This window comes from Papio anubis, chromosome 8 (genome assembly GCF_008728515.1).
Source record: "Papio anubis isolate 15944 chromosome 8, Panubis1.0, whole genome shotgun sequence".
NCBI classification, from domain to species: Eukaryota; Metazoa; Chordata; class Mammalia; order Primates; family Cercopithecidae; genus Papio; species Papio anubis.
This window is the reverse complement of record NC_044983.1, coordinates 21,207,361-21,259,661: the sequence shown is the minus strand read 5'-3', so window position 1 is coordinate 21,259,661 and position 52,301 is coordinate 21,207,361. Positions and strand designations below refer to the sequence as shown.

The window sequence follows — 52,301 nt, the reverse complement described above, 5'->3', positions numbered from 1 at the left end:
GGTGAAATCCCACCTCTACCAAAAATACAAAAAAATTAGCTGACCGTGGTGGTGGGTGCCTGTAATCCCAGCTTCTCAGGAAGCTGAGGCAGAAGAATCGCTTGAACCCAGGAGGCAAAGGTTCCAGTGAGCCAAGATTACACCACTGCACTCCCGCCTGCGTGACAGAGCGAGACTCCAACCCAAAAAATAACATAAATAAATAAACAAACAAACAATGAATTCCAATTCATAGACAGCTTTAGGAATATTTAAATTATCTTTACTTCTTATGGCTATTTTGCTAAGTAGTGTTTTTTAAGAAATTTGTCTATTTAATCTAAGTTGTCAAATTGATCGGCATAGTTATTCGTAAGATCCCACTATTATCCTTTTAATGGCTGTAGAGCTTGTAATAATATCCCATCATTAATTCTTGATATTGGTATTTTGTGTTGTTGTTCTTTTTTTCTTTTAAAGTTTGGTTTATTACTTTTTTTTTTTTCTGAGATGGAGTTTCACTCTTGTTGCCCAGGCTGGAGTGCAGTGGTGCAATCTTGGCTCACTGCAACCTCTGCCTCCTAGGTTCAAGCGATTCTCCTGCCTCAGCCTCTCAAGTAGCTCGGATTACAGGTATGCACCAGCACGCCTGGCTAATTTTTTATTTTTAGTAGAGACAGGGTTTCTCCATGTTGGTCAGGCTGGTCTCAAACTCCAGACCTCAGGTGATCTGCCCGCCTCGGCCTCCCAAAGTGCTGGGATCACAGAGATGAGCCACCTCCCTCAACCAGTTTATTACTTTTATTAATTTTGTTGATCATTTAGGAGAACCAACTCTTGGCTTGTTGATTCCTTTTATTGTCTGAATTCTATTTCATTGATTTCAGTCTTATTATTTCCTTGTCATCTTGGTACTACCTTTGAGTTTAATTTATACTTACTTTACAGGTGAGTAATGCAGACCTGAGTCATTGATTTTGATGCCATTCTTCTTTTAATCCTTAAGAACTTTACTGAGATATACTTTATATATCATATAATTCTTTAAATATATTTACAGAAGTGTATAACCATCAATAAAATCAATTTTTGAACATTTTCATCATCACCCCAAAAAGAAACTCCAGGCCAGGCACAGCGACTTACGCCTGTAATCCTAGCACTTTGGGAGGCTGAGGTAGGTGGATCATGAGGTCAGGAGTTCAAGACCAGCCTGGTCAATATGGTAAAACCTCATCTCTACTAAAAATACAAAAACGAGCCAGGTGTAGTGGTAGGCGCCTGTAGTCCCAGTTACTCGGGAGGCTGAGGCAGGAGAATCGCTTGAACCCAGCAGGCAGAGGCTGCAGTGAGCCAGGATCATGCCACTACACTCCAGCCTGGGCGACAGAATGAGACATCATCTCAAAAAAAAAAAAGAAAAAGAAAAAGAAAAGAAATGCTTTGAATCCTCTTTTGATTTCATCCATGAACTATGAGTTATTTATAAATATGTTGCTTAATATTCACATTTTGGGAGTCTTTCTAGATTTTGTTATTGCTTAACATTTTAACTTCATTAAGATTAGAGAACACATTTTATATAATTTCCTTCGTTTTAAATGTTTTTAGATTTGTTTGATAGTTCATAACATGGTCTATCTTGGTGAAGTACCATGTTCATAGAAAAGAAGGTATCTCCCATAGATGTTGCATGTGTGCTCTATAAATGTCAATTAAGTCAAGGTGGTTGAAAATGTTCAGATCTGTTATTTTACTGTTTTCATCTGATCATTCTATCAATTGCTAAGAAGGGGGTGACATGATCTCCCTTTAATCCTTTTGAGCGTTGCTTCATGTATTTTAAAGCTTTATACACACATTTATGATCATTATGCCTTCTGATGAATTCTTTTCGTTTGTTTGTTTGTTTTCCTTTTTTGAGACGGAGTCTGGCTCTGTCGCCAGGCTGGAGTGCAGTGGCACAATCTCGACTCACTGCAACCTCCGAATCCCTGGTTCAAGGGATTCTCCTGCCTCAGCCTCCCTAGTAGCTAGGATTACAGGCGCACGCCACCACACCCAGCTAATTTTTGTATTTTTAGTAGAGATGGGGTTTCACCAAGTTGGCCAGGATGGTCTCTATGTCCAGACCTTGTGATCTGCCCGCCTCAGCCTCCCAAAGTGCTGGAATTACAGGTGTGAGCCACTGCGCCCGGCCTGAACTCACTTTTAACACTAAAAATAGTGCCTTAAAAAAAAAAAAAAAAAAAAAAAAAACCCTCTGCTAATAGCAAGTGAAAACCTGCCAACAAGCTCTTGGTGACTCTGGATCTGGGCAGTCCCCAGCCTTCTGTTCAGCTGTTCTTCCCACTTCTCATAGGAAACATAGTCTATGAAAGGCTGAGGACGTCACATCCACGTTAGTGCAGGCTTCCTAGAACCCACATTACTTATTCATCCAAGGAGGGCACATCAGCACCTGGTGACCACACTGTGCAAGGAATCGTGGAGCATCAGGAACAACGCACGACCCTCCCTTTCCTTAGGACAGTTCACGTTCACAGGGAGATGAGGCACAGCCATCAATACCCCGAGTCATGAGGGGCTACCCTGGCAGAGGTGACAAATGCCATTGGTGGCAGGACACCGGTAGACATAGAGGGAAAAGTCCACACAGACAGGTTCCCAGGCAGAAAGGAAGTCAAGGCAGTAGAGGAGGGAGTCAAAACAAGCGATGCTGGGACGCAGCTCTGAGGTTTGTGGGTGTCTCTGATTGAGAGAGATGGAAGGTGAGGTCAGAGAAGTGAGGTTCTCAGTTCACAGATTTGGGCTCATGGGGGTGTGAGGGTGTGTGTGTGTGTGTGTGTGTGTGTAAGAGAGCAGGAGAGAGAGGTCTTGTTCCAGGTCTTCTCCATAGATTCTCCTGACCCTGCCTCTTCCTGAGATGAGTCATTCACCAGGGGATTTCCTTGCTTTGTTCCTCCTGGACCGGTGTTGTGTTAGGCTGTTTTAGAGGCAAGTTTGTTGTGCTGTGGTGGGAAATCTGCTTCTTTTGAGTCTTTGGTGGCTTTTTTCTTTCTTTGTTCTTTTGGTATAAAAAGAACCCTGGATTAAGAAGCAAGCCATCCGTCTTGTAGTCTTGGGCCAGCCTCATGGTCCAGGGTAAGCCATTTCTTACCTAAATATGTCTCATTCCTGAAATAAGAGGTGACCTTAAATGACTTCTCAGGGATCCCCATTTGACCCAGCTAAGTGAATGCAGACCCTCATGAACAAGCACACACAAAATACTCCCACTAGGAAGAGTCAGCAGAACAGTGACCCAATCCTGCTGCTGGCCCCGAGAGTCAGCTCATCTCTATCCAGTCCCACTCCACTGAATGAATGTTCTGCGTCTCATGCTGCTCGTCTAAAACAAGGACAATGAGGGTTCCAGTACAGTCTGGTTGTATGAGGATTAAGTATGTTCATATGTATATAAAGTGCTGAGAACAGAGCTTCGCACAGCACATGCTGTTGTTAGTACAATCATTACTCTCAATGTTGATTTTAATGAAACCACATCCTCCACGCCAACAATACCATGAGCTGAGGCCTTGCAACCGCACAGCCTCCCTCTGCCAGAGCCAAGTAGGGAGGGATGGCGTCCCTGGAGCCGGCACAGCCTCTCTGGAGGTGGGGGGTGGGGGAGGTGGCCCCCATGCTTCCTGATCGCCATTTAGGTCCCTGGTGACACCTCCTGCACCAGACTCTGGGCTTCAGGGAGCAGGATTGACACAGGCAGGGCTCGTTTGTCCTCCCACCGGCACCAGGCGCAGACATTCTCAGAGTAAAGGGCTCATCATCTACTTCCTGGGTGAATGACTTTTCCTCCAAGCCCATGAGGTGAGCCCAGTGGTGGCCTCAGTTCACCACCTCAGGTCACAGGCTCCAGGCTCCAGCACAGGGATGGGACCCCAAAGAGCCCTGTGGACTCTGCTAAGGAACACCAGGAGCTCCCAGAGGCCAAGCGCAGGGCAGAGATGTGGAGAAGCAGCTGCTCGGAGGACCTTAGCCCTGCAGAGGCCGAAACATGGCTGCTATTATACAGAAGGGGAGGGCAAAAATGCTAGAGCCATGGCTTCTGCAGCTCCTTTTTACCACAATCGAATTGCCGAAACCACTGTTAAGGAGAAAGTCTGAAAAGCAGCCAGAGAACAAAGATCTTCTCCCCACAGACAAGCCAGGTGTGAGGGGCCGCCTAAGCCCTGAGAAACCACAGCAGGAGGAGGTAGCGGCAGAGGACCTACCCCAGCCGGTGCTGCTCCCCTCTCCTCTTCACCAGGACTATTCCCCGCTCCCTCCACCCAGTGCTGAGGCCAACAGCAGACATGGGGGCGAGCGTGTGATGCACTTAACATGACCTAAGCCATACAAATATATTACCAACAAACTCCAATGACTTAACTTTGAAATTCTTCTCATCTAACTTCTTAAAGTGGTCATTCCTAGTGTCCCTCATTCCTACTAGTGCTCTGGACAGACTTGCCTGTGGCCTGGTGCACACGCTTCCCCCACTCTGAGCTGCAGTCTCCTCCTCTGTAAAATGTCATGATTCCTTCAATTTCCTGCTCAGAGACTTGGATGGGCTGCGAGTCCCTGTTACTCAGGGTCTCCTTGTGGGCATTGTTCTCACCCCAGGCCTTGGTGGGGGACGTGAGTGCCGGAAAAAGGCCTCAGGAAGGCAAAGAACTGACTCAGGAGTCCACATCCAGGGCTTGCTGCAGGGTCCCCAGTATGCAGCTGGACCTGCCATCCCCACCTCCTCCCAATGAGGTCACCCCAGGCAGCCCAGTCTCAGCACATCCAGGACCTGCTGCTGGGGCCAGGCCCCCGATGCTGTGCTCAGGCGGACATCCCATCCTCAGGGTGCAGGCGGTGGAGTGAGGTTGTCACCAGGACTGCAGGAAGGACAGGGTTGCAGCAGGGCCCGCCAGTCTGTGTGATGCTCAAGATGGCCATGTGTCCCCCACAGTCAGCCCAGAGTCCCAAGCCACTTCAGAGAGTCAGGGCAACCATGAGGAGAAAGGATTATGTCCACCGGGTTCTGCTGTGGGTGGGAGGCAGTTCCTCAGCCCATGAGGCTTCCAGTTTCTGGAGAAACCAAGTCATTCTGTCCACACGTTCAGGGCCTCTTCAACCACCTGGAAAAGGAGGAGTCTCCTTAGCAGGCGGGGAGGGGCCCATGCAGCACCTCTCTCCCAGAGGACAGTGGGGCGCAGGGGTGGGCTGGGGGCAGGGACACTGGACAAGGAGCCCTGGGGCTGGGGACAAGAGGGGGGCCTTCCAATTCAGGGACACACTGAGGAAGGGGGATGAGAAGGGGAACTAGAGTAAAACCAACACGTGGAAAATCTCTGTGTTGTGCTCTGACCAAGGCTGAATAAATCCCGTGACCACTTCTCATCCTCACCCTTGTCACCCAGTTGAGGAGCTGACTGCCCCACGCCTGGCTGGGCCTGAAGATGGGAAGAACTGGCCCTGCCATCTCCCAGACTTGGCTGGGAGATGTGGGGACCCCCAGCTCCAGGATAGGAACTGATGAGACCAGGGTCCAGGGGGGTGCACCGGATGTGGGGATGGGGCGATCACAAGGAGGGAAATAGAGCCAGGCTGGAGACACCAGGACTTGGGGCAGGGGTGAGCATTTCTGTCTGTGGGAACAGAGCAGAAGGAGGCAGGGCAGAGAATGTCCAGCGCCCCTGCCCTCAGTCACCACCTTCCTTCAGGTAAGGAAGGAATTTCTTCCAAAGTGCAAACTTACACAATCAGAAACACAATTAGAACTACAATCCCTACGATGGTGCATAAGAGGTAACTAGCAGAGGCAGGAGTCCCGGCGGTCGTTGTCTCTTCAGCAGCTGAGGTTTCCACAGTGGCAATGGTGCCAAATTCTTCAACACACTGGCTATCACTCCAGGACGTACAATCACTGACCTGGACTTCCGCACTAGGGCACCTGGGTACACACAGAGAGGGAGGTGAGGACTCTTGAGGGAAAGCTGGCCAGGTGGGATGAAAGGGGAGCCACCCTCCCTCTCCAATGTCCCTGAGAAGGCGTCATGGGAAGGATAGCCTCCTTGTGTCTGAAGGGGGTCCCCCAAGCTCCCTTGTTGAGGCTGGGGAAGAGTCTGAGCATGCGCATTTCAGCCCCTCAGCCTCCCTGCTCTGGGGTCACAGGAGCCTTCTGTGTTGGACACACGCTGAGCTTCCCTGGGCTGCAGAGGAGGCCTGCATTAGGAGGAGCCACATGCCAGGAGAAGGTCACAAGTCCTTGTGGCCACAAGCTGAGCCCTGTCCTCCAGTCAACCCACAGTACAAGTGAGCTCTCACCCCCACTTGTCTGCTGGTTCCTCCCAATCACAGCAAGTGGCCCATTAGAGGGCCAGAGAAGGACAAATTACTCTTGCCCCTTAAAGCCCAAATAGGGAAAAGACAGGACTTATTAAGGGATTGGGGCCAGGGGTGAGGCCAGCTGGATTGGCTCAGGCCTTCATGGGAACTTGAAGGAGCTCCACCCACAGCCTTCTTATGACTTTTGTCGGTCGTGGCCACTTTTGTCTTTATGGGTCCTGCCTGCATAAAAAGTATTAAAAATAACATTTTTAAAAACAGTTTGGTATAGCAACAAATACAACCCAGACTGGATTCAAGTGTTTTCTTCTCATTTCTTTTTTTGTTTGTTTGTTTTGAGACGGAGTCTCGCTCTGTCACCCAGGCTGGAGTGCAGTGGCGCGATCTCGGCTCACTGTAAGCTCCACTTCCTGGGTTAAAGCAATTCTCTTGCCTCAGCCTCCCGAGTAGCTGGGACTACAGGTGACCACCACCAGCCCGGCTAATTTTTGTATTTTTAGTAGAGACGGGGATTCACCATGTTGGCCAGGCTGGTCTCGATCTCCTGACCTCAAGTGATCCGCTCTCCTCTGCCTCCCAAAGTGCTGGGATTACAGATGTGAGCCACCGCGCCCAGCTTTCTTCTCATTTCAAAAGGAAATTGCATTTCCTAGGTTTGATGAAAAGGGTCAAGGGATCTAGAAAGTTGCCTCTTGTGCCCAGTGAACAAGTCGGTCTGGCCAAGGGGACTCATGCTGGGGAGGGGTGGGAAGGGGCTGCTGCAGGGGGCAGGGGTGGGGACAGGCAGATGGACCAGGAGGGGCCACTGCAGACCCAAGAGACCCCACAGGCTCAGGGACACCCCATGGGTCTGGAGGCTCCATGGGGTCAGCAGAGAAATAGGGGTACCCGGTGACTCAGGTCTTCTTGGGTTCCTGAAAGCTGCCGGGAGCCCGTGGCTGCTGTCTCACCCTATGCTGTACTTCCGGCACATCTCAGGGGAGTTCCTATCCCAGAAGGTGCCTTCCTCACACTGACACACTGGGTCTTCGGTCATGGTGCAGGAACTTGTATTTGTTTGACCTGACAACAGAGCATAAGGTTTTGGGAATGTGTTTCCCTGATGTATCCCTCAACCTTCCTTATCACCCACCCCCTTCCACTCAGCTCAGCCAAGTTCACCGAGGAGTTCTGAGGGCCAGTTTCTGCACCTGCACACCCAGGGCTCATACAGGACACCCACCCTTCAGCTGTCACCAATACTCAGAGGAGTCATAAAAGGCAGCATGATTCATGATTTATTACATCAGATTAGGGGAAAAGCATTGTTTAGATGGCATGGTCAATAGCAAAGGAGGTGCAAGGGCATCACCTGAGAGACTCTGCAAGGAGAGGAGCCCTTAGGGGACTTCCCTAAAGCCTGGGCCTGCTGGGGAGGAGGAAGGGGCCTGAGAACCTGAAGGCTGAGAGAGGTCCAGCACCTGCCAGAAGCACAGAGCCTGGGGGAGAGAGCCTGACCCTGGAGCAGACCCGTCCCACTGCTGAAACCCAACCCTGTCCACTGCACCAGGCCTTCTCTGTGCTTTAATGATCCCCCTACCCTCTTGCAGCTGACAGTTTAGAAGATTTCCCAGCCAGGTGGCATGCATTACAGAAAAGATTTCTTTCTATTTTTTTTAATCTGTCAAATATATAATCATGAAACAGGGTGATGAAGACCAAGCTGGGCTGGAACTTGGTTCCCTGACTCACATCGGCTACAACTCCCACCTCATTGTCCCACACTCCACCTCTGGACAAGAGGTGCACACAGTCTGTACCTGATTTACAAACTGTACATGGGAGGCAAGAAAACAAATTGTTGAAGTGTTGGTGTAATCCATACCCTCTGTGCACGGGTTACAGTCTCCAGTATGTTCTCATCTATGAGATCCTGGGAAGGGAGAGAAAAGCCAATGAATGAGTTGCCACAGAATTCCCAGAGGCTGACAGTGGCTGAAAAACTTCTCTTTTCACTCTTAGTGGAATCCAGACAGAGAAATCCACTCTTCCAGGCTTGGTCTTGTCATGAATTCAGCATCTATTACATACCTTTGATGGGCACTGCTGACAGAAATATAATACAAACCACACGCAACATTCAAATTCTATGACAGCCGTATTAAAATCATAAAAAGGATGAGGCCAAATTAATTTTAACAATATAATTTTAACTTAAAATATCTAAAATACTACATTTCAACATGTAATCAATACACATCACTGATATATTTTATTTTTACGCCCTCACTGACAAAATAACATCCAACCTCCTGTACATGTGATCTGCCCATGCTGGTCCACCTGATCTGTTTGCTGTCCACTCACCACAGTGGCTCCCTGTCTTCTCCCTGTTAGTCTCCCCAAGCCCCTGAAACCTGGGGCTCTCATTCCTGCAGGGCCTTCTCAAGAGCACTCTTCCTGGCTCTCTGCAAGACTGGCCCTGTCCAACTTGAAATATCAGCCCAAATCACCATCCCTGAGAGGCCCCACCAACCTTGTCTGTTTCACCTATCACTTAACTATTCTTCCTGGTTCCCATCAGGACATCCTGACTGTTATGTGTATTTGTGTGTATTTTCTTTTCTTTTTTTTTTTTTAGACAGAGTCTTGCTCTGTCACCCAGCTGGAGTGCAGTGGCACCATCTCGGTTCACTGCAACCTCCAACTCCCTAGTTCAAGTGATTTTCCTGCCTCAGCCTCCCAAGTAGCTGGGATTACAGGCACGCACCACCATGCACAGCTAATTTTTATATTTTTAGTAGAGACAGGGTTTCACCACATTGGCCAGGATAGTCTTGATCTCCTGACCTCGTGATCTGCCTGCTTTGGCCTCCCAAAGTGCTAGGATTACCAGTGTGAGCCACTGCACCCAGCCTATTTGTATGTCTTGATACCATCCTGGAAAGAAAGCTCCATGAGGGCAGGGCCTCTTAACCCCCGTTAGCATGGTGCCTGACTGACAGAAATCATCCAATGCATCCCTGTGGAAAAAGAGCCAGAAAGTGCAGGAAACAGAAATCTAGAAGCACATAGAGACAAGAATATGATAAGGATGAGAGGTCAGTCTTCAATGGGGTCCTCAAGACTAGACTACAGACCCAGAATCCTGGCCTACCCCCACAGACTCAGCTTCCAGGTCTGCCCCAGTGCCAGGTAAGTCCCCATGAACTCAGGATCCAGGCCCTTCCCTGTGGACCTAGGGATGAGGCCCATGCCATCACCTGGCTGACATCTGCAGACCCAAACTCGAGACCCATGCCAGTGCCAGTTTAGGACCCATGGACTGAGGCTTCAGGGCACCTTTCTGGATATAGGCTCTCGGCCTACCCACACATGCCTGGATACCAAACCGGCTTGCCTGAGGACACCAGCAACAAGACCACCTTTGAACCACACCACATGGCCTGACCAAAATCTGTGTACAGGCTGACTGGTGAAGGGTGTTCCCTGACAAAGCCAGTCTGTAAATATTGGAATAAGTCCCTGCTTCTTTAAAGCGCACATTCCAGCACATTGCCACAGGCTCATGAGCAATCAGGGAAACATGATAGCACCAAAGCAACAAAATAAAACACAAGTAGTCCACTCTAAACAAATGGAGATTTACAACAGCCTGACAAAGAACTGAAAATACTAATTTTAAAGAAGCTTAGTCAGCTACAAAAAAAATACAGATAGACAAGTAAGTGAAGTCAGAAAGACAATACATTAACAAAATGAGAAGTTTAATAAACATACAGACACCATAATAAAGGACCAAACAGAAATTCTGGAATTGAACAACACAATATATGAAATAAAAAATCCAATAGAGAGCTTCAACAGCAGAGTTGATTAAGCAGAAGAAAGAATCAGTGAGCTTGAAGACAGATCATTTGAAATCTCCAAATCACAGGAACAAAAAGAAAAAAAGAATGAAAAAGAGAGAAGAAAACCAACAGTACTGATGGGTTACCATGAAGCAAAACAATATAGGTATGATCATGGTCCAAGGAGCATCAGAGAAAGAGAAAGGTGCAGAAAGTATAATTACAGGCTGGGCATGGTGGCTCACGCCTATAATCCCAGCACTTTGGGAGGCCGAGGCGGGTGGATCACGAGGTCAGGAGATCAAGACCACCCTGGCTAACATGGTGAAATCCCGTCTCTACTAAGAAATAAAAAAAAAATCAGCCAGGCATGGTGGTGAGCACCTGTAGTCCCAGCTACTAGGGAGGCTGAGGCAGGAAAATGGCATGAACCCGGGAGGCAGAGCTTACAGTAAGCCGAGATTGCACGACTGCACTCCAGCCTGGGAGAGCGAGACTCTGTCTAAAAAAAAAAAGTATAATTACAGAAATAATGAAAGAAAATGTACCAAATCTGGATGGGAATAGACTTCCAGATTCATGAAGCCCAAAGAACCCCAAACGGATTAAATATGAAGAGATCTTCACCAAGACACATCACAAACATATTCCCAAAAGTGAAAGGCAAAGAGAATTTTGAAAGCAGTAAAAGCAACTCATCACATATAAGGGAACACTTATAAAACTATCAGAAGGCTTCTCACCAGAAACCTGCAGTCCAAGAGAGAGTGGAATCATACACAGTATAGAAAGGAAAAAAAAAAAACACTGCCAACCAACAATACCATACCCAACAAATCCGTCCTTTAGAAACAAAGGAGCAATAAAGACTTTCACAGAGAAACAAAACCTGTGGGAGCTCATCACCACTACACTTGCCTTACAAGAAATGCTAAAAAAAAGAAAAAGTTATTCAATCTGAAAGAACAGAACATTAACAAGACACATAAAACCATGTAAAAATATAAAATTAGGTGGTTAAAGTAGGTACACAGTCAAGTTCAGAATATTCTTTTTGTTGTTGTTGTTGTTGCTGTTGTTGTTGTTGTTTTTGAGATGGAGTCTCGCTCTGTCGCCCAGGCTGGAGTGCAGTGGCTTGATCTCGGCTCACTGCAAGCTCCGCCTGCCGAGTTCACGCCATCCTCCTGCCTCAGCCTCCCGAGGAGCTGGGACTACAGGCGCCCGCCACCACACCTGGCTAATTTTTTAAATATTTTTAGTAGAGACGGGGTTTCACCGTGTTAGCCAGGATGGTCTCGATCTCTTGACCTCGTGATCCGCCCGTCTCGGCCTCCCAAAGTGCTGGGATTACAGGCGTGAGCCACCGCGCCCGGCCAAGTTCAGAATATTCTAATACAATCATGGTAGTGTATAAATCACTTGCATCAGTATATATGTCAAAAGACAAAAATTTTGTTTTGAGTGATAGTTAATGCCATTTGTTAAGGAGTACACAACATAAAAAGATGTAAATAGGGCTGGTTCAATGGCTCACGCCTGTAATCCCAGCACTTTGGGAGGCCAAGGCAGGTGGATCTTCTGAGGTCAGGAGTTCAAGACCAGTCTGGCTAACATGGTGAAATCCCGACTCTACTAAAAATACAAAAATTAGCTGGGCATGGTGGCAGGCGCCTGTAATCCCAGATACTCAGGAGGCTGAGGCAGGAGAATCACTTAAACCCAGTAGGCAGAGGTTGCAGTGAGCCAATATCATGCCAGTGCACTCCAGCCTGGGCGACAGAGCTAGAGTTGCCAAAAAAAAAGATATAAATAATGATGTCAAAAACAAAATAAGGCAGGGGGAGGAAAAGTGTCGAGTTTTTTATAAGAGCAAAGATAAGTGGTTATCAGTGTAAAATAAAGTTGGACATGAAATAAACTAACAAATTCAGAAGTGTTTCTATACACTAAAAAGAAACTATCTGGGCTGGAAGCAGTGGCTCACGCCTGTAATCCCAGTACTTTGGGAGACCAGGGTGGGTGGATCACCTGAGGTCAGGAGTTAGAGACCAGCCTGGCTAACATGGTGAAACCCTGTTTCTACTAAAAATACAAAAATTAACTGGGTGTAGTGGCGGGTGCCTGTAATCCCAGCTACTTGGGAGGCTGAGGCAGGAGAGTCTCTTGAACCCAAGAGGCAGAGGTTGCAATGAGCCAAGATTGTGCCATTGCACTCCAGTCTGGGCAGCAAGAGTGAAACTCAGTCTCAAAAAAAAAAGAAAGAAAGAAAGAGAGAGAGAGAGAGAGAGAGAGAAACTATCTGAAAAATCCCACTTACAATAGCTACAAATAAATAAATAAATAACTTAGGAATAAATTTAGTCAAGGAGGTAGCTGCATTTTCTTCTGATTTGGTCTTGACATTTCTCTCTGTAGAGTGGCTATAAAATCTAGCCTTGCCCTGATGGAGATCCAGGAGATTTCCCAAGATGTTCACAAGAAACTTCTTTATGCTTATTTACACAGCTCTGGTGTGAACCGTTAAGTTTCTTTTCTTTCTTTCTTTTTTTTTTTTTTTTTTTTGAGACAGAGTTTTGTTCTTGTTGCCTAGGCTGGAGTGCAATGGCGCGATCTTGGCTCACCACAACCTCTGCCTCCCAGATTCAAGTGATTCTTCTGCCTCAGTCTCCCAAGTAGGTGGGATTACAGGCATCCACCACCATGCTCCGCTAATTTTTTTTTTTTTTTTTTAGTACATACGGGGTTTCTCCATGTTAGTCAGGCTGGTCTCAAACTCCCGACTTCAGGTGATCCTCCTGCCTTGGCCTCCCGAAGTGCTGGCATTACAGGCATGAGCCACCATGCCCTGCCGAACCACTAGGTTTCATTGTAGTGAGCTGCTGTGGGATGTATTGGGTTTGGGGTCAGGGAGATGAAGAACAAATGTGCTATATCAAAAACATTTGAACAGGGAAAGGAATTGCTAACTGGGCAAACGATGCTGTGGTATGATTGGGTTTTAAACAACTTATATCAGACCTACAAATGGATGTCAAGGCAGCAACTCTTTTAAATAAATTTATGACAGTGGTGAAAGATCTGAAAACTGTAAAACATTGATGAAGAAATGGAAAGTAACAAAAATAAACGGAGAGACAGTACACATTCATGGATTAGAAAACTCAATATTGTTTAATCGTCCATACTACCCAAAGTGATCTATAGATTCAATGCAATGCCTACTAAAATTCCAATGACATTTTTCGCCAAAATAGAGAAAACAATTCTAAAATGTGTATGGAACTAAAAAAGACTTCAAATAGCCAAAGTGATCTTAAGCAAAACAAACAAAAGAACAAAGATGGAGGCATCATATGACCTGATTTTAAAATATATTACAAAAGTATAGTAATCAAAACTGAATGGTAATGGCATAACAATGATAAATAAACTGATGGAACAAAATAGTGAACCCAGGTATAAATCAATGCATTTACAGTTGATTGATTGTGAGAAAGATACCAAGAACACAAAATGGGGAAAGGACAGTCTCTTCAATAAATGGTGTTGAGAAAAGTAGATATTGACATGCAGAAGAATGATATAAGACCTTTATGTCACATTATATGTAAAAATTAATTCAAAATGGACTAAAGATTAAAACATAAGACCTAGAATGGTAAAACCCACAAGAAAACATAGAGGAAATTTTTCATGATGTTGGTCCAGGCAATGATTTCTTGACTATGACCCCAAAAGCACAGGCAACAAAAGGAAAAACAGACAAATGAGGTTACATTAGACTAAAAAGGTTCTGCATGACAAAGGAAACAATGAACAGAGTGAAGAGACAACCTACAGAATGAAGGTCAATATCCAAAAGATCCAAGATTTTGGTTAAAATCAAAAATACACAGGAACTCAAACATCTCAATAGCATACAATCAAATAATCCAAGTAAAATGGATACATGGGCATGGGACCTGAATAGACACTTCTCAAAAGGAGACACAGAAGTGGCCAACAAGTATATGAAAAAAATGCTCAGCATCACTAACCATCAGGGAAGTGCAAATTAAAACCACAATCAAATATCACTTCACACCTATAAGAATGGCTATTACCAAAAAGACAAAAGATAACAAGTGTTGATGATGATAGGGAGAAAAAGGAATGCTGGTACACTGTTGGTGGGAATGGAAATTAGTACAGCCATTATGGAAAGCAGTATGGAGGTTCCTCAGAAAACAAAAAATAGAACAACTATATAATCTAGCAATCCCCCTATTGGGCATACATCCAAAGGAAATGACAACAGTATGTTGAAGAGATACCTTCCCTCCCACATGCAGTGGAGCATTTACAATGGTCAAGACATGGAATCAACCTACGTGTCCATGGATGGATGAAAAGTTAAAGAAAATGTGACACACAGACACAATGGAATATTATTTAGCCTTTAAAAAGAAGGAAATTCTGTCATTTGTGACAGCATGGATGAACCTGGAGGGTACTATGCTAAGTGAAATAAGCCAGGCACAGAAAGACAAACACTTCATGATCTCACATATGTGGAATCAGAAAAAGTTGATCTCATAGAGGTGGAGAGTCGAATGGTGATTATCAGGGCTTGAGTTGGATGGTGGATTGGGGAGATGTTAGTCAAAGGATACAAAATTTCAGTTAGGGAGAATAAATTCAAGAGATGTATTGTGGAACATGGTGACTACAGTTATTAAAACAATGTGTTGTACAGTCCTTCCTTCTATCCACAGGGAATATATTCCATGGAACAAACTCGGCACATACTCAAGTCCTTGATATAAATTGGGATAGTATTGCATAAAACCCAGGCATATATGCTTTAAATCTTCTCTAGAATACTTGTACTACCTAATGCAATAGACATGATATGTAAATAAGTGCTATATTGCATTGCTTTTATCTACTTTTATTGACATATTATCATTTTTATTTTTTCCGCATATTTTTGATACGTGGTTTGTTGCAACCATGGATGTAGAACCCATAGATAAGGAAGGCTACAGAACCCCCACATAAAAAGGGCAAAGAGGGCTTATGCCAGGGCTCTGTATCCATACAGCTGAAAATTGCTGAGAAGATTTTTAAGTGTTCTTACCACGAATACATGATAAGTATGTGAATTAGCTTCATTTAGCCATTCCACAACGCATGCATATTTCAAAACCTCATGATGTACATCATAAATATATACAATGTTTATCTGTCAATTAAAAATAAACTGATTTTTAAAAATAAGAGTGCACCTGCTGGACACTTCTCCTCTTGGAAGCTGTGCCACTGTTGCTGTGGGCCACTGTCTGCTGGGAAACTTCCTCCTGCCGGGCAGTGGTGGCAGAGTAAGCTAGGACCTGTGGAGACAAAGGAGAGATGGGCGTGAGTGGCTTCCAGACCTCATCCCTCCCAGGCTCCATCTCACATTCCCTTCACCCCAAGTGACAAAATCCATCAGCGCTTGAACATTTTTTCCAGCTCCAAACTTTCATTCTTTCATATCCATGTTTATCCCTTGGCCTGTTAGGGCCAGCTATTTTCTATTAAAAAAAAAAAAATGGGCAGGTGTGATGGCTCACGCCTGTAATCCCAGCAATTTGGGAGGCCAAGGTGAGTGGATCATGAGGTCAAGAGATTGAGACCATCCTGGCCAACACGGTGAAACCCTGTCTCTACTAAAAATACAAAAATTAGCTGGGCATGGTGGTGCACACCTGTAATTCTAGGTATTCGGGAGGCTGAGGCAGAAGAATAGCTTGACCCTGAGAGGCAGAGGTTGCAGTGAGCCGAGATCATACCATTGCACTCCAGCCTGGTGACAGAGCGAGATTCCGTCTCAAAAAAAAAAAAAAAAACCAAAATGAAAAGACAAAGGAAAACACCTCTGTATCCTTTTCTCATATTAAAACATAAAATACATTTATCCCAGAAAACGTGAGCAAAAAGAGTTATTTTTTTTTTTTGATACAGAGTCTTGCTATGTTGCCCAGGCTGGAATGCAGTGGCTATTCACAGGTGTGATCATATCTTACTATAGGCTCGAAATCCTGGCCTGAAGTGATCCTCCTGCTTCAGTCTCCCAAGAAATGTGGATAACAGGCACACACCACTGTGGCTGGAAAGAAAAGATTTTATAAGAATTTTTAAAAAACACATACGAGCCCTTCATGCAGAAATAGCATTTAATATATTTAGTTTCACCAAGTGTTCAATTGACCAATAGGTGAATTCTGTCTCTCTCCTTCACACGCACACAAATACACACAGACACACACATAAACATACTCAGTTTTACAAATGAGGGTTATAATATATATAACCTTACAGAAAGTCAGGATATAGCATCAAACATGAAGTAATTAATTACTGCTTTACAAAGGACCTTGACAAGCTGTTCCCACTAAATATCAAAGAGTGACAAAAAAAGATGAAACAGCAATTCAGGGATTCTGGCCGTGATCTCTATGTTATAAATGACAACTGGAAGACAACTGGAGAAATCGGAATAGAGTCTAGGTATTAGATAGTGGTAATGTGTTGATGTTAATTTCCTTGTTTGTAGAAAGTACACACTAAATAATTCAATAACAGCTTTTATCACATCAACAGCTATTTTTTTAAATGTTTTTATTGTACAGTTTTTGTAACTTTGCTTTAAGTTGTGAGTGTTTAAAAGTAAGAAATTAATTTAAGCAAAACCAAAATGATTACAATGAAAGCTGTTTATGTTGGGCTCAATTCAACTGCCTCCATCTAAACAAGACAAAACGTAGCCTTCTTCCACATCAAAGCCTGTCCCGTAGTTGGTGACAGTGAAGCTAACCCATGTTTCCCAAATCCTTCCTTCCCAGGCTGGAGTCCCTCTAGGTTCAGGCAATGTCTGCGTCTCCTTTCTCTGCTCTCACACTCTTACTCCCTCTCATCTAATGAGGGGTTTATGAGTGTTTTTTAAAATCCTTTCAGAAGACCAACTTTTCATTTTGTCTATTTATTTATTTATTTATTTATTTATTTATTTATTTATTTGGAGACAGGGTCTCCCTCTGACCTCCATGTTGGAGTGCAGTGGTGTAATCTTGGTTCACTTCAACCTTTGCCTCCTCTGCCTCCCGGGCTCCAGTGGTCCTGCCACCTCAGTCCCCAGAGACAGGCGTGTGCCACAATGCCTATCTAATTTTTGCATATTTTGTAGAGCTAGGGTTTCGCCTTGTTGCCCAGAGTGGTCTAACTCCTGAGCTCAAGTGTTCTGCCTGCCTGGGCCTCCCAAAGTACTGGGATTACAGGCGTAAGCCACCACACACAGTTCGTTTGCTCAATTCTTTTTGTGGTTTGTATTCTATTTCCTTGATTTATGTTCCTTCCTGTTACTTTGTTTGGTTTAAATTTACACTTATATTTTGTGATTGATTAACGTAGCTCCTCAGGCCATAATTTTCATGTTTTTTCTTTTTTTGACAGCTTTAGTGAGACACAATTTCCATAGTTAATAATTATGATGATTCATATAATTCACCCATTTAAAGTCTATATTTCAATAGTTTTTAATATACTCATAGCTATGCAATCATCACTATAATCAATTTTAGAATATTTTTATCACTCCACAAAGGAACTGCATGCCCTTCCTCTGTAACTCACTTCCCCAGCCCCCAATTTTTTAATAGAAACATTGAAAGCTGTATATTTCACCCCGAGCACTGTTAGCCATTTCCTACCAGTTTTGATGTGTTATATTGTCATTATTATTTACTCTGAAATAAATATCTTACCTTCCCTTTTGATTTCTTCTCTGAACCACAGATTTTTAGAAGTGTGTTTTTCAATTTCAAAATTTTAGAATTCTCTATGAATATTGTTACTGATTTCCAGTTTAGTTTCATTAAGTTTAGAGATCATATCATGTGTTTTATAGCCCAGAACCTGGTCTATCTTGGTGAAAGTATCATGATCATAGAAAGGAATGAGTGTTCAGTGGATGTTCCATCCTGCTCTTTAAATGTCAGTTAAATCAAGGTGGTTCATAGTGTGCATGTCGCTTGCCACTTTACTGGCGTTTTCATCTGATCGTGCTACCAAGTGGAGAGAAACAGCTGATTTAATCTCTTTTTAATTCTATTTTTGCGTCATGTGTTTTGCAGCTGTATTACTAGGCATATACAAATTTGTTATTATTATTACACTCCTTGAAGAGTTAACCTTTTTAACTACAAAGGTCCCTTTTGATCTCCCATAATATTCTGTGTCCTAAAATTGTTACAGTAGGTAGCTAGACAGGTATTAGCAGGGCAGGAGAGGGCTCCCCGCTTCTGACACCAGCAGTGTTAGGTGACCATCAGGTGGTTGATAACCGTGTCTCTAAAGTAATAACTGGTTACAGCCGATGCCAGTAAAAGGCAGTCTCCTAACACATAGAAAACACCTGAAACTGATCAGCAGCTTCCCAATGAGATTTCAGGAGTGGGGAGAAGGCAAGATCCCAGAAGTATGCCAACCTATAAAACCCCGACTCAGGCGGGCCAGCTGTGCGCTGTTTCTCAAGTCATCTGCTTGGCCATCTTCCAAGTACTTCCCTTCTTTTCTTTCCCTTCCTTCCTTTCCTTCCTGTTCTAAAGCTTTTTAATGAACTTTCACTCCTGCTCTGAAACTTGCCTCCATCTCTCCTTCTGCCTCATGCCCCTCAGTCCAATTCTTTCTTCTCAGGTGGGGAAGAGCTGAAGGTGCTGTGGACCCCTATGGATTCGCCGCCTTCAACGTAGGGTAACTCGGATCTCGTCCACCGCTAACAAAATCAGCTTCATCTGATACTGAGATAGCCATGGCAGTTTTCTTGGCCTTACACTCTGCATGGTGTATCTTTTTCCATCTATTTACTTTCAACAGACAGCATCTGTGTCTTCCTTTTAAGGCCCATCTCATATAGACAACATATAGTTGAGTCTTGCTTTTTCTGCCCTTCCAACTGTTTCTACCATTGCACTGTAGCGCTCAGTGGCTTTACAGGTAGTGCAATAATTGATATAGTTGAAATAGACCTATAAGTTTACCATTTAAGCTACGATTGTCTAGTCTAATTTTTTTGCTCCTCTTTCCCTTGCACATTTTAATGTTAATTACTTTTTAGAATTCCATTTTAATTGGATACTGACTTTTTATGCAACATAGTTCCATGATCTATGTGCAAGTGCTATAGGGAATACAGTATACACTTAAGTGTTTATATTCTGGTGAAGGTTTTTAAAAATAGATTTATTGAGGTATAATGGATATGAAACAAAGTGCCTTTTTTGTTTTGTTTTGTTTTGTTTTTGAGACAGAGTCTCACTCTGTGGCCCAGGCTGGAGTGCAGTGGCGGGATCCCGGCTCACTGCAAGCTCCGCCTCACACGTTCATGCCATTCTCCTGCCTCAGCCTCCCGAGTAGCCGGGACTACAGGTGCCTGCCACCACGCCCGGCTAATTTTTTTTGTATTTTTTAGTAGAGGTGGGGTTTCACCGTGTTAGCCAGGATGGTCTCGATCTCCTGACCTCGTGATCCGCCCGCCTCAGCCTCCCAAAGTGCTGGGATTACAGGCGTGAGCCACCGAACCCGGGCACAAAGTATACATTTTTAAAGCATGTAATTTGGTAGATTGACACGTGTGTGTACACTGAGAAACTATCACCACGATAAGAAAATGTCATGTCCACCACACCCCAGAATTTCTTCATTCTTCAATGTAATCCTCTCTTCTGCTTTGCTCCTATGTCTCCAGCAATAATTCTTCTGTTTTTTGTCAGAATAGATTGAATTTTAATAAGAAATGGAATCAGATGGTAAGCATTCTGTGTGGATTCTTTCACATGACATAATTTTCTGTGTTTTTCTGGGGTTTTTTTTGTTTTGTTTTGTTTGTAGAGATAGGGTTTTGCTATGTTGCCCTGGCTGGTCTTGAACTCCTGGGCTCAGGTGATCTGCCTGTCTTGGGAGGACTACAGGTGTGAGCCATCGCACCTGCCCACCACCCTGGTCCAGTGACTATTATGAATTAAAGGCTATTGAAAAACAGCAGGTGCAAGAAGATCCTTTGACCTCTTTTGTGTTTCCTAAAAGCAGGGGATGAAAGTCCCCTGGAAAACACAGGACAATCTCCTCTTTTTTTTTCTTTCTTTTTTTTTTTTTTTTTTTTTTTTGAGACGGAGTCTCGCTCTGTCTCCCAGGCTGGAGTGGAGTGGCGCGATCTCAGCTCACTGCAAACTTCGCCCCCTGGGTTATCGCCATTCTCCTGCCTCAGCCTCCCCAGTAACTGGGACTGTAGGCGCCCACCACCACACTCTGCTAATTTTTTTTGTATTTTCAGTCGAGACGGGGTTTCACCATGTTAGCCAGGATGGTCTTGATCTCCTGACCTTGTGATCTGCCTGCCTTGGACTCCCAAAGTGCTGGGATTACAGGCGTGAGCCACCGCGCCCGGCCGACAATCTCCTTATTTGAAGGATGAAAAGTTGAGGCCAAGAGGGTACTGCGCAGACCATGTTAGAATGGATCCACTATCATCTTTTTAGCTCCCCACATAATTACTTGCTTCTTCACGAGTTACTTGGTCTAATTCAGTAAATAATTAACTGGCTCTCACTGGTTCTTCCATGCCAGGTAAAACTTGCATTAAATAAATGTGTATGCTTGTCTCCAGTGGACCTGTCTTATGTCAATTTAATTCTCTGGCCCAGCCAGAAAAAAAAGTCTAAAGGAGAGCTTAGCTTCCCTCCATGACCCTCAATGGTGACTATAATCAAACCACATCTTCCAGGCCAACAATACCACATTCTATGGCTTGGCAAGGACATGATCTCCCTCCAGCACGGCCTCTCTGGAGGAGGGGGAGGGAAGGGTGGTGAGATCTCAGGCCTCCTCATGCTACCTCCTATTAGTTATATAATCCCTGGTGTCACCTCTCCCACCACACTGTGGGCTCCAGGGAGCAGGATTCACATGGGGTTCGTTTGTCCTCCCTGTCTTCAGCAGACTCCAGGCACTGGTATTCCCAGAGTAGAGAGCTCACTGTCTACTTCCTGGATGAATCACTTTCCCCCCAAGCCTATGAAGTGAGCACAGTGGTGGCCTCAGCTCTTGGCCGAAGGACAGGCTCCAAGAGCCCTGCGGACTCTGCTGAGGGCCCATAGGAGCTCCCAGAGGCCAAGGGCAGGACAGAGATCAGAGAAGCAGGTGCTCAGAGAACTCTAGCCCTGAATCTCATTTTGCCACTTGTGAAACAGGGAAAACAACCTACCCTCATCTCCCCGGGTTGTTAGGAAAATCCACTAGACGAAGATGTGCAGTCACTGGCTGGGAGCAGGACACCAGCTGCCCAACAGCACAGGCGTGGGGCATGGCACTGTCCCCACTGTCCCCATCCCTGACCTAGAAGCTAGAGCCTCACTGCCCTGCCACTCCTGGATACAGGACAGGGGACCAGAACTGGGACTGTGGCCTCTCAGTAGGGGCTGGGTGAGTAGCCTCTGCAGCCACCTGGATAGAGACATTTCCTGCTCACTCTTCAAACTGCAACCCAGGCCAGGCGCCTACCAGAAGGACAACTACAAGCATGACAGTTAAACCAGGCTGTGGCCCTGCAGTGTCATCGCTGTCCTCACTTGAGGTCTGGCTCCTCTGTTCTTCCATGGCCCCTCCCCATGGCGCTCCACCCTAGTCTTTAGAAGCTTCTGCCACAAGCTCAGGGAGCCAGTACCGAGGTGCAAGTAGGAGCAGGTGCACCCTCTGCTGGGTGGAGGACAGGTGCCTCGGGGATCCAGTCCAGAGTAACTGACACCAGCCCTGAGGATGTGATCTGTCCTCCCACACCTGCTAACACAGCCCTCTGAGGTTTACACAGGGCTGCTGAAGATTCTTATCTCCTCTTCACTTTACAGGTAGGAGCTGGGGCCACACCAGAGACACAGAGCCAGAGGGGGAGCAAGGCAGGGCCCAGCCATTCACAGCCTTCCATCTCAGGAGTCCTTCACATCCTGAGAGTCCGGAATTCTGAGCCGTCAGAACTTCTCAATTCCTACTTTGATAGAGAGAGGAATGGCGTGGAAGGACCTGGCACGCCAGGTGACTGGACCAGCCCAGCACTGACAGAGTCAGGACCTGGTGTCAGGAACTGAGCTCAGCTCCAGGCTCATCTGAAGTCACCCTGACAGCCTGAGGACGGAGACCTTACCTCCATTCACAGGTATGGTGGGTGGCAGGGACTGGCCCCAGCTGACCACGGTTTTCCAGGTGCACAGCTGTGAATTCAGTCCTCCCTGCCGCCCTCCCCTACTGTCTCATCTGGATCCCCTGGTCATCTACTCCCAGTACCAAAAACTCCTGTATCCTTGAAAATTCCTAATACCATGAAGAAACAAAAATACATAGCAATGTGATGTGTCATGTTTTACATCTTAGACTAGTAACGAATGAAAGCTAAGTGTAGCAAGGGTGTAGGGGCACAGGCACATCTGTGGACTACGAGTGACCGTAAGCTGGGTTCAATGGTTTCTTTGGAGGAAAATTTGTGAACATTTAAAGAAACTTCTGAAGTCATTTATCCCACAGAAGGAGAAGTAGAGAAGTAGAATTCAACTTGTAAGGAGTTGCCCAATAAGCTGGTTCGCATAGATACGTAGACACACGATACATACAAGGGTATTTAGTACAACGCTGTTGGAATTAGCAAAGGCAAAGTCAGGATGGGATCTAACCAGCTGCCCCTAGGCAGCAACAGTTAATTAAAATGTGGCTCACCCATGCAGTAAAATATAATACCCTTGTTTAAAAGAAGATCAATCTGAATGTACTGCCATAAAACATTTAATGTGCTTTGTGTTAGCTCCAAAATTTTAAAAAGCAATTGTGCATTGAAATGCATTTAATTAAGGCAAGACTGAAGGATCAAAGCCTCCTTTGGGACATATAGAGTTCACATTCCCAAAACTGTGAAATTCATGTTGCTGGCCTTGTCTACACTGGTCATCCACACATTCTCTCTTCAGGGCCACTGTCCTGACACAGCCATTCTTCTAGTTGTCTCAGGTAAGTTCACCCACTGTAAACTATTTTAAAAGTCAGTTGTGTAATTTTTGAGAGGTCAAAATATTACTGCTTTTCTAAATTTAGCATTAATTTGTAGAAAGACAACATACAAACTCTCATAGTTCCTGTAATCTTGCTTTGGCATTTTTTTTTTAATAATATAAGGAATCCTAAAAAGGGCTGTTAGCAAAAACCTCAATCAATCTGAAAGAGACCTAGAAGTCTGCACGTTTTATACATAATATGTCCTTGCACTCACACTACTACCAATCTCAGTCTAAGTCAACTCACAATGAGAACTTTACACCGCGGCGAGGACTCACCAGCGGCAGGACCGCTGAAGGAAAGCTCGAGCCCCCGGTCCTGCCTGTGGGATGCAGAGGGGACACACGGCTGACAGTGCAAGATACTAACTGCAAGCACGTTCGTTAACTGCTTCCTTCCACTTTCAGGGCAGAGGAAATGAAAATTGTAAAAGACAGCGTTGGAAAGTTTTTTCACTGGCTGTTGGTTAAACCGGTCTCCAAGGAACACGTTTAAGAATGTAAACATGGGGTTAATTCTATTAACTAACTAATTAATTAATGAGAGAGGCAACCGCTCTGTGTCTTCCGGAGGTTCACTCCATAGTTTCCACCTTGACTCCCTCCCTCTCTCGATTCTGCAACTTCCCTCCATTCGCGGGCACCGGACAGCCAGGGAGAGCGCGCTCTCTGCTCCCTCCTGCCCGGCCAGGGGACCCAGTTCTTCCCCTGACTCTCGTACGGGTTCGTCCTGCCTGGACATGCCCGGCCGCAGGTGACCAGAGCCAGGCACCCGCTCCGTGTTCCCCTGTCTCCCTGCCCCATCGTGTTCCCCTGTCTCCCGTACCCCTCGCCAGGTGCGCTCTTCTCCTGCCAGGGACCGCGGCGGGGACTCACCGGCGGCAGGACCGCGACGATGACGACGACGAACTTTAGGGTCTTGGGGATCCGGGCCACGGTCTGGTTCCCGACGCCGTCCTGGGTCCTGGGTCGCACCTTGCCCCGGCCTTCAGGCGGCCGGGGCGCTCTGCCCCCAAAGTCCCCTAGCGGTAGGAAGCGCTCCTCATCCCCTGCACCTCTGGTCAAATGCCCAAAAATCGATCAGAAATCGTTCACAGGGTTCGTGTGCCTGGAGAGGTTCCCACAGCTGCAGTGTTCCCACAGCTGCACTGCCAGAGTGCGCCTCTGCTTTTATACCCGCGGGAAAAAGGCGTGGTCACTTGTCACTTCCAGGAGTCACTTCCAAGCACTCAGAAAAGGGCCATGGCCTCCCCTAGCACCTCCAGGAAGGCCCCAGTTGTGGGGGTGGCTGCGTGGACGGACAGGAACTAGTTCTTACTGGCAGCGGTGACCCTGGGCCTGTGGTTTGATTCTGGGTCCTGTCCAGGCTGTGACCAGCAAAAGGGGAAGGAGCAGAGGCGCTACCCACTGCCCTGCTGTAGTCTGGGTAGTGAGGTTCAGAGGAGGTACTGGAGGCCCAGCGAAGCCTGTCTCTCCTCTTCTTAAACCCTGAACTACCTCCTGGCCTAAGCACTTCAGTCCACTCTTAGCTTCCGCTCCCACTCCCTCCTCCCACAGTGGCCTCACTGACCACTACACTTATGCCACTGCCTCCAGTCCCTTTGCTGCTGTGACCCAGCACCAAGCTTCTCTGGCAGGGGCTTGGCACCCCTCAGTAGCGGGTGCCTGGCACCAAGGAGGGGCCCAGCGAACATATGAGTGGACAGAATGAAGGACACAGGGGCCATGATAGGCACATACAGAGGCTGAGGAGCAGGTAGGAGGGAGAGGAATCCCGGGGGCATCCCTAGCCACAGCCTGGCACCCTTTGCATGGTCGAGACACAGACACTCCCTGACCAACCTTGAGGGCTCTAGTACTGAGGCCCCATGGAGAGAGGAGGTCCGGGGGAGTGTCTTCCAAAGCCTGTCCCCAAGTCTAGTGTCTACCCAGGTCCAACTGTCTGACCTTGGGCCACTTACCTCCCCATCCAGTTAAGCACACTGCCGCTGTGAGGACAGACCCAATGTGTGGTATTGAAGGGTGCCAGCTGGTGAGCCTAGGCACTCAGGTCAATGGCACGACTCCTAGACCCTTGGGGTCAGTTGGCTCCTGACCCCTCACATGGTGGATAGAAGAGGATAGCACTATAGAAACAAGATTTTTTCTGTTCATCAGAAACCTGGGAATGAAATGTCATCCTCTCCACAGGCTTGGATTTGAGCGATGGAGCACCCTGGGCACCTGCCAGGCCCCAGGCACTGAGTTAGGGTCAGAAATGTGTGCCAGGTCCCAGGCACTGAGAAATGCGTGGGGTCAGGAATGTGTGCTGGGTGCAGATCCAGGCAGGAGGTGAGAGGACAGGGACTTCAGGAAGACTGACAGCATTAACACAGAGCCACCAAAGCCTGCAGGAAAGTCTTTAGCGCACCTCAGGCCCCTTGCTCCTGGAGGGTGGACCACACAGTGTAGACTAGAAACCAGATTGCAGGTAACGATGCATTCTCTGTGCCCTATGTGGGACACTGACTAGGGCTAATAGCAAAAGGCTGTGAGCACCTCCCGGGAACTGGGCCTTTAGACTATAAAGTTTCCATTTGAGAGGCTCTTACTAGCTTGTGATGGAACACTAACTGAAGCTCCCCCGTGACTGAAGGACATAAAATAATCTTGAAACCTGAAAAACTCGTGATGTCTTCAGTGATCTTGGAAAAGCTGTAACGGGGAGGGCAGTCCCAGAAGAGTTCTATTACAAAATGGAAATCGTTTATATGGCATCCTGGTGCCTGAGGAAGGCAAAGAGGAGACACTCATGAGCAGGGAGCCTCTGTTCCTCTCAGACTGACTCTAGAACTGGATGAGGAGCTGCTGGATTCTAGGGTCACTTGGACACTTCCCTATACACAGCTCTTTACTGACTGACCAAGAGCTACTTAGTTTATAGACTGTCGTTCCTAGGTGAATGGACAACATCCTATTTGGAAGGCCACCCTTCTGATTGAGGAAGGCAAAGGCAAATCGGCTAGGTGGGTTGGATTGCATGCTGTTTTCCTAGTGTTGATGGAAGATTTGAACAGCAGCAAAAGCCCCTGTACTTGGATTTTTTTCTGGCTCATGGACAGTCGTCAACGTCCCGGTCATAGAGTTGGGAAGGAGAATGTGAAAGTTGATCGCACAAATTGAGTCATTCTAAATGTCAACTAAAACAGAGTCAAGAGGTCATGGGGAAAAAAAAATCACTGTATTACCCCCAAACTGCAATTTTCTGTAAGCCTGGTAGCCGTAACCTGAAACTATTAATAGTTCTATCTAATATCTATTGACACAACCTGCTGCTGCTCTAAGACCAGCTTGACCTACTACAATCACTCACCAGTCAGAGCCTGCCACTTCTTCAAATTTGACAGCGCCAGTGAACTTTCTGGAAAAAAAATACTTTAGTATTTCTCTTTTTTTTTTTGAGATGGAGTCTCGCTCTGTCACCCAGGCTGGAGTGGAGTGGCACGATCTCGGCTCACTGCAAGCTCTGCCTCCTGGGTTGATGCCATTCTCCTGCCTCAGCCTCCCAAGTAGCTGGGGCTACAGGCGCCTGCCACCACGCCCAGCTAATTTTTTTGTATTTTTAGTAGAGATGGGGTTTCACCGTGTTAGCCAGGATGGTCTTGATCTCCTGACCTCGTGATCCACTTGCCTCAGCCTCCCAAAGTGTTGGGATTACAGGCGTGAGCCCCCGCGCCCGGCCAGAACTTCTCCTTTAAAAAAAAACCTCTAAACTTCTTTTGGTCTTTAGACATACCCAAGACAAGTTGGTCTTTGTGTATGCCAAGCATTGCAATTCTTGCTTTCCAAATAAAGTGTATTAAATTTGGATATTTGTCTCTACATTCTCCATTGTTTCTAAGAGTAATGGAAAACTGGCCTATTGAAGGGATGTCCATATGAGCCCCGACCCTATGGCAATCTCTAGGGGGACTTGAGGAGTGCGTTAAAGTAGGACACATCCATACTGCTCAGTAGACCCTGCCTCAGGATTGGAAAGTCATTGCAATCAGCAAGAGATACCACCATGTACTCCCCTGAGGTGGTCATGAGAGGCCATTAAATAAAATGAGTGGATATGGGGGAACCACCGCGATGCAGAGATGGGCTGAATCGAAACACATTTCTCTTGCTGTCTCTCAGAGCATAACGCCAATAAGCGCTGTTCTGTCTGCCAGCGGGAGAGACACAGACTGACTATGGTTATGAGGCAGATTCCCTGATGGGGAGGCCCTGAACATTCTTGGAAAGTGAGACTGAGGGCAGGGTCCTGGGGGGTACAGGTGAGTCTCCACGGGAACAGAAACTGACTGTGGATTGTCTTTTGCTTACCTGGTGGAGGCTGCAAATACCTAGAGTGCTATTAATATAAAAGAACTGAAATAAGGTATTATTCTAGCTTGGACCACTAAGCCTCACTTCCTTGGACCAAGACACATGCCGTTCAGCGCATAATGTTTTGCAATGGGCAGCGAGATATCCTCCTTAGAGTAATAATTTGATAGGGAAGCGGAACAGTCAACTGAAACATTGATTGTCTAAAATGGGGGGAGATAAAGGCATGAAGGGCTGGCTTCAACGCCTTCACCGGTGTGTGCCGCTACTCCACACGAGTGGGCTAAAGGAGTGTCCCCACCAGACTTTCCTCCATTTTTCCAGTGGATCTGGGGATGAGGGGGTAGGGAGGGTGCTAGTATAATGACTGGCATTTTGTTGTTGTTGGTGGTGGTGGTGGTGGTGGTTTTTTTTTGAGACACAGTCTCGCTCTGTTGCCCAGGCTGGAGTGCAATGGCACGATCTTGGCTCACTGCAAACTCCACCTCCCAGGTTCAAGTGATTCCCCTGCCTTAGCCTCCCGCCATCACGCCCAGCTAATTTTTATATTTTTAGCGGAGATGGGGTTCCACCAAGTTGGTCAGGGTGGTCTCAAACTCCTGACCTCAGGTGATCTACCTGCCTTGGCCTCCCACAAGTGCTAAGATTACAGGCGTGAGCCACCATGCCCGGCCAGTGACTGTCATTTTTGTGTTTCTTCTCTGTGTAACCTCAACGTTCCCCTTCTCCCCATCCGCCACCTGGTACATTGGCCACAGGGCCAGGGCTACAACTATAAATGCTGGAAGCAGTGACAACTCCTAAGCCAGGAACAGACTGTGTGTTTAGACTTTTCTGTCAATTTTCTTATGGACCTGATGGGACCCCAGTCCTGCAAAACTGGGGCTAACAGTAAATGCAGCTACATAGCCTGATATAGTTTGGATGTGTGTCCCCTCCAAATGCCATATTGAAACGTGATCCCTGAGGTTGGTATGGGCCTGGTGAAGGTGTTTGCGTCATGGGGGAAGAACCTCACGAATGGCTCACTGCCCTTTCCACCGTAATGAGTGAGTTCTCACTCTGTTAGTTCACTGGAGAGCTGGTTGTTTAAAGGAGTCTGGGACCTCTCACCTCTCTCTCTTGCTCCCTCTCACCACGTGATGTGCTGGCTCCCCCTTTGCCTTCTTCCATGATTGGAAGCTCCCTGAGGCCCTCACCAGAAGCTGCGCAGATGCAGGTGCCATGCTCATGCAGCCTGCAGGACCGTGAGCCAAATAAACCTCTTTTCTTTACAGATGACCCAGCCTCAGATATTCCTTTATAGCAACACACAATGGACTAATGTATTGCCTATTGGTAAAATAGCCCACTAGTTCTGCACCTGTGTAACCCTGCCCTGTATGAATGGATGTGCACTGAGGGGACACGCTTGTTACACTAGTATTGCTGCCAACTCATCAGTTATTTCCAAAGTAGAAAAGTTTGAGTAGAAATGAAAACCAGGAGGAGGAGTTGCTGAGAGTAAACGAATGAATACATGGTTTATGTAATGAGGGAAATCTTATATTACAGTAATACTGAGAAGGAGATGACATTGTCTCTTAGCTCAATTATCCAGATATCTGGGAGGGGGGAGCTCCGTGTTTGCTGAGACCTGTCCTGCTTTTAGGAACTGACAGAGGGAATGGAGGCCTGCAAACCCGAGTGGCCTCATCCTAGGAGACATTTTCATATAACATGATGATGGACTGGACTAATTATCAATGACTGAGGAGGACTAATAACCTACCAGTACCTTTTGAGTTGCATATCGTTTTGCTGTAAGGGAGTCCAGAGACCTGGTTGTGAACCGTGAAATAATGAGAGATACATATTTGATCTCAGCCCCTGTTTCCTGACACAAAGCTCCTGAAATCTTTGGAATCTCTGAAGTGATCAATGTCTCTTTGTACACCAGTGAGGCGACTGATGGCTAGGGGTTCCTGGACAGCCTTGGGAGCGGGAACAGGCCTATGATTACAGGGTTGAACCTTCAGCCCCTGCTGAAGTTTTGCTTGGGTTTTGCTTACCTGGTGGAAGCTGCAAATGCCCTCCCCCTGTTCCAGCCTCTGGTGAGAGACGAGGGGCTGAATGTTGAGGTGATCACCAAAGGTCAATGATATAATCACTCAAGCTTGAGCAATAAATCCTCCAAAGAAGCTTAAAAGGACAAAGTTCAGAGAGCCTCTGGGTTTGTGAACAAGTACCCATCCACATGTCGGGAGGGTGGCATGCCCTAATTCCACGGGGACAGAGCTCCTGCACTGGGCACCCTCACAACCCTGACCCTGTGTATCTCTTCATCTGGCTGTTGATTGATATCATTGACAATATCCTCTGTAATAAATTGGCAAATAACAAGTGTGTTCTGGCTTCTGTGAGCCAGCCTAGTGAATGATGAAACCTGAGAAGGGGATCATGGCAACTTCCAGTTGGTGGCTCTCATGTTGGGTTCCAGTTAGCCTAGTTGTGGGGGGACCAGAAGGTTTCACGATGACTCAATGACCAATGAAATTCTTATGAATTTGAAGTGGAAAAATTAAAAGATATTAATTGTTCTTATAAAATGAAGAAAATAGAAAAAGTAAAGCTGTTATGGGCATTAGTGACCACCCCCCCAAAGTAAGAGCTAAGAAAGAATATTAACTGCCTTTCTGTAAAGACTGTGAGACATTAACCTTATTTCTTTCCCACATACCTTGTAGCTTCTGTTTCTCTTACTGTGCAGCTGCAAGGTCACAAGGTAAATAAGCATAAGTTACAAGACATGCTTTCCCAAAATGTAAGCTAAAGAATGTTACATGATAATTAACTGCCTTTATTCTCCCTTCTGTAAGTCTGCTTCCTGCATCACATAACTCCTGCCACAAACTGCTTAAAAGGTGACTGCTTTCTTTGTCTGGTGCTCAGACTTTCAGGACACATGTCTGCTGAGCTGGTGTACACCTAAACTAAAAACTCTCCTATACCTTGATCGGTCTCTCCGGTTCCTTAATTTCCTGCCACAAATTCACATTTTATTGTGTGGCTTTTGCACATAAACACTCAGGCAAATATAGTCAACACACAGAGGCAGTGATGAGACAGGGGGGAAGGGACCACAGTGAGCATCTCAGGAGACCAGAACACTGACTGACACACTGGCAGGTCCAGGTCTCCTCAGAACATGGACCAGGGTGGGGGTCGCTGCTCTTCTTCCATAGCCCACGGGAAAGAGGCCTCAGAGTTCTCACGGACAGAGCTGCGGCAGCTGCTTGGCTATGGTCAGAGTCTTTGTGGTTTTTATGGCTCTCTGCAGGCTTGTCTGTAGCCAAGATCTCAGCTGCCTTCTGGCTTCACTTTCTTGTCTGGTCTAGGGGGTGCCTGTCCACAGCAGGTCCTCTCATCACCTCAGTCCACCACACATACGCTTCTCACTCTGAGGGGTCAGCAATTTCACTGTGGGCTGATCACCTGTCATAAGTTACTCTATTTTTAGACATTTAGGGTCACCAAACACTATTGTATATTAGTAGCCAAGTCAGACACAAGGTGTGGATGACTTAGGGACCCTGTTGTAGTCCGTTTTCACTCTGCTATAAAGAGATGCCTGAGACTGGGTAATTTATAAAGGAAAGAGGTTTAATTGACTCATAGTTCACCATGGCTGGGGAGGCCTCAGGAAACTCACAATCATGGTGGAAGGCGATGGGGAAGCAGGCACCTTCTTCACAAGGTGGCAGGAGGGAGAGAAGAGAGTGAAGGAGGAACTGCCATAACCCTTATAAAACCATCAGAGAACATACTCACTATCATGAGAACAGCATGAGGGAACCACCCCCATGATCTAGACATCTCCCACCAGATCCCTCCCCTGACCCAGGGGGATTACAATTCGAAAGGAGATTTTGGTGGGACACAGAGCCAATTCAAGATGAAATATGGATGGGGACACAGACCCTCTACTTGTGATTTGCCCCTGAAGTGGGGGGAGTCTTGTGGGACTGAATCTTTACCCTGTGGGGTTGGCACTACCTCTGATTAGTGTCAGAAGTGAATTGAATTATGGGCACTCATCTGGTGTGGGAGAATTGATCAGGGTGAAGAAAATCCACACATCTGTTCGCAGAAGTGTCTTGAGCGATGAACATATTGCTTACTGAATTTGTTAATATTCTCTCAGCTAGAACTTTGCCTTTTTGTCTGAGCCCATAGCACTCAGGGTTTTCGGTATAGGGCTGGTACCTCATGTTTCTTAGATCTGTTAATGAGTGGGACCAATGTCTGAGCTCAGGTGGTCAGGCCAATGTCAGATGGATCCCTGGCAAAATATTTTTTCCTAACACATTCCTCCATTAGTTTCCAGGGGTTAGCTGATGTCAGTATGGGTGGCGGTGGTGTAATTTCTTCAAATATTTCATGAACGCCTCAAAACATAATTAAATATAATTTTTTAATTTTTCTTTTCTTCTATACAAGGTATTTATGCTAAATCTTTATGCAGATATCTAACGATTGCAGAGAGACCAGGTTCCTCAACCAACCAATCCAGACTCCAGTATGTAGTGCTAGAACTGATTCAGGAACCACCAGAAGAGAGAGGGTCCAGCTACTCCCACCTTAGCAAACACTTGCCATCAATCACACTCCTCATCCTCTCTTTTTCCTTCTGACCATGGCCTCTCCCCTGAGCGCACGTGGAGCCCATGGTAAGCAGCTTCTGAAACAGCCCCACTGATCCTCTCTCGTGGTATTCATGGCTGGGATATAATAAGGAACAACTGTATTTTCTCTGGTCCTGGCTCTGGGAACAAAGCTTTAAAGCATTGAAGTTTCTCGAGTAATTGTGGTGAGAGGGGCTTTATTTTTTATTCGTAAAATGACTTCCAGCATTCCTGAGTTGATACTGATGAGGTAGCTCTTGGATGACAGTGGCCGGTTGCCAGTGGAACCAACCACGTGATCAGAGCACTGCGACTTTCAACACTACCACACCCCTCCGCTCAGAGCAGGGAAATGCCTGAGGATTAATCACCCGAGATTAATGATTGATGACTTCGTGCTATGGAATGAAGCTTCCATAAACACCATAAACCACAAGGTTCAGAGAAAGGGAATAATCAGTGACTCACTGGAGTTGGACAGATGAAAGTAACTCAGAACAATGAAGGGTAACACCACACTTTCTATATCAAAAATAATGTCCATGTACTTTACACAATGATATGCTACAAATCTAATCATTTAATAAAACCTCCCTAAGAAATTAGGTTTCACCTTATTTTATACAACTATATGCTACAAATCTAATCATTTAATAAAAATCTCCCTAAGAAATTAGAGAAGTCCTCTTATTTTATGTTCGGCAAAGGACTTTCTAAGCTTATGACCATGAAAAAAATAAGTGTACCTATGGATTCAACTACTTAAAATTTAAAACTTCTGTACATGAAAATCTAAGACAAAAAGAAGAGGCAAATTAAAAAGACTAGAAATTTGTTATTAGCATTTGGGAAGCATGGAGTCTGTCTTCCTAGACAATACACAAATCCTAAAAAAATCAGCTTGAACAAAGAAATTCAAACAACACATCAATACATGAAACACAAGTCAATAAGCAGAGAAATGCATATCGAGGTCAATTAATTATTTCCTAGTTAGCAGAAGTGAAAACCAAAGAGCAGTGATGTCAGATCTAAAGTGATGCACTGTTGGTAGGAATCAGAGCTGTGTGTGTGTGTATGTACCTGTGTGTGTGTGTGAGATATTCTACTTCTTCTAGGAAGCCACCTAATGAAGGTGATTAGAAATCTGGCCAAAGATGTATTCACAAATATTCAGAACTTCTTTGCCCTCAGCATAATGGTGATTGAGGTTTTGGGGAGAGGGGCTAGTATTTGGGTGGAGCATGACACTGAACTCTCACTTTTGCCCATCTCAAGAACACAGACCATCCTCTTCATCTTTGGAGGGGGTCTCACAGAATTTTATTAACTGTATGTTTTGGGGGACTTGGGGTAGAGGCCAAATGTCAGGAAAAATGAAGAACAAAGGTCGCCTATAATGAAGGGTCACACGTAGAGCCCTACCTGGTGTTGTCTTGGAGGAAAAGGGAAGAAAAAAAAGGGAGAATTGAGCAGGACGAAAAGCATGGTCAACTCTAAGAGGAAGAAAGATGTGACTGGAGGATTGTGGAGGATTCAAACCATAGCTCACAGCCCAGGGCTCCAAGTGAGGCTGAGGAGCTCATGGTCAGGGCAGGAGGGAAGCAGTGGGGAGCACAGAGCAGCCTCACCTCTCCTCTGAGGAAGGTGAACAGTGGGGGGCACGCCTGGGCCTCCCAGGAGCTGTGGGCGAGAGGGAGAGCAGGTCCTCCAGGGCAAGGGGAGCGGGAAATGGGTCTCCCACGTGCTTCCAGGGCTGAGCACACGTGGGCCCCCTGATGAGGATGCAGGAAGGGTTGAAGGAGAAAAAGTCGAGGTCTGCTCAGGGTTGGAGGAAGCCACGGGAGAGGGACCATGGGACTTCCCCAGAACCAGGACCTCCCCAGCAACCAGGGCCAGTTCACCACTCAGGGACCCACTGCCCCTTCCCTGACAGCTCCATCAGAGTTGGGCTGCAGCACTCAGTAGCCCCAGGTGCAACCAGAGAACCCCGGGGGGAGGCTGTGGGTGAGTCAGACCAGTGCTGGTGTCCCTGTCCCCACAGGGAGGGGCAGAAGGAGGTGCTGGATTCCAGTCCCCAAGACTCTGTCACTTTAAATTCTAGGGAGTCAGAGGCAGGAAACAACCCCCCACCCACTTCAGCAAGCCTGAAGGAAGAGAAGGCAGGGAGGTGCCAGTCACAGCAAGAACACAGCCTGTGTTTACTCAGAGCTGTTTCGGAGGAGAATGCGAGGACAGGGGCAAAAACAAAAACAAACAAAGCCTCTATACTTTTTTAATGTAAGTTTCCATAGTTAATTTAGTCATTAACTCATACATACCTCAGGATTTCACCCCTAATTGCCTTCTTCTTATGCTTGATGTTAACAACACACTCTTCAAAGACAGGATCACCTACTGCTTTCTCTAGTGTGAGAAAAGACAAGCAAGGGAAGGTCTGCTTTTGTGAAGCAGTTCCTGCCCTCCGTGCACACCGCAGAGTCTGTCTGGCCTGTTCTTTTCTCCTGCCTTCAAATTAGCGGATTCTTTCTTCTGCCTGATCAAATCTGCTGTGGAATTCCTCTGCTGTATTGTTTACTTCAGCTACTTTAATTTTTTTTGCCCCAGGATTTCCACTGGGGACCTTTTAATAATTCTTATCTCTTTATGGATACTCTCTATATGTTCCTACAGGTAAGTATACATATGTATAGATGCATCAATGTTTCCCCAAAGGAAAGGTGTAGGTGCTCCTCTGGGTTTCCCTAGAATATTTCCCTCCAGCCCCTGCCCATGGGCTCCTCAGCCTCACCCTGGAAGCCATGGGCTGCAAGCTACTGTTTTAATCCTCCGCAATCTTCTAGAATACACACACACACACACACACACACACACACTTCCTTTAAATATTTGAGCATATTTAAAATTGTTGATTTAAAGCATTTGCCCAAAAAGTCCAATGTCTGAGCTTCCCGAAGTATCTGTCAATTTCTTCTTTCCCTATACGTAGACCATATTTTCTTGGTATGCTTTTATGGGTTGAATGTGTCCGCCCGAAGCATATTTTGAAGCCCTACCCTCTGGTACCTGTGAATGTGATCTTATTCAGAAACGGGTTCTTTGCAGATATAACTGCTTAAGAAGAGGTCATATTGGATAAGTTTGGGCCCTAAACCCAGTAGCTGGTGTCTTTATGAAATGGGAAAAGTTCCCTTGTCCCACTCGCAGGGCGTGATCTTTTCACACTTGCTGTTTTTCAAGTATCTTTAACTTAAATAGTCAATATGCTAAAATAGCATATTTTAACCCCTTCATTTTCCTCGTCTGGAACTTCCCGAGAAGTTTCATGTATTAAAAGTCGAGTAGATGGCTGTGGAGAGAAGAATCAGGTTAGTAACTGAGTGGCAAGAGACTTATAAAGGAAAACAGGAACATAAATTGGAACAGGCAGGACGTAAGTCTAAATATATTGCCCCATATCTTATTGAGTAAGTCTCTTAGTCATGAGAAGAGTTTTATCCAGTTAGGCAGTTGTATCTCATTTCAGGAGGTGATGTTATAGGTGGTCTTTCATCTAGGTTAGGCCTCTATATGGTGTGGTCAGTCAGGTATTTAATAAGAGGCATGTTTATGGAAACAAAAGAAAAGTAAAGGTTAGTGGTTGGAGCAAATTATACAAGCCCAGTTTTTGAGTCCAGAGGACAGTCAGTTGAGATTTCTAGATGTTGGGCTTGAAGCATCTTTAGATGGAGGAATGACAAAAAGTAGTAGCAATTTTGATGAATTTCCTGGTATGTAGTTTATATTAGTTGTTGTGGTGAACTTTCTGAGCAACCCATAGGGCCACAGGCATGAAAACTGTCCATAGGTAAGCTGTCCTTGTTACCGAAACACCAGAGATTCCGTCTAGGTCCTGCTGCTTGATGCACAGATGGCCAATCGCTGAGACGAGTATTCCCAGGGAAAATTAAAGGTGTATACAGCAGGGAAGAAATGTAACCATGTGTGGGAAAACAGGAATTAGAGAGGGGCAAGGAAAGTAAACATGTGTGAGAAAACAGGAACTAGAGAGGGGTAAGGAATGTAACCATACATAGGAAAACAGGAATTAGAGAACAGGTAAGGAAGAGAGGCTGGTCAACAGGAAGCATGTGGTTGGTTAGGCAATTACGGTGGTGAGGGGCCTGGCACCTCACTGTTTAGATGCAGTGATCTCAGGAAGTTTCAGCTCCTTGATACTGTCTGGGAAGCTTGATGGTGGGTTTCCTGATAAAGGAACTCAGTTAAGACAAACGTAACTTTTTCAAGTTTTAACACCGGGAGGATACATTTCTATGTTTTTTCAAAGAAACCATAAACATCAGCTCTATGGGACATTTGGGCTGCTTTCAGTCCTCCTTTCTACTTATCAACTCCCCAATCCTGAGGAACCTGGCCCTGGATCTTCCAGGATGCATCATGCTGAGAAGGGGCATTGTGGGCAGCTCCATGCCATGGGTGACCTCGTGGCCACCCCGGAATCACAGGTTAATCTAATCCTACAGTTTTCTTCTGAAACAGATTTATAAATGTTACTATTCTTTTCAAATAGCTATGCTGTGTTAATTGTCTTTATTGTTTTCAGAGTTTTCCTGTTTCCTATAGATTTCCTCTCCTGATTATTGCCTTTTTTCTTTTTTTTCTTTTTTTTTTTTTTTGAGACAGAGTCTCGCTCTGTTATCCAGGCTGGAGTACAGTGGTGCATCTCACCTCACTGCAACCTCCGCCTCCCAAGTTTACGCCATTCTCCTGCCTCAGCCTCCTGAGTAGCTGAGACTACAGGCACCCACCACCATGCCTGGTTAATTTTTTGTATTTTTAGTAGAGACGGGGTTTCACCATGTTAGCCAGGATGGTCTCAATCTCCTGACCTCGTGATCCGCCCGCCTCGGCCTCCCAAAGTGCTGGGATTACAGTCATGAGTCACTGCGCCCAGCCATGCTTTTCTTATACTTATTCTGGGTTTATATTGCTCTTCTTTCTCCAGCTTTTAAGTGGAAACCTGGATCATTGTTTTCTATCTTTTTTTTTCTTTACTAATATAAGCACTCATACTCTCTATGTTCTGTAGTTACATCTTATAAATTTTGATATTTTGCATTATCATTTAGTTTGAAATATTTCTGATTTCCACAAGGTTTCTTCTCTGGCCCATGGTTGCTTAAATTGCAAATATGAAAGTCTTTTCTATATATCTTATTCTTGTTGCTCTAATTCAATACCTCTGCAACCTAAATAATATATTCTGTACAATTTCAATTCTTTTAAATTTATCAGGAATGTTTTTAAGGTCCAGAATAGGGTCTACCTTAGTGAACATATGCACTCAAAACGAATCAACATTCTACAGTTGTTGAGTATAGTACTCTATAAATGTTTATTAGCTTAAGGTGGTTGATAATTGTTTCAGATTATGACTTTGTTGATTTTTTTTTTTTTTTTTTTTTTTTTTTACTAATTCTATCAGTTGTTCAGCAAGGGATGTTAAAAATCTCTAGCTATGATCATGCATTTATTTCTCTCACTAATTCTGTCCATTTCTGCTGCAAATCTTTGAAGCTCTGTTATTAGGCATACGCATTTTTTTTTTTTGAGACGGAGTCTCGCTTTGTCGCCCAGGCTGGAATGCAGTGGCCGGATCTCGGCTCACTACAAGCTCCGCCTCCCGGGTTTACGCCATTCTCCTGCCTCAGCCTCCCGAGTAGCTGGGACTACAGGCGCCCGCCACCTCACCCGGCTAGTTTTTTGTATTTTTTAGTAGAGACGGGGTTTCACCAGGTTAGCCAGGATGGTCTCGATCTCCTGACCTTGTGATCCACCCGTCTCGGCCTCCCAAAGTGCTGGGATTACAGGCTTGAGCCACCGCGCCTGGCCACATATGCATATTTTAAACATATTTTTAAACTTTTAGTTTAGGTTCAGGGGTACCTGTGCAAGTTTAATATACAGGTAAACTTGTGTCATGGGGGTTTGTTATACAGATTATTTCATCACCCAGGTACTAAGCCTAAGTACCTAATAGTTATTTTTTCTGATACTCTCCCTCCTCCCACTTTCTACCCTTAAGTAGGCTCCAGTGTCTGTTGTTCCCCTCTTTGCATCCATATTAGGTGCATACATTTTTTTAGTGTTACGTCACTCTGATGAATTGACCCTCTTATCATTATACATCCCTCCTTATCTTTGCTAATATGCCCTATCCTGAATCTATCTTCTTTGACAATAAGAAAGCCACACTAGCTTTCTCATGCTTAATAGTTGTGTTTTACATCTTTCCCCATCTTTTACTTTCAATCTATCTGAAGCTTTATATTTAAGGTGCATATATTTGAGATAGTTTATAATTTCAGCTTGCTTTTTTTCCAGTTGGGGAAACTTCCTTTTAATTGGTTTATTCTGGTTACATTTATTGTCGTGGCCAAATTTGGAAAATGCAGTCTCTCACAACTTATTCCTTTCTCCTTTGTTTTTAAAGGATATTTTCACTGGGTGTGAATAACAAGTCAACAGCTTTCTTTCACCACTTCACACATCCTGAGCCTCCGTTGTTTTGAGTCAGCTGTCATTCATATCTCTGTTCCCTGTGAATGCATAAAATTTACTCTATATGATTGACTATGATGTATCCAGGTAGGGTTTTCTTTACATTTATTTTTCTGAGGGGTTTATGAGCTTTTTGAATCTGTAAGTTGATGTTTTTTTCACTACATTTGAGAGTAGATCAACCGCTTTTTTCCTCATCTTTTCCAGCCATTTCTTCTCGGTCCCTGGTTCCATGTGTAGTGCGTGATATTCTACTACAGGTCACTGAGACTCACTTCCTTGTTTTCTTTCAGTCCCATTTTCCTTGTACTTCAGATGGAATAGTTTCCACTGATCTCTTTTCAAGTTCACTCATTCTTCTGTAATATTCAATTGCTCTCTCTCTCTTTTTTTTTTTTTTGAAACGGAGTGTTTGCTCTTGTTGCCCAGGCTGGAGTGCACTGGCATGATCTTGGCTCACTGCAACCTCTGCCTCCTGGGTTCAGGTGATTCTCCTGCCTCAGGCTCCCGAGTAGCTGTGATTACAGGCATCTGCCACCACACCTGGCTAATTTTTTGTATTTTTAGTAGAGATGGGGTTTCGCCATGTTGGCCAGGATGGTCTTGAACTCCTGACCTCAGGTGATCCACCCGTCCTCAGCCTCTCGAAGTGCTGGGATTACAGGCGTGAGCCACTGCGCCCAGCCCTGTTCAATCTCTCTTAAGAAAATCCAAATATATTTTTCATTTCAGAGAGTGGAATTTTCAGTTCTAAAATTTCCATTTGATTCTTCTTTTATAGTTATCATATGTATGCTGAAGTGCCTTATCTTCCACTCATGTCAACAATCTTTTCTGTAGACCCAGCATATATTTCACAGCTCCCAAAAGAGATTCTATTATGAATCAGCATTAAAAACCACTGTGAAGGCAGAAACTCTGCCTAGAAAAATGAGGTTTTTTTGTTTTTGTTTTTCTGAGACAGGATCTCACTGTGTTGCCCAGGCTGGAGTGTAGTGGTACAATCATGGTTCATTGCAGCCTCAACCTCCTGGGCTCAAGAGATCCTCCCACCTCACCCTCCTGAGTAGCTAGAACTACAGGCACAGGCCACCACACCTAGCTAATTTTTGTATTTTTTGTAGGAACAATATTTTGTTGTATTGCCCAGACTGGTCTTGAACTCCTGAACTCAAGCAATCCACTTGCCTTGGCCTCCCAAAGTGCTGGGATTATAGGCATGAACTACCGTGCCCAGCCAGGAATGAGTTATCTAACGAGGAGTAACAATAACAGAAAATGTTTATTACCTCCTGCATACAATGATTTTACAAGTACTTAGTGAGAATTGATTATGTACCAGGCAAAATGTATGCCAAGATTAAAATATGCAGTACCTGCTCTAAGGGACTTTCCACATTAGTAGGGAAATAGTAAAACAATTGTAATAAAATGTGCTGTTTTTCATAATGCTCTCTCCCCCCGACTCCACCCCGATTATTTCTATTTCTTACTAAGGCTGTTTCTTTGTATATTATGTGTTCTGTAACCCTTATGAAATGAATGCTCTTGTAAATACATTTTCTAAAGAGTTATCTGCTATATTTTGTGCACATTCATCCACATATACATGTGTTAAATTACTATTGTTATAACTTACAATTTTTAAGTATGCAATCATACCTAATATCATGATTTTTTTTTCTTCTCCCTTTCAGGAGACCTGCCTCTGTTTTTGTTCTATATCATGTTGCATAGGTCGGAACTCTCAGGACAAAGTTGAAGGGTGTTTAGCGAAGGCAGGCATTTTGATCTTGATTTGATTTCATTGGGAAAACTTAGGCCTTTCACCATTAATTGGCTCTTGTTTTCTTACAGAAATTCTCATCATTGTGAAGTGTCCTCCTGTTCCGTTCTAAAAACCAGAATAGGTATCTGATTATCCTAAATGCCTTTTCAGCCTCCATTGAGACTGTATGTTTGCTTATTGATACTATTGTTATGGTACCTTATTTTTGAACACATTTACATTCTTGGAATAAGTTTTTACTTGAGATTTTCCTAAGTACCCTCAGATATATGAAAGTCGTTAGTCTCCTAAAAGCCAGTGAGGAAGTAGCTGTCTCTTGTCTACGTGGTGGAAATTGCCTAAAAGGGGCAGAAAAGGACTTTCTGGGGGTGGTGGAAATTTCCTGTGTCTTGATTGCATAATGGTTACATGTGAGTATACAGTTGTCATAGATGAAATGAAACAAGAAGTGAACACTTGAGGCCAGGTGCGGTGGTTCACGTCTGTAATCCCAGTACTTTGGGAGGCTAAGGTGAGCAGATCGCTTGAGCTCAGGAGTTCAAGACCAGTCTGGGCAACATGAGGAAACCCCATATCCACCAAAAATTAGTCAGGTGTGGTGGTGTGCACCTAGTCCCAGCTACTCAGGAGGCTGAGGTTGGAGGATCGCTTGAGCTCAGGAGACCAAGGTTGCAATAAGTTGAGATCGCACCACTGCACTCCATCCTAAGTGACACAGTGAGACCCTGGTTTTTTTTTTTTCTTTTAAACTGAACAGTTTACTGCATGTAACTTATGCCTCAGTGAGCAAACAGGCACAGAGAATCAGTGAACTCTACAGGATGGGAGGTTTATCTTCATTTCCATGGAGGGGAGGTGACCTGTGCCAGGTCCCACAGCTGACTGCTTCTCAGGGTCAAGGTTGGAATCCAGAACTCCCAATTCTAAGGAGATTCTCCATTGTCTTTCACAGACACCTAAAAGCTGAAGGGTCTCAGGTGAAATAGATGAATGAATATCAGTGAAAGTCATTTGTTTCTTTTCATGTTTTTTAAATAAGGCTGTACAAAACACAGACTCAAATTCCAGGCCCTCTCTGTCTATAGGGAAGGTGGTGTGCAGTGCATTGCACAAAATCTCATTTAATCTCTTCTAAAAAGAAAATAAGACCAGGACTCCAAAACCACTAAGCCAAAGGGAAAAGTCAAGCTGGGAACTGTGTCAGGCAAACCTGCCTCCCACTTTACTCCTAAATAAGATAGCTACAAGGATAGAAAAGCTACAAAGCTCCCTCCCAATTTGCCCACAAGGAAATTCTTTATGGGCCTCAAGATCCTTACCCTAAAACAGTTCTGCTGAGTTTCACCCTGGCAATGTACATTGATAGCCGATCTTCACAGGTGTGGGACAGAAAGTCATCCCTCTGCTCACCTGAGATTGCATATCTGACTGCCTCCTCTGCCTATTGTTTAGCAAGTTCACTTGGGAGGCTGAGGCAGGAGAATGGCGTGAACCCGGGAGGCGGAGCTTGTAGTCAACCGAGATCGCGCCACTGCACTCCAGCCCGGGCGACAGAGCGAGACTCCGCCTCAAAAAAAAAAAAAGAAAAAAAAAATGCAAGTTCACTGAGCCAAAGGCATAAGTGACTATTCCTCTACCTCTACCCATATAGCCTACATATATGTTGTGTATTCAGTGAAAGGCTGATCGAAGACCAAAAGAATGCAACCTTGTGTCTCTTATCTACCTATGATCTGGAAGCCTCCACTTCCAGTTGTCCCGCCCTTCTGGACCAAGTCAATGTACATTACACATATTGATTAATGTCTCATGTCTCCCTAAAATATACAAAAGGAAGCTGACACCAACCACCTTGGGCACATGTCGTCAGGACAGCTTAAGGCTGTGTCATGGCCGCTTGCTTAACCTTGGCAAAATAAACTTTCTAACTTGATTGAGACTTGTCTCAGATATTTTGGGTTCATACCCTCACAGGCCCCAGTTCTGGGCAGGGTTGCTCTGTCTTTGGGTTCGCTTCTTGCTCAGGGTCTGTTTGCCCCTACCTACCTCTGTTCCAGCCTCAGGGAATGAGGCTAAGCTGGGTGTAAACAGAGGTCCCCTACCCCAGGCCCTGTGCTTTCCACAGATGCAGAAGTGGCCACCCTGGGACCTGCTCCCATGACAAGCGCAGCCTAGGCAGCCTCCTTCCTCCTCTGAGCGCCCGCTGTAGCCACACTCTCTCCCTCCCTGGGACTCTCACCCATTTTGCTTTCTGCCTCTGTATGTCCATCCATACTCCCCGGGTGGGTTTTCAATCCCTCTTTGAGGTAGATTCTCTGGTGACCTAGGCTCTCTGTGGACTGGAGGTGGGTGGGCGATGGAGCAGTAGGTTCGCCCACGCAGGGGGCTCTCCGGGTTCCCCCACTGGGTTCTGGGCCTGTTGTGGGACCCTCTGCACTTTCTGAACTGACTCCCAACTCACCTGGCTGTCTCCATGGCTTTCTCCACGCAGCTCAGAGGCTGTTCTTTGATAACTCCTGGTCATCAGGAGAGAGCAGGCCGTGGGAAGACAAGTGGCTCTAACCCTGGGGGAAGCCATGTTGTCCAAGCCCAGGCCCTTCTAGGACCGTGGCTGCCTCCCCTCGACGTCCTCCAGGGCGGCTGGCTGGGAAGCCGCGCGTGTGCTGCCCTCTACAGGCTGCTCAGCCTCCCTGCAGCTCAGCCCAGCCCAGGGCTCCAAGCGAGGCCCAGAAGCCCACGGGCAGGGCAGGGGGAAGCCCCGGAGCAGCCCCTCCCCCGCTCTGGGGAAGGCTGACAACGTCCGGGCACGCCTGGGCTTCTTGAGAGCTGTGGGCGAGAGGGAGAGCGGGTTCTCCAGGGCAAGGGGAGCGGGGTATGTGTCTGTCAGGTTCCTGCAGGGCTGAGCAACCTGGGTACACTTATGGGGATGCAGGGAAGGCCGGGGCAGAGAAAGTGAAGGTTAGCCCAGGGCTAGAGGAAGCCGCAGGACAGTGTCCACGGGACTCCCCCAGCGACAAGGGCGGGCCGCCTCTCAGGGACCCACTGACTCTTCCCCGACAGCTATCAGAGCCGGATGCAGGAACCCGGCTGCCCAGAGAACCCTCCTGAGAGGCTGTGGGTGAGCCAGGCGAGCACTGGTGTCCCTGTCCCCAGAGGGAGGGGCAGGCAGAAGAGAGAGTGGGGGAAGGAAGTATGAATTCCGGTCCCCAGGAACCTGGTACTTCAAACTCCAGGGAATCAGTTGCAGGAAACACCCCCAGTAGGCCAAGCGTGAAGGCAGAGAGGGGAGGAAGGAAGGAAGGCGTTCAGCAGGAGCACAGCCCTGGCCTCCTGTCACTCAGATCCGATTCACAGGAGGAGGGGAGAACAGGGAGAAAACAAAAAAAATACATCTTTTAATATAAGATTTCATGTTTATTTTGGTCAAAATTCATAAACATATGAGCATTTTGTGTATGACGTGCTTCCTTGTATTGTTTGATATTACAACATGGTCTTCAAATAGGTTCCATGGGGCAGAAGCATCAAAGGATACTAACCACGAGTGACACACTGTTAAGTGGCTGTCGTGTGTCATGTGCTGTTTGGCCTGGGGATAAAGCAAATCCCATACAAACCAAACAACTCCAGAAAACCCCAACAATTTTATGTTGTCAGGAAGCTTACTTCAAAAGAATAAGCTTAACAAACACTGATACGGCTGACACTCTAGATGCATCTTCAAGGAAGGCCTCTGCAGAAGGGACAAGGGGGCTGGGGCTGGACTGGCTCCCTCTGGGCTTTGAGGCCAAGCGTCCTGCACAGAAGGCCCTGCAAAAGCAAAGACCAGGAGGCAGCAGCACCCTGTGTCTTCCAGATGTGCAGGGGACAACACGTGGGACGCCAGATGGAAGTGGGAGAGGACGGAAGTGTGAAGACCAGAAAGGCCACCCCCTCCTCAAACTCCACGGACACAACACTCTGAATGTGCCTGAATCTTCAGGAAATTCTAACTTTGTCTCAGCCAAACCAGTCCCGGAACGAGACAACACACAATGCCTTTAGATGGAAAAGACCAAAATTCCTTGAAAGACTACGTCCGTAATTTATCCTACTACAACTGGACTACTATGGAGAAGAGTTTGTTGGAAAGAGGCTAAAATGATTACTGAAGGTTTTTTTTGTTTTGTTTTGAGACAGAGTCTGGCTCTGTCGCCCAGGCTGGAGTGCAGTGGCGTGATCTCGGCTCACTACAAGCTCCGCCTCCTGGGTTCACACCAGTCTCCTGTCTCAGCCTCCCAAGTAGCTGGGACTACAGGCGCCCGCCACCATGTCTAGCTACTTTTTTTTTTTGTATTTTTAGTAGAGACGGGGTTTCACTGTGTTAGCCAGGATGGTCTCGATCTCCTGACCTTGTGATCCGCTCGCCTCAGCATCCCAAAGTGCTGGGATTACAAGCGTGACCCACCGTGCCCAGCCAAATGATTACTGAAGTTTTTAAATAAAATAATAGAACATGACACAAGAGCAAAGCCTTAATGTGTCGGCCATTCTAGGTCCTGTTGTCACAGTGTTTAAGAATTGATATTTCTGAGATGAGCCAGATGCTTACAGAGAAGCCAAGCTCCTCAAATAGGGAATCTGTACCCTAAAATGCAGCTCAGGAATCTCTACCATAAAATGCAGCCCAGGGACTTGGGGTCACAGATCACCAGAAGCGAGAGGGGCCCATCCACTCCTGAGTCGGCAACCATTTCACACCATTCCCAAGCACTGTCCACTCTTCCCTCTTGATGCCGTGGCAGATACCGGGGCAGATAAAGACTTGCTCTGCCCTGAGCCCAAAGGAGGTCCAAGGTTCACTAATGTTCAACGGCAATGGCGCTTGAAAGAGAAGCTCTTCACAGTCTCAGATCTAACATAATTCTCACTGTCCTCATCTGCTGTGGACACGTAGGAAGATGCAGTTCCATGACTGTCCCAGCAGGACAAACCAGACACATGGCTTCCCAAAGATACCATGCTCTTCAAAATCCTGGGCATATGTAAACGTCTACTTATAAATAAGTATTTATTTATAAATAAATATAAATATTTATTTATTTCTAAATATTGTTTATTTGTAAATAAATACCTCTATATACCTCTAAAATCATCAACTAAGACAGACCGGCCCCTTGAAAAGTTGCCAGCCATCAAACCCTGGTCCACTCTGAGGGCGTAGGAGGGAGAACTGGAACACAGTCAGTGCCTCCCACAGAGGGAGGATTTCTCCCCTCATCGCTAGTCATTTTTGACTGCTGATATTCACAGGCAGCCCATGTAAACAGCCTAACAAATGCATTTCCTAAAATTTTTCCATGCTTACATCAGCATGCACAAAAATAGGAAAACAGAAAGCTGTACATCATATAGTTTCAGGCAATACAGATGTTTCTCTACTTAAGATGGAGGTAAGCCCCAATAATCCTGTCTTAAAGCCGAAAAATCTAAATTGAACCATCGTTAAGTCCACATGCTCATGACTCAGCATGGGGCTATGTCTTGATAATCTCATCGTAAGTTGAAAGAGCCACATTTAAAACGCATGTAATACCCAGATAAACCAGTTATAAAGTTAAAAAACTCTAAGTCAAACCACTGTGGTATTACACCATCTGTAGTTAAATGTCATTAAATGCACATACCAGTATAGATGGGACTTACAATATAAGAAAGCTTTTTTCTCATGATGACTTCTCTCATAAAAAGGACTTCTCTCATGATGAACTGAAAAAAATGACATCCTAAAACCACCCTTAATACACAATCATATAACCTGTGCCACCAACATCTTATATAAATTCCCACAGTTTGATTATCACACACAATATTTCATAAAAATTACTCCAAGTGCATTGACAAAGTTCTAGGACCTTTGATAAGCTGCACTATATTGGATAGTAGAGTTAATTGAGGTATGGGTCAAGTACTAGACTGCTTCCTCCAGGCTGCTTCTCTTTGTAGGAGAAAAGGTAAACGAAGGAAGCTCTGGTTTCCTGAAGAGATTCTTTCATACGCAGGATATAGCAGAGCCTGCATCACCTTCTTCATAGAAGAACTTTTTGGAGCCCACCAGTTGGTCCTGAATTATTCCCTTTGCATGTCTTTCAGTGTGTGAGGCCTCCAGCAAGGTGTTGACTGAAGAAGAAGAGAGGAATTCAGGGTCTTGATGCTCCAGAGACAATCAGCACAGGATCGGCATAGGACCCCCTACTTCCAGCAGGGAATGCTCCAGAAGAGCCCTCTCAGCTATGGGGGCAGCAGTCAGGACATCATCCCTATTGCCTCCATTCCTTCTGCATCTCTAGGCACAAAACACTTACTCTCAGTGGGGTCAGCACCATTCACTGGAACCGGCAGCCTCCTCCTCTGACACCCTTCAGCTTCTGCCTGTTCCTGTAACACACAGTGGGGAATGCTCTGGTCAGAGTCAGGAGTCCTGCAGTCCAGTACTGACCCCGACCACCAGCCAGCAAGAGACCTGCAGGGCTTCCCCTCTCGGGTCTCCATGGAGATGGAGACAAACCTCTGGTCCTGCATAGCTCTTGGGCTCTGTGTGCTGGTGACTCATTGAAACATAAGTGACAGGTAGTAAATGCTCACTTCATAAGTGTTCTGTCCAGCTTTGACTACTGTATACACCTGTGTAATCATCCTATGATCAAGACATAGCACATTGCCACACCCCAGAAAGTCCCCTTCTTCCCCATCTCATCAATTTCCACCCACCCTGACAGGAGAGGATCACTTCATTACAGAACTTTTACCAACAGAAGTCTCAACAGAGGACTATGTATGAGAGCACCCAGAAAAAAATCTAACAAAAGGATTTATTCCAAGATTGCAAAAGTTCTTTGATCATCAATACTGTACCATATCAATAGTCTAAATAAGGAAATAAAACATCAGTCTCTATGGAGGCTGAAAAGACATTTAGTAAAATTAAACACCAATTCTGAATTTTTGAAACCCCTTTAGAATAGGGGGCTGCATTCTTGATGATGTGAATTTCTTTCTATATGAAACCAAAAGTGAGCATCATTCCTAAGGGTGGCACGTTAGAGGCCTTCCCCGGAAATCAGATCAGGACCCAAACACCTGCCTTCCCTAAGCACAGCTGAACATGGTTCTGAAATTTCTGGCCCGTGCAACAAGATGGAAAACAAAAATGAGGCAAGATTCTTGGAAGGGGGCAGACACAATAATCATTATATTTAATGTCACTTAAAAACCCTAAGAATGGGACTGGCTGGGCGCAGTGGCTCATGCCTGTAATCCCAGCACTTTGGGAGGCCGAGGCAGGTGGATCACAAGATCAGGAGATTGAGACCATCCTGGCTAACATGGTGAAACCCCGTCTCTACTAAAATTAGTCCCAGCTACTCGGGAGGCTGAGGCAGGAGAATCACTTGAACTCGGGAGGCGGAGGTTGCAGTGAGCCAAGATCGCACCACTGCACTCCAGCCTGGGCGACAGAGCCAAACTCTGTCAAAAACAAACAAACAAACAACCCTAAGAATGAAACTATGATATTGAAATATAAAAGTATATCTGAAGGAATGTTAAAAACATAGGAGATGCGATAAATTAGCAAATAGAATTACAAGGCTATGCAACTCATAACGATTACAAAAATACCAAACAGCCATGAGAAGAAATAGGAATAAATTTATCTGAAGAGGAGCACATATCACAACTCAGTTATAATAAAATACTTGACTTCAAACTGGATAAGGAAATACTGAATATTGACAAGATATTAAGTATTTCTAGATTAATTTTTAATTTTAAGATAAATTGATAAAAATGCCACTGATTTTCTTTAGAAGGGGAGAATGGAAGAAATCTTATTATAAGCTCTATCTGGGTAAAATGATAAAGTTTGAAAAAGTACAGAAGAGGTGTTTGCTCTCTTGGATATTAAAACACATTAGAAAGTTCCCATTGGAACATGCCTTAAAATAATAAGAGCCATTTATGACAGATCCATAGACAAAATCATACTGAATGGGCAAAAGTTGGAAGCATTCCCCTTGAGAACTGGAACAAGACAAGGATGCTCACTCTAACCACTGCCATTCAACATAGTTCTGGAAGTCCTAGCCAGAGCACCTAGGCAAGAGAAAGAAATAAAAGGCATCCAGATATGAAATGAAGAAGTCAAAGATCTATCTTAATGGACAATATAATTCTATACCTTGAAAACCCTAAAGACTCCACAAAAAGGCTTCTGGAACTGATAACAACTTCAGCAAAATTTCAGGATACAAAATCAATGTGTAAAAATCGGTAGCATATCTATACACCAATAACATTCAGCCTGAGAAACAAGTCAAGAACACAATCCCATTTACAATAGACACACACACACCCCTAGGAATACCTCTAACCAAGGAGGTGAAAGATCTCTACAAGCAGAATTACAAAACACTGCTAAAAAAAAAATCATAGATGGGGCCGGGTGTCAATGGCTTACACCTGTAATCCCAGCACTTCGGAAGGCCGAGGTGGGCAGATCACTAGGTCAGGAGATTGAGGCCATGCTGGCTAACATGGTAAAACCCCATCTCTACTAAAAATACGAAAAGAAATTAGTCAGGCACGGAGGGGCATGCCTGAAGTCCCAGCTACTCGGGAGGCTGAGGCAGGGGAATCGCTTGAACCTGGGAGGAGGAGATTGCAGTGAGCTAAGATTGCGCCAGTGCACTCCAGCCTGGGCGACAGAGCAAGACTCCATCTTAAATAAATAAATAAATAAATAAATAAATAAATAAATAAATATCATAGATAACATGAACAAATGGAACAACATTCCACACCCATGGATTGGAAAAAATAATATCATTAAAATGGGCATACTGCTCAAAGCAATCTACAGATTCAACACTATTCCTATCAAACTACCAATGTCATTTTTCACAGAATTGGAAAAATTATTCTTAAATTCATATGTGACCATAAAAGAGCTTGAATCGCCAAAGTAATCCTAGGCAAAATGAACAAAGCTAGAGGCATCATGTTATCCGACTTCAAGCTATACTCTAAGGCTACCGTAACCAAAACAACATGATGCTGGTACAATGGAACAGAATAGAGAACCCTGAATTAAAGTAACACAACTACAGCCATCTAATTTTTGACAATGTGGACTAAAATAGTCAATGAGGAAAGGACTCCTTATTCAATAAATGGTGCTAAGATAACTGGCTAGCCATATGCAGAAGAATGAAAACTAGACCCCCAACTTTCACCATATACACAAATTAACTCAAGGTGGATTAAAGATTTAGATGTAAGACCTCAAACTATAAGAACCCTAGAAGAAAACCTAGGAAATACCCTTCTGGACATCATCCATGGCAAGGAATTTATGACTAAGTCCCCAAAAGCAATGCAACAAAAACAAAAATTGACAAGCAGGACCTAATTAAACTAGAGAGCTTCTGCACAGTAAAAGAAACTATCAGCCAAAAGAAACTATCAACAGAGTAAACAGACAACCTACAGAATGAGAGAAAATATTTGTAAGCTATGCATCTGAGAAAGGTCTAATATTCAGGAGCTATATGCAACTTAATTGAATAAGCAAAAAACAAATAACCCCATTAAAAATGGGCAAAAGACATGAACAGGCACATCTCAAAAGAAGACATACAAGTGGCCAGCAAACACGTGAAAAAATGCTCATCAGCACGGATCAGAGAAATGTATCTCACATTAGTCAAAATGGTGATTATTAGAAAACCAGTAAACAACAGATGTTAGCCAGGCTATGGAGAAAAGGGAAAATTTATATACTTTTTTTTTTTTTTTTTGAGACAGTGTCTTGTTCTGTCACCCAGGCTGGAGTGCAGTGGCATGATCTCGGCTCACTGCAACCTCTGCCTCCCAGGTTCAAGCAATTATCCTGCCTCAGCCCCCCCTAGTATCTAGGATTACAGGTGTGCGCCACCACGCCCAGCTAATTTTTCTTTGTATTTTTAGTACAGACAGGGTTTCACCATATTGGCCAGGCTGGTCTCAAACTCCTGACCTTGTGATCCACCCATCTCAGCTTCTCAAAGTGTTGGGATTATAGGCGTGAGCCACCGTGCCTGGCCTATATTTTTGGTGGGAATGTAAATTAGTTCAGCCACTGTGGAAAGGAATTTGGAGATTACTCAAAGAATTTAAAAACAACTACTATTTAACTGAGCAAACCCACTACTGGGTATATATAGAGAATAAAACAAATAATTCTGCCAAAAAGACACCACTATTCACAACAACAATGACGTGGGATCAATCTAAGTGTCCATCAACAGTGGACTGGATAAAGAAAATGTGAGATATATATATATATATTTATCACACACACACACACGCACCATGGAATACTATGCAGCCATAAAAAATGAAATCATATCATTGACAGCTACATGGATGGAGTTGGAGGCCATTATTGTAAGCCAATTAATGTAAGAATGCAAAACCAAATACTGTATGTTCTCACTTATAAGAAGGAACTAAAGACTGTGTACTCATGAACATAAAGATGGCAACAATAGACACTAGAAACTACTACAAGGGGTAGGAAGGGAGTGGAGGAAGGGTTGAAAAGCTAATTGTTGGGTACTATGCTCACTACCTGGGTGATGGGATCATTCATACCCCAAACTATATGCCCAGGTAACAAACCTGCACATATGCCCTCTAATCTAAAAGAAAAGTTGAAAAAGGAAAAAACAAACATGAAAAAAAAGTTTCCTTTGGCTGTGTATTATATATAATATAATCCCTGTAATGTCAATAAAAAGTACATATTCATGTATGAATATAGATGGCATATGCATAAAAATTTCTGCAAAGATTCACAAGAAATTATCTGTTGTATTTACCTGAATTTAAAAGGGCTGGGGACTGGAGAAAGTGTTAGGGAACTCCCACGATGACTGAGTGCCTTTCTATAGTATAGTAGATGTGTGACTCTGCATTTACCACCTTCAAAAAACATGCAATTTGGATGAGTGCAGTGGCTTATGCCTGTAATTCCACCACTTTGAGAGGCCAAGTTGGGAGGATCACTTGAGGCCAGGAGTTTGAGACCAGCCTGGGCAGCATAGCAAGACGGGATCTCTGCAAATTAAAAAACAAACGTGCAAAGTGATTCAGCACTGTGTAGTAATTGTTGACATTTTTTGTTTGTTTCCTTCCTTTTAACTTCTTGTGATTTAAAAAACACGTGGTACAGGTACAGGAAAGGAAGAAAAGGGTGGAAAGTATCCGCGTATTTTTGATCAGTGTTGGTTGCAACTATGGATGCAGAACCCACAGATGAGGAGGGCAAAGAGGGCTTATCCCAGGGCTGTGTATCCGTACAGCTGAAAATTGCTGAGCAGATTTTAAGTGTTCTTACCACAAATACATGATAAATATGTGAATTAGCTTGATTTAGGCATTCTACAATGTATAAAAATGTAAACACATCATGGTGTACACTATGAATATATATAATGTTTATCTGTCAATTATGTTTATCTGTCAATTAAAAATAAATTGATTTTTAAAAATAAGAGTGCACCTGCTGGACACTCATCCTCCTCAAAGCTGTGCCTCTGTTGCTGTGGGGCCACTGTCT

The 52,301-nt window shown here is 45.1% G+C and overlaps 3 protein-coding genes across 7 annotated transcripts; 1 reads left to right on the top strand and 2 right to left on the bottom strand.

Annotated features, from left to right (window-relative positions):
* Positions 1-3,479: 3,479 nt before the first annotated feature.
* Positions 3,480-25,023, bottom strand: TNFRSF10C (TNF receptor superfamily member 10c). Its single transcript, XM_009212704.4, is given in 9 exon segments — positions 3,480-5,144; positions 5,765-5,959; positions 7,305-7,416; positions 8,154-8,198; positions 8,201-8,266; positions 15,452-15,499; positions 15,502-15,556; positions 24,173-24,378; positions 24,918-25,023. Coding segments are annotated over 9 exon segments (852 nt in total). The 3' UTR covers positions 3,480-5,125.
* Positions 25,024-36,513: 11,490 nt separating this feature from the next.
* On the top strand, positions 36,514-47,015 carry LOC116276341. 5 transcript variants are annotated; one of them, XR_004185776.1, is made up of 3 exons: positions 36,514-36,818; positions 38,807-38,961; positions 44,169-44,906. XR_004185776.1 is itself a non-coding variant. In XM_031669434.1 (3 exons), exons 1-3 carry the CDS (start codon positions 36,661-36,663, stop codon positions 44,705-44,707), a joined length of 750 nt encoding a protein of 249 aa, XP_031525294.1. In that variant the 5' UTR covers positions 36,514-36,660; the 3' UTR covers positions 44,708-44,906. The 5 variants fall into 5 exon arrangements, 1 of the variants encoding a protein (XP_031525294.1); XR_004185775.1 differs by lacking the exon at positions 44,169-44,906 and adding an exon at positions 40,572-40,680; XM_031669434.1 differs by lacking the exon at positions 38,807-38,961 and adding an exon at positions 40,732-40,784.
* Positions 45,062-47,252, bottom strand: LOC103875505 (tumor necrosis factor receptor superfamily member 10D-like). Its single transcript, XM_021942136.2, has 2 exons — positions 47,008-47,252; positions 45,062-46,822 (listed from the first exon to the last, which is right to left on the bottom strand). Exons 1-2 carry the CDS (start codon positions 47,222-47,224, stop codon positions 46,695-46,697), a joined length of 345 nt encoding a protein of 114 aa, XP_021797828.2. The 5' UTR covers positions 47,225-47,252; the 3' UTR covers positions 45,062-46,694.
* Positions 47,253-52,301: the final 5,049 nt, after the last annotated feature.

What these genes read in the sequence shown, in the direction of transcription:
- LOC116276341 (XM_031669434.1), top strand. Translation starts at nt 36,661, where the DNA reads ATGGGACATTTGGGCTGCTTTCAGTCCTCCTTTCTACTTATCAACTCC. An exon ending in TGGCCACCCCGGAATCACAG is followed by an intron (nt 36,819 to 40,731) that starts GTTAATCTAATC and finishes GTTTTCTTACAG; the next exon opens with AAATTCTCATCATTGTGAAG. An exon ending in CGTTCTAAAAACCAGAATAG is followed by an intron (nt 40,785 to 44,168) that starts GTATCTGATTAT and finishes GTCTTCAAATAG; the next exon opens with GTTCCATGGGGCAGAAGCAT.
- LOC103875505 (XM_021942136.2), bottom strand. Translation starts at nt 47,224, where the DNA reads ATGCAGGACCAGAGGTTTGTCTCCATCTCCATGGAGACCCGAGAGGGG. An exon ending in TGGTGCTGACCCCACTGAGA is followed by an intron (nt 46,823 to 47,007) that starts GTAAGTGTTTTG and finishes CTTCTTCTTCAG; the next exon opens with TCAACACCTTGCTGGAGGCC.